Below are 72,089 nucleotides of genomic sequence, written 5' to 3'. Positions count from 1 at the left end.
AGCACACCAGGCCTCCCCGTCCATCACCAACTCCCAGAATCCACCCAAATCCATGTCCATTGAGTTGGTGATGCCATCCATCCGTCTCATCCTCTGTTGTCCCCTTCTCCTCCTGCCCTCAATCTTTCCCAGCATCAGGGTCTTTTTAAGTGATTCAGCTCTTCACATTAGGTGGCCAAAGTTTTGGAGTTTCAGCTTCAGCATCAGTCCTTCCAACGAACACCCAGGACTAATATAAGTCCCTTTAATATTTATTCTAAAGCTGGTTAGGTGGTGCTGAATTCTCTTAACTTTTGCTTGTCTGAAAAGCTTTTTATTTCTCCATTAATTTTGAATGAGATCCTTGCCAGGTACGGTAGTCTTGGTTGTAGATTTTTTGCTTTCAGTACTTTAAATATGTCCTGCGTTTCTCTTCAGGGCATAGTGTCTATTTGGCTTCATCACATATGAACAAGAAAACATTCTTTTAGAACAAATCTTTTCAATGTTTTTAGTAACAGACCATCGATAAGGCATATACCTACTGTTGTCTGAATAGCAAGACTTACCTTTTCTGTCATATATTCTAGTCAATTGAGAAAAAGTAAACAAAGGTGTTTTCTTTGAGGGGATAGCAGTCACCTTGACATTTAATGACAAGGACATGGGCTGGAATCGGGCTCTTAAAGGTGATGCTTGGAGCAGGGAGAGGATGCTTACCTGTGTGTGTCTTACTTATTCCTTGATTTATTCCTTGATCCGGCTTCTCCCGCCTGCCACTCATTATTAAGAACCATTAACTTTTCCTCCTACACAGTATTGTTTTGCTGTAGAGGAGGCAGGGGTATCACAGAGAGGTGCAGATTTTTATGCTCGTATACTTGATTTTGTCAGAATTGGAGTGGGTGGAAGAATTTCTCATTTATTTATAAATATTTATCGTGTCATCCCAAATGAAGCACGATGGAAATAGGATGGACTTTCAAGTTAGAAAATATCTTGGGTTCAGTTCCCTTATTTGGTTATTGTTTATGACTTAGACAGTAAAAGAATCTGCCTGCAATGCAGGAAACCCAGGTTTGATCCCTGAGTCAGGAAAATCCACTGGAGAAAGGAATGGCTACCCACTCCAGTATTCTTGCCTAGAGAATTCCATGCACAGAGGAGCCTGGTTGGCTACAGTTTATTTCCTTTTCCATGTTGGGGAAATTTTCAACTATAATCTCTACAAACATTTTCTCGTACCCTTTCTTTTTCTCTTCTTCTTCTGGGACCCCTATAATTCAATGTTGGTGTGTTTGATATGGCCCCAGAGGTCTCTGAGACTGTCCTCAGTTCTTTTCTTTCTTTTTATTTTATTCTGTTCTTCAGAAGTTATTTCTACCATTTTATCTTCCAGCTCACTGATTTGTTCTTCTGCTTCAGATATTCTGATATTGATTTCTTCTACAGTATATTTAATTTCAGTAATTGTGTTGTTTGTCTCTGTATGTCTATTCTTAAATTCTTCTAGGCTTTGTTAACTGATTCTTGCATTTTCTCCATTTTGTTTTCAAGGTTTTTGATCATCTTTACTATCATTATTCTGAATTATTTTTCATGGAGTCTGCCTATTTCCTCTTCATTTATTTGGACTTCTGTGTTTCTAGTTTGTTCCTTCATTTGTGTAGTATTTCTCTGCCTTTTCATCATTTTTTAAAAAATTTATTGTGTTTGAGGTCTCCTTTTTCCAGGCTTCAAGGAAAGTTGAATTCTTTGCTTGAAGAAGGTTGAATTCTTTCTTCCTTTTGGTTTTTACCCTCCTAAAGTTGGTCCAGTGGTTTACATAAGCTTTCTATAGGGTGAAATTTGTGCTGAGTTTTTTTGTTTGTTTGTTTGGTTTTCCTCTAATGGGCAAGGCTGAGTGAGGTGGTAATCCTGTCTGCTGATGATTGGGTTTGAATTCTTTTGTTTTTTTCTTGGTTAGATGAGGCTTACCTGGTGGTTCAGATGGTAAAGCGTCTGCCTGCAATGCTGGAGACCTGGGTTCAATCCATGGGTCAGGAAGATCCCCTGGAGAAGGAAATGGCAACCCATTCCAGTACTCTTGCCTGGAAAATCCCATGGATGGAAGATCCTGGTAGTCTATAGTCCATGGGGTCACAAAGAGTCTCAGTGACTTCACTTTCACTTTAGATGAGTCATCCTGCACAGGGTGCTACTGGTGGTTGGGTGATGCTGGGTCTTGTATTCAAGTGGTTTCATTTGTGTGAGGTCTCTCTATTTGATACTCCCTAGGGTTAGTTCTCTGGTAGTCTAGGGTCTTGGAATCAGTGCTGCCACTCCAAAGGCTCGGGGCTTGATCTCTTAATCATCTGCACAAATCTTTTCTATTTGAGTTTAAACTGACAGAGAAGTCATCATATCCTTTTTCTGATGATTCTCCACTGGAGCTGCCAGGCTCCCTCCACCCTCACTCTAGGAGCCCAGGACTGCCTGAGTACAATGGAAAGCCACCTTCAAGAAAGTCATGGCCGATTCTTTGCGACCCCATGACTGCAGCCCCCAGGCTCCTCAGTCCATGGGATTTTCCCGGCAAGAATAGTGGAGTGGTTTTCTGTTTCCTCCTCTAGGGTATATTCCTAACCCAGGGACTGAATCCACATCTCCTGCATGTCCTACATGGACAGATGTATTCTTTACCACTGGGAAGCCCCACATGTAAGTACCAGGTATTATATCTGGGGTCCTTGTGAGATCTTAGATGTCATTAAGTTATTTGAGACCTCTGGGGCTTTGGGAGCTGCAGGCTAAGGGTAGCTGCCTTGTGTGTATTGTTCTTCCTACCTTTTGGCTGGGGCACACATATTAGGAATTTCTCCTAAAATGAGGGTCAATCTTCCCACCACCTCAGGAAATTTGGGAGGCAGAAGCTTCTGCCCTCAATCCCACCCTAAATCCCTTGTGGGTAGGTAGAGTCTCACAGCTGGGCCCCTACACTCTTGCTCTCATTATCTCTGAGCCCCTCATCCACAAGCCAAGGTGTGTACCCCACAGGGTAAGTTTTCTGAGGCTTGTTCTCCATGACCACCATTAGTGGCCTGCAGCTCTAGGGTTGATCTGCCTACCTTTGCTTTCAGCCTCAAATACAAACTGCATTCTCCATCCCAATTTTACCAGTGAGAAAACTCATCCGGTTCCCAAATGGCTCCTGCATCCAGGTCTGGAAGCAGATGCTGTCAGTAGTATATCCATATCTTGTTGGCATGTCTACCTACTGAAGGTTGCTACTGTGGGCACTTGCGACTTACTGCCCATGGACTGTCAGTCTGTTCAGAAGGAGTTATTGGGTTGGTGTAAATGTAATTGCAGTTTTTGCATTGTTGAAATTTGCTTTTTGATATTGGAATACATTCTAAATAAATGTGGTTAGGTTACACATCATTTTAAGTGCATTTCTCTCTTTATATTTTTTTGCTAATGAGTTATTACTTGCTGTTTATTTTATATTTATTTTATGCTATGGAAATGATATTAGACAAAAAGCAAATCTGAGTGATTTTCTTATTTGAGTTTCAAAATGGGTTTGTAAAGCAGTGGAGACCATTCACAACATCAACAGTGCACTTGGTCCAGGAATTGTTATCAACCATCCAGTTCAGTTATGGTTCAAGAAGTTTTGCAAAGGACACAAGAGCTTTGAAGATGAGAAGCATAGTGGCTGGCCATCAGAAGTTGACAGCAATAATTAAAAGCCATCATTGAGGCTGATCTTCTACAGGAGAAGTTGCCAAAGAACTCAATGTCAACCATTCTATGGTCTTTATGCATTTGAAGGAAATTGGGAAAGTGAAAAAGCTTGATAAGTGTGTGCCTTGTGAACTGGCCAGAAATTTTTAAAAATCGTCATTTTGAAGGGTTCAGTTCAGTTCAGTTCAGTCGCTCAGTCGTGTCCGACTCTTTGTGACCCCATGAATCACAGCATGCCAGGCCTCCCTGTCCATCACCAACTCCCGGAGTTCACTCAAACTCATGTCCATCGAGTCAGTGATGCCATCCAGCCATCTCATTCTCTGTCGTCCCCTTCTCCTCCTGCCTCCAATCCCTCCCAGCATCAGAGTCTTTTCCAGTGAGTCAACTCTTCGCATGAGGTGGCCAAAGTATTGCAGTTTCGGCTTTAGCATCAGTCCTTCCAATGAACACCCAGGACTGATCTCCTTTAGAATGGACTGGTTGGATCTCCTTGCAGTCCACGGGACTCTCAAGAGTCTTCTCCAGCACCACAGTTCAAAAGCATCAATTCTTCAGCGATCAACTTTCTTCACAGTCCAACTCTCACATCCATATATGACCACTGGAAAAACCATAGCCTTGACTAGACGGAACTTTGTTGGTAAAGTATTGTCTCTGTTTTTTTTTTTTTTTTGAAAGGTTGTTATTCTATGAAACAACAACATACTGTTTCTTGATCATATTGTGACGTGCAATGAAAAGTGGATTGCATACAACAACCAGCAATAGCCACCTTAGTGGTTGGACAGAGAAGAAGCTCTAAAGCACTTCCCAAAGCCAACCTTGCATCCAAAGAAGGTCATGGTCACTGTTTTGTGGTCTACTGCCCATCTGAGCCACTATACCACTATACCTTTCTGAATTTCAGCAAAACCATTATATCTGAGGAGTATGCTCAGCAAACCAATGAGATGCACTGAAAACCAACACCTCTAGCCAGCTTAGGTCAACATATAAAAGCGCCCAACTCTTCTCCACAACAGTGCCTGACCGCACTTCACACAACTAGTGCTTCAAAAGACGAACAAATTGGGTTTTATCTCTCTTTACAAAGTTTTATCTCATCCACTGTATTCACCTGGCCTCTTGCCAACCAGTCAGTGACAACTCTCACCAACCTCTCGCCAATCATTTGACCTCTCGCCAACCAGTCGCCAACTCTCACCACTTCTTCAAGCATCTCTGCAACTTTTTTGCAGGGAAAACACTTCCACAATCAGCAGAATGCAGAAAATGCTTTCTAAGACTGTAGCATCCAAAAGCATGGATTTTTATGCTATAAAAATAGGCACTTACTTCTCATTGGCAAAAATGTGCAGTTTGTTATGGTTCCTATTTTGATGAATAAAGATATGTTTGAGCCTAGTTATAATGATTTAAAATTCACAGTCCAAAACCATATTTGAATTTGTACCAACCTAATAGTATCCAGGAAGCAGCATCAAGCACATTGGAGAGGAATTGGTGTCTAAATTCCTCAACTTCTCACCATCCAGTGGGGAGAAAGTTCCTGCCTCCAAGAGATGCCCCACGGATTGAGCTCCAGTTGCCCTCAGTGTAATAGACTTGGCCACACACTTTGCTTCCTTCCCTCCCTGTCTTCCTTTCCCATGCCCATTTGCATTTCCTAGGATCACCTCACAAGAAAAGTACTTAGAGTCAAATCCTTCTCAGTACTGGCTTCTGTGTGTGCCTGCTAAGTCTCTTCAGTCGTGTCTGACTCTTTGTGACCCTATGGACTATAGGCTGCCAGGCTCCTCTGTCCAAGGGATTCTCCAGGCAAAATACTAGAATGGGTTGCCATGCCCTTCTCCAGGGTATCTTCCCGACCCAGGGATCAAACCAGCGTCTCTTATGTCTCCTGCATTGGCAGGTGGGTTCTTTACCACTAGTGCCACTTGCAAAGCTGACTGGCTTTTGGAAGAATCCAAATCAAGACAAAGGTTGTGATTAATTGGCTCCCTCAAAATTGCGGTATTATGTTTTTCTAAACAATTATGGATACAAAAATGTTTTCCAAATTTAACCATTAACTTAGGGATAGAGAAAAGCTAGTGAAAGGAAATTAACATTAAAGAAAAACAACCTGTAGACATTAGCTGATTTCCAATAGGTAGTAGAAATGAATGATAAAACCAGGCCCTTTCAGAGTTGGAAAGAACCTTGCCTATGATCTAATCTAACTTACTAATTTTACAGAAATGGCAGTGGAGGTCAGAGGTCCCACAGACTCACCCAGTGGAACTAGGCCTCCTTTGGATCCTCCCAGCTCTGTGACCACCTGCTGCCCCAGACCTCAGGCCATCCACTGATGTCAGCATTGCCTGCCTGGAGCCAACTATTATTTACCTGTGCATCATCTTTTGCTCTGCCAGCTGGAGATCAGGGCATGGTGCCAGGATCCAAGGCTATTTGTTAGGTTTTATCAGTGAGGGTCAACTTGTTCTACTGTTATGAAGGACCTGAAACTTCAGGAGTTGGACTAGGATTTGGAAGGTTAGTGGTTCAGTTCAGTTTAGTCGCTCAGTCATGTCTGACTCTTTGTGACTCCATGGATTGCAGCACACTAGGGTTCTCAAGGTTGGTGGTAAGCCCACAATAATCCTATCCAAGGGCCATATCATCTCCAGCTCCAGCACTCCTCCCACATCCCAAAGAGCCTCCTATTCTTCTTTTGGTTCACCGGCTACCTCCCCCACCTACAGCTGTGACTACCCAGACCCTAACCTCTACCCCAGCTCCCTCCCTTCCTCACCCAAATCCAAAAGCTTTCAGGAGAAGCTTGTGTTTCAGTGCCTGTACAAGAAGTCACTTTAAATAAGCTTATCTTTCTATCCCCTGAAGCTTTGATAGGTTATTTAATAGCAGTAATTTGTCACTGACTGTGGGCAGTTTTGTATATATTCATCCAGCCTGGGATTTGAGATTTTTGTCCTTTTATGGCTTGATCAAAACTTGAGGATTTTCCTCCCAGCTCACCTTCCTCCTTTCTCACAAACAGTGCCTAGAAGAAAATATTAATACAAATTCTTAAATGATGCTGTCACTTGTCACTCAGAGGAAGGAAAAATGAGCCAGAAAGCACTCACTGCTTGTTCTGAGTAACAGCTGGGACTTTTGATAGTTAGTATTTTGTTGGCCTTATAGGAACATTAATCATTTAATTTGATTTATTGAGTAGTTTTGTGTTTCACTTATATGCTGAGAAGACAGAGATGACAGAAGAGATTTGAGACTTGTGTAGAACTGCCTCTTAAAACAGCTTCCTAGCCTCAACACTATTCACACTTCGTGAAGGATAATTCTTTGTTTTGGGGGCTGTCCTTTGCCTTCTAGGGCACTCAGCAGCTTCTCTGGCCTCTCGATCCGAGTAACACCCCTTACCCAGTTGTGACAACCAAAAATGTCTCCAGACATTGCTAAATGTCCTCCAGGGGGCAATATAACCACTGGTTGAAAACCACTGCCTTTTAGGGGCACCTAAAAAAGCAGAGACATTACTTTGCCAACCAAAGCCCGTCTAGTCAAGGCTATGGTTTTTCCAGTGGTCATGTATGGATGTGAGAGTTGGACTGTGAAGAAAGCTGAGCGCCTAAGAATTGATGCTTTTGAACTGTGTGTTGGAGAAGACTCTTGAGAGTCCCTTGGACTGCAAGGAGATCCAACCAGTCCATTCTAAAGGAGACCAGTCCTGGGTGTTCAATGGAAGGACTGATGCTAAAGCTGAAGCTCCAACACTTTGGCCACCTCATGCGATGAGTTGACTCACTGGAAAAGAGTCTGATGCTGGGAGGGATTGGGGGCAGGAGGAGAAGGGGACGACAGAGAATGAGATGGCTGGATAGCATCACCGACTCGATGGACATGAGTCTGAGTGAATTCTGGGAGTTGGTGATGGACAGGGAGGCCTGGCGTGCTGTGATTCATGGAGCTGCAAAGAGCTGGACACGACTGAGTGACTGAACTGAACTGAACTGAACTGACTGAATATGGACTGTTCTGATGCTCCACCACCAAATAGCCTTCTGTTTCATTTCAACTTTTCCAGTAGGACTAACCCTTAATTAAGAAATTGCCCTTTGTTGATTATCAGACATGGTTCTTTAGCTGTACCTGAAAACCCCTATATTTTATATAAGGTGATATAGCTTATAAATTTGTCTGCGGTTAGTATCTCTTAGGTGAGTCCCTCTTCCAGAGACTAATACATCTCAAGGCCAATTTTTTTAAGCTTCCAAATCTGTAAAACTGATAATCAAAACCTGCACCAAGGAACTTAGGCTGAAAGCCCTCAAACAGCAGCACAAATAACTTGATCTTACATCCTGAGTAGGAAGAGTGGGCTTGGAGAAGGAGACAAGGAGTGATGAACGGATATCTAAGTTGAAGATCACATACTCTCTATCCTGACTTGACATGACATGTATTTCTATAAACTAATCAGCTTGAATGAGATTGCTAAATAGGGAAATGGTGGCACTATGACATGGAGGCTGTGTTAATTCATGTGTTTTTTCCCTAGGGTAGGGGAGCCAGAGAGGGGAGGGACAAGATTTAAAACCATCAACTGGATGAAAGAGTGCTTTGCTTGGCTGTGGGACTAGAAGAGCCCTTTTAGCTGTGTAACATTGTATTCGAACAGAAATGCTCATCGTCACAGGAAAATAAACCATGAATATATGTAAAAAGTATATCTATATCTATATGCCTACACAAATTAGCTAGCTTACAAATAGGTAATGAAGTACAGGGGAGCCTGGCATGCTGCAGCCAGCAGGGTCACAAAGAGTTGGATATGACTGAGTGACTGAACAATAACAACAAATAATATTATTAAAGGATGTTTTTGTTTAGTTAAAACCAGTGACATCCCTTGTAAAACTTTTTCTGAGCTTATAATCAGGTGAATATTCTCCCCATTTTACCTTAAATTCTATGTTTTTTCAAACTCTTTTTTCCCTCTGAACTTGAACAGGTCCCACAAACCATTGTCCTAAACACTGATATGTTTCAAATATTGATAGATCAACTGCTGAAAGCAGGTCTTGTAACTTACAAGCTGATTGACAGTGTTCTGGCGGGCCCAGTGTGTTGGAGCCTGATGGAGTTAGTAGGACCATGTTCTGGCATGTCCCATGTGGAGCCAGACGAAATTAGTAGGACGGTGTTCTGATGTATCCTGTACGATGGAACCAGATGGAATTAGTAAGACCCTGCTTCATGAGGCACAGCCTAAAAGACACATGGGTGACCTTATTTGGTAATTAGAACAATCGGGTACTCAAGGGTGAGGAGAGCTGCCCATGATAATTTCCAATTCTGGGGGACCTCCTCTGTCCCAGATTCAATGCTTCTGCAAGTTAGAGGTCATATCCCCATTTTATAGGAAATGTAGACTTGAAAGGAGTAAGTTTCTCATGGAATACACACTCCAATTTCCAAGCTCTTAATATTATAATATTATATGCTATCAAGGGATAGTGGAAGCTATGTATGGGTTTATGCAATTGATTTGAGTAGGGATAAAGACAAAAAAAAACCTAATGAGGTTTTTTCTTCTGTCATTTAGGATATAAGTGAAATTTAGTCAGTCCCTGGCTCTCAGAAAATCATGCCTGGATGACCGGAAAAAGATGAACCATGCTCCTATCTGAGCAGTTCGTACAGGAAGCAGAGACTCATCACTGAGGAAATCAGGGCTTCTCTGGGGAAGGTAGGTTCATATCTCTTCCTGTTACATATATATTAATATTATGATGTAAACAGCTCCTGGTATCACATTCATTTCAGTTTTGCTAAGCATCATATTTTCAAATTTTATGGTCCAGATGGTGACAATCTGTGGCCAGGATGCTGCTGAGAGTTGACTGCAGGCAGAAAAGTTTCAGACAGGTCAGAAAAAGAGATTGTCATCCATGTCAATATTTAAATAAATTCTTCCTGGTGCCTGAAACGCTGCCTGGAGAGTGAACCCTTGATTAGCTTGCATTCTGTTAACCAGAATTCTCTACAAACTCACTCTGCACATCTGTTCCTCACATATGATTGATAGTTATGATGAAGATGCTGTGGGATTTCAAGAGAGTTAAAAATCACCCAAAAATGTTTAAATAAGGGTGACAAACATTATAGGGCTTAACTCACTTTTGGGGGGTTCAGTTCTTAAAAATTGGTATTCTAGGAAGTAAAGCACATACAGTGATTTTCATAAACTACTCCGTGGCAAAAAGGACCTCCCCAATTGATAAGCTTGTTTAAATTTCCTTACTCCAATGTTCAGAAACTAGTTCTAAAGTTCTCCTCTTATAACTACAACCATGACAGTTCAAATTATAGAGTTGTAATAGTGAAAGAAAAATGCAGTGATTCCTAGAAGGAAAAGTAGGGTATTTGTTGTTCATCTTCACTAAGAAAGGGATAAAAACAAAATACAATTGAGAAGTTGGAAGTATGCACCCTGAATCATTGTGACAGTATGTGGAATTTAAGGGTCTGATGCTTGAATTTGTGCCTCACAAATCCCTCTGAGTGATTTTCATTGTTTATATTGAATTCCAAATGAATTAGTAAAGAGAAACATGACCATGACTACAAAGATAGCTTAGAAATCAGAATGATGCCTTCTTATCAAATGCAAATACAAAGCATTAAAACATATAAGGTTATAAAGAAAATGATAAAGTGTCAATGTATCATTGACAAGAGTAAAGAGCAACAGTCTGCTCTGCCTCAGCGTTTGGAAGCACAATCCTGGTTCATTCCTTTACTTCTTTTTCTTTATAAACACTGAAAAACAAATGTATGCAATAAGATCAGCAGAAATGGCCACAGGAAGCAGGGTTGGGTAGGAAAACCTGGACTGTAATTGACGAATTGCTGGAGGCTTAGTGTGTACAAGTCTGAGAGTTGAAAACCCCTGATGGACCCAGTCATATGGGGCCCTCCACAGTATTGTGAGATTTATCTCCTGAAGCTTGACCAGACTCTCACAGTTAATATGGGAGAAAAATTGTCTCATATTTCTGGCAGAGGGAGGGAAAAAGAAACTTTTGTGAAAGACTCTAGAACACTGTATTCTTATAAACAAGCCTGCCCTTAGCAGAAACTAGTTAACCAGAGCCTAAGGTTGCTGGGGAATTATCAGAGCCCTACTGACCTGGGGAAAAGGAAATACCCAACTCAAGCCTGCTCTAGCCATCCTATTACATTTAAGGGGAGAAAAAACTTGAAAAGCATTTGTGAAGTTCAGTCTCACTTAGAAACCGAGACCTAATCACAGGACCAAAGAATGCTTTCTTTCCCCCATATCTAACCACCACATCACTAAAGGCCTATTTATAGCAGCTCCTTTTGCCTGGTACATCATGTCTGGCTATCAAGAAAAAGTTACAAGGCAAAAAACACAATTTGAAGAGACAGAGCAATCATCAGAACCAGACATGGCAAGGATATTGGAATTATCAGACCAAAGATTTAAAACATGGTATGAGTAATATGCTTAGGGCTCTAATGGACAAGGTGGATAGCATACATGAACAGGTGGGCAATGTAATCAGAGAGAAGAAATCCTAAGAAAGAACCGGAAGAAATGCTAGAGATCAATTATACTGTAACAGAAATGAAGAATGCCTTTAATGGGCTTGTTAGTAGACTGGACACAGCTAAGGAACAATGCTCTGCACTAGAGAATATAACAATTCAGGCTCCAGCCAAGAGATTGCTCTAGTAAGGCCCCTGGATTTCTTAAGAACAGTTGACAATGTATTCCTCTCTTAACAGGAGAGGTTGGAGGAATAATTAGTAATAAACTGTGCAAAAGCTACCCACTAATCTTGGAAAAAAAAATTCTCATGGTAAGCATTAACTTTAAGCATGTACTTCTGGTAAAGTAGTACTTTCTTTTGTGCTGGTAGTACTGGCACTTTTTTCACCAAAAAAGTGCCACACTTTTATCTTGGATAAGTAATAAAGGTTATATGTGCTCAGATAATGTGCAATAGAAGCATTTTCTTTGACAGAAGACTCCTGGAAAAAAATTATATTTAAAAAGACTAGTTTGTTCTGAGTAAACACATTCCACCACGTGTCTCCCACTGAATGCAGCTGTAAAACCTGGAATGAATGCAATGAGGAACTGCTGCAGGGCTCTGAAAAGCAGTACTGTTTGGAGGAGATTTACACCATTAAATGCTTATACTGGAAAAGAAAAAAAGTTCTTTAATCAATAAACTTTCTTCTTAAGAAACTAGAAAACAAGCAAAGAATAAAACCTAAGCAAGTAAAAGAAAGGAAATAATAAAGAGCAGAAATCAATGAAACTGAAAACAGGTAAGCCAGTGAAACAAAAGGTTGTTTTATGAAAGAGCAATGAGATTGATAAGCCTCAAATAAGACTGATAAGAAAGAAAGAACTTACCATTATCATAAACGAAGAAAGGGAAATCATTACAAGTCTCACAGACATTAGAAGGACAATAAGCAATACTATCAACAACTGTACAAGTATAAACTTAGCCTATATTAAATGGAACAGTTCCTCAGCCATGATAAAATAGATAACTTACAGTACTGTATCTGTTTTAGAAATGAATTTGTGGTTAAAGGCCTTCTGAAAATGAAATCTGCAGGCTGAGATTGGTTTCATGGGTGAATTCTATCAAAAATTTAAATAACATTAATTCTACACACTTTCTTCCAGAAAACAAAAGAGGAGGGAATATTTTCCAACTCATTTTATGAGGCCAGCATTTCCATGATACTGAACCCGGACAAAGACAATACAAGAAAGCTACAGACCAAAGTCTCTCATGAATCCTCCTCAACACAATCCTCCTCAACAAAATACTTCAGTAACATCCATCAGTGAAATCAAATCCAGCAATGTGAGAGAAAGAAAAATATGCCATGGCAAGTGCAATTTGTCCCTAGAATGCAAGAGCAATTCAGTATTCAAAAATCAATCAAAGTAATCCATCAAATTAATGGTCTAAAGAAGAAAAAACACATGATCATATTCATTTGTGCACAAAAAAAAATTATAGAAATGTGTATCCAAAAAAGTAAAGTTAAAAAAATATCTCTGAGATATCATTTAGGCCATTCAGCATTCTTTCAAGTGAGATAATATGTAATCATCTCAGCTAGAATCTATTGCTAAAGATGGAAATTCCAGTCTATCTTGATGACAGTCCTAGGACCAAGCAGCCCTGGCCTCCCTTTCCACCATCCCTTTCCCACCTCTCTTAGATTTCCTTCCCATCCTCTGTCTCTGTGTGTGTTCACCTTTAAACTTGCTCCCAGAAAATATTCTCATGTCAACCACTGGATAGGAGACAGAGAATTACTTTGTCCCAAGCTCTTTGCATTTTAAGTCTTCATTCTAAATATGGAATAAAAGTTTCTTTCTCCTTTTGAGGGATTTGCAGCACCTAGCAGAAAGGAGTTGTTTTGGGGACATCCTTCCAATACCTCTGAAACCACTTATTTAGGCAGCTATTTGCCCATGGATGATATTGGCCCCACTGGTGGCTATTTGGAACTCCTCAGCCTTGGCTTTTTCAAAAGGGCTATGATTTTTCCAGTGGTCATGTATGGATGTGAGAGTTGGACTGTGAAGAAAGCTGATCGCCGAAGAACTGATGCTTTTGAACTGTGGTGTTGGAGAAGACTCTTGAGAGTCCCTTGGACTGCAAGGAGATCCAGTCAGTCCATTCTAAAGGAGATCAATCCTGGGTGTTCATTGGAAGGACTGATGCTAAAGCTGAAACTCCATACTTTGGCCACTTCATGCGACGAGTTGACTCACTGGAAAAGACTCTGATGCTGGGAGGGATTGGGGGCGGGAGGAGAAGGGGACGACAGAGAATGAGATGGCTGGATGGCATCACCGACTTGATGGACATGAGTTTGAGTGAACTCCGGGAGTTGGTGATGGACAGGGAGGCCTGGCGTGCTGTGATTCATGGGGTCACAAAGAGTCAGACACGACTGAGCGACTGAACTGAACTGAAGGCTCTTTTACCTCATATCACAATTGACACCCAGTGGAGGTCAGGGCTCTGTGCCTCCTTATTCATATTCAGCAGGAAAGAATGTTAACCTGTTCCTCAGCAGTAGAATGTAATGTACCATTTTCAGGAGACCCTAGAACAGATGGTTATCACTAAACCAGTAACATTTGCCGTGGGAAGTAATGGGCTGAATGGCTTGGATTAATCAGCAGAGGGGAACTATCCCTACAGTGTCTTTATTAGTAATGATGATTTTAGTACCTCCTATTTGCTGCTGCTGGCTAAGTCGCTTCAGTCATATCCGACTCTGTGCAACCCCATAGATGGCAGCCAACCAGGCTCCCCTGTCCCTGGGATTCTCCAGGCAAGAACACTGGAGTGGGTTGCCATTTCCTTCTCCAATGCATGAAAGTGAAAAGTGAAAGTGAAGTCACTCAATCGTGTCTGACTCTTAGTGACCCCATGGACTGCAGCCTACCAGGCTCTTCCACCCATGGGATTTTCCAGGCAAGAGTCGTACCTCCCAGACCCAGGTCCTAATCCTGGCTCTCTCCCAGCTAGTTTAAAGCTGATGATTTTTTGTTTAAAAGATGTTATCTATAAATTGAAACTGCTGCTGCTGCTGCTGCTAAGTTACTTTGGTTGTGTCCGACTCTATGTGACCCCATAGACGGCAGCCCACCAGAGTCCCCTTCCCTGGGATTCTCCAGGTAAGAACACTGGAGTGGGTTGACATTTCCTTCTCCAATGTGTGAAAGTGAAAAGTGAAAGTGAAGTCACTCAGTCATGTCTGACTCGTAGCGACCTCATGGACTGCAGCCAACCAGGCTCCTCTGTCCATGGGATTTTCTAGGCAAGAGTACTGGAGTGGCTTGCCATTGCCTTCTCCGATATAGTGAAACTATCTATAAACAATTTGGTAGCTGGGAGGTACTCAGTAAATGATAAGGTTATAACTATCCCAGGACCAGCTCAGTCAGATTAGAAAGCATTCTAGTGATAGAAACAAACATGAAGGGGAAGCAATGCTGTGACATGCATGGTGGAATTTGAATGGGGAGAATAAGATATTTCTAATTCATTATTCTCTAAGGTAAAACTTGAGCAAAAATATTTGTAGCCCATTAATCCCTGGATTTCTTTTTAGCAACCCCTAGTGTACAAAACAGATTAGAGAAATTGCTTCTCTGTCCACTCATATGTATAGAAATACATTAGTAGGGGCACCCTGAAAGTATCAGTCAGTCATTTCAGTTGCTCAGTTGTGTCTGACTTTTTGCGACCCTATCCTGAAAGTACAGTGAGTCACAGAAATCTGCATAAACAAGCAGACTCGAATTTTATTTCTTCAGCCTGAATGGGAAAATAAAAACTTTCTAAAGCAGAGGATCCCAGGCTTGGCTTCCTTCTATTAGAATCATCTGTGGACCTTTTAAAAGCCCTGAACACTAGGCCCTATCCCAAACTAAGGATATCAGAAGTCAGAATGGGAGCCAGTGGGTTACAATGTACTGACAAGGTTGAAGGCTCATGCTCTCCAGGTATATGGTGCTTTTTGATGATGGAGTGAATCCTTACAGGAATGGACCACATTATTAAAGAACTACCATTGAAGTCATTGAGATCACGTATTGTCTCAACTGCTCAGTTCAGTTCAGTCGCTCAGTCGTGTCCGACTCTCTGCGACCCCATGAATCACAGCACGCCAGGCTTCCCTGTCCATCACCAACTCCCAGAGCTAAAGACCCTTAAAACCATACCCTACTGGGAACCTCAGTGAAAATATAGCCACAAATGGTTTTTGGGTGCTCTCGAGAGAGCTGAATGAATATATTTTTGGTTCCAGTGAAGAAGTTAATATTTTTTGCCCCAGTAAGAGTTCCATCACTTTTTCTATGACTTGTCTATTTGCCACCAGTGAGTGAACTTTACATTCCCAGAATTGAAGGCAGTTAGGGAACATCCTGAGAGATGGAAAGATTATGCACAATAAAACAGAAAGCCCTATGATTCAAATAAACATTTGTAAAACAAATAAACAGTCACTGTAGCAACCTAAAGAGAAGAGTGTAGAAAGTAGCTGTCATCAACATTTAATTTAAATTGAGAGCCTCACTGTCTCACTCATTGTCTTGCAGGAAGAAATATATATCTGAAACATGCCAAGATAATTCAGACCTGCCTTTGTAACTGTGAGTTTAAATAACAATGGCATTAGCTTGTCATCTCTAATTTTCTCACTTTCACCTCTTTCTGGAAGCCCATTTTAATATTTGTCAAATTCACATCTTTTTAAGTAATTACTGTTGTTACAACTTAATCAATGGGTCTTTAAACAGTTTTGCTGAATTATGGGGTTAGTTTAATTGTACTAGAATTATCTGCTGTAATTCTACACATAAACCGAGGGTGAAATAGAAAACTTAATTTTTTCTACTAAATTCTCACAACATTCTAATAAATAAAGTTATTACAGCAAAAATTGCATTTCTAGAGCATTTCCCATGCCATTACAAAATGTTTTTTACAAGGAGAAGAAGGATATTATCAGTTTACCTTGAGAAAGTACTATATGTTGCAAGAATGAAAAGAAGCAGAAAAGAATCCTCAATGGAGGCTAAGTGGATATTTATATAGCCTCAAAGTTGTTGTTGTTCAGTCACCTAATTGTCCGACTGTTTGCAATCACATAAACTGTAGCACGCAGGTTTCCCTTTTCTTAACTTTTTGCTGGAGTTTGCTCAAACTCATGTCCATTGAGTTGGTGATGCCATCCAACCATCTCACCCTCTGTCATCCCTTCTCCTCCTGCCTTCAGTCTTTCCCCGCATCAGGGTCTTCTCCAATGAGTTGACTGTTTGCATCAGGTGGCCAAAGTATTGGAGCTTCAACTTCAGCATCACTCCTTCCAATGAATATTGAGTTGATTTCCTTTAGGATTGACTGGTTTGATCTCCTTACTGTCCAAGGAACTCTCAAGAGTCTTCTTCAGTACAGTCTGAATGCATCAATTCTTCAGTGCTCAACCTCCTTTATGATCCAACTCTCACATCCGTCCATAACTATTGGACACATAGCTTTGACTATGCAGACATTTGTCAGTAAAATAATGTCTGTGCTTTTTAATATTCTATCTAGGTTTGTCATAGTTTTTCTTCCAAAGAGCAAATGTCTTAATTTCATGGCAGCAGTCATTGTCTGCAGTGATTTTGGAGCCCAAGAAAAGAAAGTCTGTCACTGTTTCCATTTTTTTCCCATCTATTTGGATGGGACTGGATGCCATGATCTTAGTTTTTTGAATGTTGAGTTTTAAGTTAGCTTTTTCACTCTTCTCTTTCACCTTCATCAAGAGGCACTTTAGTTCCTCTTCACTTTCGGTCATTAGAAAGCTGTCATCTGCATATCTGAGGTGGTTGATATTTCTCCTGGCAATCTTGATTCCAGTTTATGCTTCAACCAGCCCAGTATTTCACATGATGTACTCTGCATATCAGTTAAATAAGCAGGGTGATAATATACAGCCTTGATGTACTCCTTTCTCAATTTTGAACTACCCCATTGTTCCATTCTAATTGTTGCTTCTTGACCTGCATACAGGTTTCTCAGGAGGCAGGCAAGGTAGCCTGGAAGAAAATTCCCTTCTCTTTAAGAATTTTCCACAGTTTGTTGTGATCCACATAGTCAAGGGCTTTAGCATAGTCAATGAAGCAGAAGTAGATGATTTTCTGGAATTCTCTTGCATTTTCTTAGAAATTTGATCTCTGGTTCCTCTGTCTTTTCTAAATTCAGCTTATACATCTGGAAGTTCTTGCTTCACGTAGCAAAAGACAAAGGAGAAAGGGAAATATATACCTGACTGAATGCAGAGTTCCAAAGAATAGCAAGGCGAGATAAGAAAATATTCTTAAGTGAACAATGTAAAGAAATAGCAGAAAGCAATAGGACAGGAAAGACTAGCGATCTCTTCAAGAAAATTAGAGATACCAAAGGAATACTTCATGCAAAAATGGGCACAATAAAGCACAGAAATGGTAAGGATCTAACTGAAGCAGAAGAGATTAAGAATAGGTGGCAAGAAAACACAGAACTGTACAAAAAAATCTTAATGACCCAGATAACCAAGATGTATGGTCACTTACTTACAGCCAGACATCCTGGAATGTGAAGTCAAGTGGGCCCTAGGAGGCATTACTACCAATAAAGCTAGTGGAGGTGATGGAATTCCAGCTGAGCTATTTCAAATCCTAAAAGACGATGCTGTTAAAGTGCTGCACTCAATATGTCAGTCAATTTGAAAAACTCAGCTGTTGCCACAGGACTGGAAAAGGTCAGTTTTCATTCCAACCAAAGAAGGGTAATGCCAAAGAATGTTCAAACTACTGTACAATTGTATTCATTTTACATGCTAGCAAGATAATGCTCAAAATCCTTCCAGCTAGGCTTCAACAGTCTCAAAGTACCTTCCCACAAGTTACTTATTAATTTCAAGGGAAGAAAGTAACATCACAGTGGAAAACCTGGGAAACACCTAAACTGAGTAATCAAAGAGGACAATACCAGTAATGGAACAAACACAAATCTCACGTCTCCCGTTATGATGCTCTGAGCAGGACAAGACATCATCCTCTGGTCTTCCTACCCGATATATATAACTTAAGTCTAATCATGAGGAAACACTGGGCAAATTCAAACTATTGGCACTCTACAAAATAACTTACCAGTACTCATCAAAATTGTGAAGTTCATGAAAGTTTAAAGAAGTTTAAAATGTGTATACTGGATTTTTTCTGTAAATACACTAGAGGATAGTATAATGATAATTTTCTGATTTTATCATTTAAACAGTGGTTATATAATGTCTCTTTTTCAAAGAATAATGCAGCTTGAAGTATTTAGGAGTAAATGCCATTAACTTGGTTTCAAGTGTTCATTAAAATATATACTTATATATTTTACATATATGTATGTATACAGAGAGAAGATGATAAAGAAATATTGGTAAAATACCAACATTTGGAGAATCTGGGTGAATGGTATTGAGTCGTTCTTTGTAACTGCTGTCTTTTATGGCTGTAATTGTGTTGAAATACAAGTTAGAAAATAAAGGAGGCAGAACTGTCTATGCTTTAAGGGCAGTAAGATGAGAAGGTATAATGGCAGTTTCTGTAATGCTTAGCCATCTGGCACATCTGGAGAGTGTAGGAAGGTCCTGCTAAATTGGGAAAGACTTTACGAGGAAAGCTTGACCAGTGCACAGTGGAAGCACAAGAGTGTAGATCTTCTTTTGATTTACAGATCAAAGCACTGAGAGTTTGTGCAACTCCCTGAGCATTGTAGAGATTTGAACTCAAGTTGCTATAGCCATTTTTCATCTTATACCTCCAATGTGTTTAGTCAAAAGAAAACACTGAGATTTTCTTCTAACACATCCTGTTTGGATTATATCAATTAAATAGTATGATTTTTGACACTGTGAACTATATAAGGTATTTGGATCTCTAGAAATAGTGTCACTTACTGTTGCTATTATTTGTGAACATCCATGTAAATAAGTACACGATTCAATAAATAAGAATATTTTACCAGTCAGTCATGGTCTATAGAGGGAGGCTTCCCTGGTGGCTCAAATGGTAAAGAATCTGCCTGCAATGCAGGAGATCCCAGTTTGGTCCTGGGTTGGGAAGATCCCCTGGAGAAGGAAATGGCAACCCACTCCAATATTCTTGCCTGGAGAATTCCATGGACAGAGGAGCCTGGCAGGCTGCAGTCCATGGGGTTGCATAAAGTTCAGTTCAGTTCAGTTCAGTCACTCAGTCATGTCCGACTCTCCACGACCCCATGAATCACAGCACGCCAGGCCTCCCTGTCCATCACCAATTCCCGGAGTTCACTCAAACTCATGTCCACAGAGTCGGTGATGCCATCCAGCCATCTCATTCTCTGTCGTCCCCTTCTCCTCCCGCCCTCAACCTTTCCTAGCATCAGAGTCTTTTCCAGTGAGTCAACTCGTCGCATGAGGTGGCCAAAGTATTGCAGTTTCAGCTTTAGCATCAGTCCTTCCAATGAACACCCAGGATTGATCTCCTATAGAATGGACTGGTTGGATCTCCTTGCAGTCCAAGGGACTCTCAAGAGTCTTCTCCAACACCACAGTTCAAAAGCATCAATTCTTCGGCGATCAGCTTTCTTCACAACATGACTAAACATGCACACATGGATGGTCTATGGAAATATTCTCATAATAAAATGAATGAAATTACTGCTCTCTTCTATGTATCCAGAATGTACTTTTATCCATTTCTAGAGGTGAGCAGTCTTTTCTGTACCCAACTTAATTTGTAGATGCTTAGAAAAGTTGCTTTCATAGAACTGACCCTAAAATCTGTTAGGAGAGATTATCTTAAGTGTGCATTTCTTTCAACTGCCTTAGTCAGAACCTGTAGGGACCAATTTCTGGATAAAATAGATCTTTATCCAGTGGAAAAGTGATTCAGCTGCTGATCAATTGCTCATTGGTTCCAGCTCGCATGTTACCTTGACTCTGTATAGACCCATATCTCTTACATATCTTTCTCATCAAGTCAATATCATCCCAAGCTTAGTGTGTAAGTAAGATTTATGACAGAATATTTAGTTTAACAAATAAGTATTATCTACTATATGCTTGGCTTTGTGCTAGTTTATACGAAATGTGTTTATGTAAAAAATCATGTAAAATAAAAAAGAAAAAATATACTTACTTAGAATGGTAAGTCTCACATGCCACCTTCTATGGGTAGAAAGTATAGCTTCAAGTATCCACCAGATATTCGCCAGACCTGGAATAGAAGTTTCCATCCAGCAAATTGAAGGCAGGAGGGGGTTACGTTAGCAGAGAAGGGCTGTAGAGCACGTAGGCTAATGCTGTCATCAATCCCATTAGAGGGGGAGGGGGTGCAGTGAAGAGAGAGAAGGGAGAGTGATATGCCCAGGGACAGTAAAGTTAGAGAAAATTTTTTTTCTTATTTGACTAAGGGTAAGTCTCTAAGATTTAAATAAAATAAGGGAAGGTAACCCCAACCACCAATAGAAGAAATTAGGTGAGTTAAAGAGAATACTTGGGCCCCAAGTGAAACTTGAAATTTTAAGTATTTGTGCTTGGGAAGAAGATTGTTCACCATCCTCCACTTCTCACCCCATATCCGCCCCCTCCATCTCCCCCCACCATTAGCTAATTTTTGAAGGTATTTAAGTAGGAACTAGTGAGAAATGAGTGCCCAAAACAGCAGATGTTACAGCTACACCATAAGATTAAACATGGAGAGTCTCCTCCTTTCAGTTCTATTGAAACCATAACACAATAAATGAGGTACATATTCAGAGAAAGAGGAGAATGACTATCTTCCTGTTTCTATAATGTTAGGCTTGTAGGCAGTGTACTTTCTGGGTAATGCCTCATGTCTTAAAAACAAAACACAAAAAAAAAAACTGCTTGGGGCTATTGTGTCATCAGAAAATTATACTTACACTGTGTAATACGTGATTACTGAAAGCTCTCATGGCCATGAGCAGAGCCCTGGCTTGTTTATAGCACCTTTATTTTCTTATATTTGTCACAATTTACTCTCATATGGAAGTGCCTTTTTGATAAAGGTAACCATACTATTTCATCCGCAAGAAGGCTTTATCAGTAGAGCTATAATTGGTGAGTGGACCTCTAAAATTACTCATACACAGAACTATTGCATTAGTGTAGCCAGAATGCAAACCCACTCACCCGGAAAACGGAAATTACTTGGGGCGGAAAAGTCCTGCTGTGGTAAGGATGAACCTTTTTCTCATTTCAGCTTTCTTTCCCATTTAGCTTTAGTCCCATATCTCTGAAAAGCTCTGTTAATTTATTTTTAAATCACCAAAATATAATGACTTTAGGTACTTGTCCCAGAGTACCAATCCCATAAAATTTCCATATGTATGTACATTTTGTGGTCAACAGCCAAATGCAAACTTTAGTTACAGGCAATCTATGATACTACAAGGTGAAATTTCTCTCCTTGTTGATTAAGGAGTCAAGCCTTTTTCTCTTTTTAACTACAGGGGGTGGAAGAAATAAGAGTAGCTCAGTTCAAGCCACAAGAGTTCCTTTATTCATCTTTTTTTAATTATTATTATTTTTACAAGTTTGATTGACACATAGTTGATTTATAATATTGTGTTAGAATTCAGCAAAGTGAATCAGTTATACATACACACATGTCCACTCCTTTTTCTAGATTCTTTTCCCATTTAGGCTATTATAGACTACTGAGTAGAGTTCCCTGTGCTATACAGCAGGTTCTTTTTAGTTATCTATTTTGTGTATAGTAGTGTGTATATGTCAATCTCAATCTTTCAATTTATCCTTCTTCCCACTTACCAACTGGTATCCATGTTTGTTTTCTATATCTATTCTACATCTATGTATCTGTTTTATAAATAAGTTCACTTGTACTCATTTTTAAGATTCCACATATAAGCAATATCAAATGATATTTGTATTTCTCTTTCCGAGTTACTTCACTCTGTATAACAGTCCCATCCACATATCTGCAAATGGTATAATTTCCTTCCTTTTATGGCTGAGTAATATTCCATTGTATATATGTACCACATCTTCTTTATCCATAACTCTTTGATAGACATTTAGATTGCTTCCATGTCCTGGGTATTGTAAATAGTGCTATGGTGCACTTTGGGATGAATACATCTTTTTGAATTATGGTTTTATCTGAGTAGGTACCCAGGAGTGGGATTGCTGGGTCATGTGGTAGTTCTAGTTTCAGTTTTTAAGAAATCCCCATACTGTTCTCAATAAATTTACATTCTCACCAACAGTGTAAGAAGATTCTCTGTTCTCCACACCCTCTCTAGAATTTACTGTTCATAGATTTTTTTGATGATGATGATTGTGACTAGTGTGAGGTGATACCCCATTTTAGTTTTAACTTGCATTTCTCTAATAATTAGTGATTTTGAGTATCTTTTCATGTGCCTTTTGGCCATGAGAATGTCTTCTTTGGAAAATGTGTGTTTAGGTCTTCCACCCATTTTTTTGATTGGGTTGTTTTTTTTTTGATATTGAGCTGCATGAGTTATTTGTGTATTTTGGAAATTAATCCTCTGTCTGTTGCCTCATTTGCAAATATTTTCTTCCATTCTGAGGGTTGTCTTGTTTTGTTTATGGTTTTCTTTGCTGTGCAAAATTTTTAAGTTCAATTAGACCCCATTTGTTCATTTTTGTTTATGTTTTCTTTAGGAGGCAGATCAAAAAAGTTCTTGCTGTGATTTATGTCAAAAAGTATTCTGCCTATGTTTTCCTCTAAGAGGTTTATGGTATCTGGCCTTACATTTAGGTCTTTGATCCATGTGAAGCTTATTTTTGTGTATGATGTTCAGTTCAGTTCAGTTTAGTCACTCAGTCGTGTCCGACTCTCTGCGACCCCATGAATCACAGCACGCCAGGCCTCCCTGTCCATCACCAACTCCCGGAGTTCACTCAAACTCATGTCCACAGAGTCGGTGATGCCATCCAGCCATCTCATTCTCTGTTGTCCCCTTCTCCTCCCACCCCCAACCTTTCCCAGGATCAGAGTCTTTTCCAGTGAGTCAACTTGTCACATGAGGTGGCCAAAGTATTGCAGTTTCAGCTTTAGCATCAGTCCTTCCAATGAACACCCAGGACTGATCTCCTGTAGAATGGACTGGTTGGATCTCCTTGCAGTACAAGGGACTCTGGGTTTCTAATATGAGACCTGGGACTTGATATGGCAGACAATGGCTTTAATGCCATAGTTTCCTGGGAGAAACACAGGCCCTTGTTAAGAAACTAACTCTCTCCCTTACATGTCTATCTTTTGTCTTATATATTGGGTATAAATAAAAAGCTGCTTAAATCAAATTCCATTTTTTAGTTTGATTATTATTACTTATTTTCCTTATATTTTAATTTTTTGGTAAATTTAAAAGGAATATATATGTGCTACACACTAGAATAAATCAAAGATAGTTTGAATTCATCCCCACTCCTTTAAGCTAAGTATGATAAATTTCCTCTTTCATGATCAAGCAAAAATACAAGCATAGGGTGATTTTTTTCTCCAAATTAAACTGTGGTGTGTATATATGTACATATATATGTGTATATATATGACATATGTTGCAGTGTCACGATTACATATCACAAGACTGCAACATATTTCATTTATCAGTATTACATGTATATTCTCTAGCTATAGCTATGCCTTATTAAAAAGTAGCTGCCTAATATTCTATGCTCTATATTGTGTATAGTAATTTAGTCCCCCATTTCTCTTTACTTGTATTCAGTTTTCATTCTTTTGCTAATATAGTGTTGCAGTTAAAATTCTGAATTTATACATAAATTCTTACATTTTCTTATATTTCTTTCCATTTCTTAGATTCCCAAAAAATGGGCTTGCTGAATCAGAAAGAATGAATACTTTCTTGTTCAGTTGCTAAGTCGCATCTGACTCTGCAACCCAATGGACTGCAATATACCAGGCTTCCCTATTCTTCACTATGTCCCAGAATTTGCTCAAATTCATGTTAATTGAGTCAATGATGCCATCCAACCATCTCATCCTCTATCCCCCCTTCTCCTCCTGCTCTCAATCTTTCCCAGCATCGGGGTCTTTTCCAGTGAGTCTGCTCTTCGCATCAGGTGGCCAAAGTATTGGAGCTTCAGCATCAGTCCTTCCAATGAATGTTCAGGGTTGATTTCCTTTAGGATTGACTGGTTTGATCTCCTTGCTGTCCAAGATACTCTCAAGGGTGTTTTACAGCACAGTTTGAATGAATCAGTTCTCCAGCACTCAGCCTTCTTTATGGTCCAACTCTCACATCTGTACTTGGATATTGAAGAAATCATTGCTTTGACTAGATGAACCTTTGTTGGCAAAATAATGTCTCTACTTTTTAATGTCCTGTCAAGGTTTATCATACCTTTTCTTCCAAGAAGGAAGCGTTTTATTTCATGACTACAGTAGCTGTCCACAGTGATTTTGGAGCCCAGGAAAATAAAATTTGTCACTGTTTCCACTTTTGCCCCATCTATTTGCCTGAAATGATGGGACCAGATGCCATGATATTAGTTTTTTGAATGTTGAATTTTAAGCCAGCTTTTTACTCTCTTCTTTCACCCTCATCAAGAGGCTGTTTAGTTCTTCTTCACTTTCTGCCATTAAGGTAGTGTCATCTGCATATCTGAGATTGTTGATATTTCTCCTGGCAATCTTGATTCCAACTTGAGCTTCACCCAGCCCAGCATTTCTCATGATATACTCTGTATAAATTGAATAAGCAGGGTGAATATATACAGCCTTGATGTACTCATTTCCCAACTTTGAACCAGTCTGTTGTTCCATGTCTGGTTCTAACTATTGCTTCTTGTCCTGCATACAGACTTTTCAGGAGACAGGTGAGGAGGTCTGGTAGTCTTATCTCTAAAATTTTTCAGTTTGTTGTAATCCACACGGTCAAAGGCTTTAGCAGTCAATGAAGCAGATTTTTTTTTTAATTCACTTGCTTTTTCTATGATCCAATAGATGTTGGCAATTTGATCTCTGATTGCTCTGCCTTTTCTAAATCTAGCTTGTATATCTGAAAGTTCTCAGTTCACATGCTGTTGAAGCCTAGTTTGAAGGATTTTTAGCATAATCTTACTAGCATGTAAAAGAGTGCAGTAGTTTGAACATTCTTTGGCATGGATATTTTAAATATTAGTCAGTACTTTTCAGGGCTCCCCTGGTGGCTCAGATGGTAAGGAATCTGCCTACGATTCAGGGAACCCAGGTTAAACCCCTGGGTCAGGAAGATCCCATGGATAAGGGAATGGCTACCCACTCTAGTGTTCTTGCCTGGAAAATTCCATGGACAGAGAATCATGGCGGGCTGCAGTCCATGTGGTCTCAAAGAGTCAGTGGGCATGAGGGAGCAACTAACATTTTCACTTTTTCACTTCAAATACCTTACAGTTCCATCCCAAAACATAATAAAAATTTAGCTTCAACCAGCAAGCTATGAAAGTATTTGACTTTCCACATTCTAGAAGTCATTGGATCGTGTTACTCTTTTAATTTTTATCCATGTCTAGGACAGAGAATGTATCTGATGAGATTAGGACATCTTTAAAACACAACAAGGCTTTCAGAGACTTATGATGTCCTGCCAAACAGTCACTTAAGCTGGTTAGAAGGATGTCTCACTAACAAAATTGGGACAAATTAAGCATCAAAAAGAGTAATAGCTGTAATGAATTGAAACATTTCATATAACATACATATGTATATATATTTTCTTTAATTCCTTCATCTAAAGGCTATCAGGAATACCTGTAATTGAACAAATTGAATTAATTTTTCTCACTCATTGCAGCAAGGAAGAGTATACACCATGGGGAAGCAAGGTGTGAGGGGGCAGTGAAGGAGGCACCTCAGGAAGGAAAAAGTCCATGGTAGTATGGACTTCTGGCTTTGGGTAGGTAATTTGGGGGCAAGTCTAAGGATGTTTGTTCTAGATTGGGTGTTGTCAGAAAGCGGAGGCAATGCTATAATTGACATAAATTTTATCTACAAGGAGGGCAGAAGAGTGAAGATAAAAGGTGAAATGGCTCAAGAAGCAGAAGTCACTCATTCTAGCTGCCAGAGAGGAGTGTTTGGTATTTTATGGATTACATGGAGATTTTGAAGTGGATGTTCTGTGAGATTGTTTATTTCCAAGAGCAGAACAGCATGCCTCTGCTGTAAGCATTAGGTCCATTTGTAATGACATGAGGCCTGGCTATGGTTTTGGGTTATTCTTGGACATCAGGGGCTGCTTGATTTTCAGTTAAATAGGTAGGCAGAGAGCTCAGTAGATACAGAAAAAGAGAAAGCCATCTTTTTTAAAGTAAGAAAGAAAAGAGGAACCTCATGAGTCATCACTGGAGGTAGTTATCAGACCCAATTCTTCCTCTGAAAACTGCTGATAAAGCAGGAGGAATTAGTGAGTGTTCCTGCCTTTTTAGTATAAACTCTCCACAGATTTCCCCCACTATCCAAAAGCAGAGCATTCCCAGGAAACCTTTCCTAAGCTGAAATGGCATAAGGTGGATAAGCAATTACCTAAGGATACATCTTGCTAATGAGTGCACAAAATAAATCAAGATCAAGCTCAGATGCTCACAGACACAGTTTAAAGCTAAAGTGGCCTAATGGTGAGATACTGACTGTGTTTCCAAGAGAAGGAGCTTGGTGGTGCTGGTTTCACTGCTCAGGGTGTGCGCTGCCTCTGGAACCACTGGCTGTGAAACACATTAAAGGTGTTTTCATTTTTCACTTTTTCCCTAAAGGTGAAAATCCTCTTCAGATCTCTTTCTATTAGTCAAACAGGTACCATTATAGATCTATCATAAAAGTGAAGTGGCTTAAAGTGAATTTTCAAAAAGCAGGAGATACCTGTATAGTGAAGTGAAGTCGTTCAGTCGTGTCCGACTCTTTGCGACCCCGTGGATGGCGGAGCCTACCAGGCTCCATGGGATTTTCCAGGCAAGAATACTGGAGTGGGCTGCCATTTCCTTCTCCAGGGACCTGTATAGGGATCACCTTAATGAAGAGGGACAGGTCTTAGAGAAGAATTCCAGGTAGTAAATGTTGTACAAATGATAAAAGTTTTGCCATTTTTCAACACATGATGAAAAAAATCATTCAGGTTAAGATTATCGGTAAATGCCAAAGCAACTGGGGAGAAGGTAAATGAAGAACTGTATGTTTAAATGTTGCCAGAATATCACCTCACAAATAACATACTGATCACAGCTGGGAAACACAGCTTTACAGTGTAGAATGAGGTTATTGCCACCTTGACCCAATGAATAATCCTAGAACCAGTAATAGTGGACACCAGACATTATCTGCGCTCCCCCCCCCAGTATGGTGTGACCCCTGTGAAATTTTCTTGCCCAATGCTTAGCCTAAATCTAATCAAAACTTTAGATCTAATTTCAGTTTATAGAGAGCACAGGGACAATAAGGAAAGCTACAAGGAAATAAACCAGGAGGTGGGACATTCTGTGATTCAACTGGCCAGTCTCTCCAGCAGATCACTACCACGGAAAAAAGGTGTGGAGATACCACTGAGGATTAAAAGAGATTCAAGAGACATAATGACCAGATGAAATAAGTGATTTTTATTGGGTCACACTTTGGATGAATCAGTTGTAAAAGATGCTTTAGGGTCAGCTGAAGAAATTAGGCTGGGTATTAGATAATAGGAAAGAACTACTGTTTTTTTCTGCTAGTTGAAACAGTATGTGGTTATTTAAGGAAATAAGATAATAGAAACTGCAATAAATTCATTTATCAATTTGAGAAGTATAGTATGCCTCTTCATGTTTTCAGAACTTGTATTATATCTGTCAATAAAATTTTATAATTTTTTATACATATGTTAAAACTTCTTTTTCAACTTGTATAGATAACCGTCACTATAGGGAATAGAGCACTCTCTCATCCTCACTTTTTCATAATCTAATTTAGCATTTCTAAGGCAGCCAATTGCTGTGGGCTTAATATATCAACTCACAATTCTTTCTTATCTATGCTCTTGGAAGCATTAAGGGAAGTCCAAGAATGAATGGGAGTAGGGTATAGAGAAATGAGGAAGTAAAACACCTTGAAGAGAGATGTGATTAATAGCATTTTTATATATTAATAGAGAAATGAAAGTTGAATCCTGACAGGTAAGAAGGAAAGCTATGCAGTAGAAGAAAAGAAAAACATAGCTGATCTTCCAAATTAATTTCAGAAGGAAAGAAAACAAAGAAATAACCCCTGGATCAGAAATAAAGTAAAATTGCATATTTTCTAGAAAGAGGTAAAGGATAAATAGCTCATAGAAAAGACTATTAGCACAGATACATTTCTAGTCTAAGGACATTTTAGAGTTGCAAAATTTTTAAAGAAAAAAATAAGGAGATTAAATAATTTTCAACCATAAGAAGTTATAAAAAGAAAAAGCAAATAAAACAGAAGAAACTAGAATATGGTAAATGATAAAGATAAAAGCAGAAATCAACAAAATAGAAAGCAAAAAATGGTAGAAAGGAAAAGTAAAACCAAAAGTTGGTTCTATGGGAAAAATAATAAAATAATCTTCTGACAAGTCTGATTGAGGATAGAAAGAGCAAATATATACTATGTGAGAAATGAGAACATGGGACTGAATCCTGGATGCTGAAGAGATTATATAAATTAAAAGATAATAGTATATGTAAGTGTAAGGTAATAAATTTTAAAAATCCAGGGGAAACAATTTTATAGTTAAGAACATCTACTAGAAGTGATTGAAGAAGCAATACAAAATGTGAACAGACCAACAGAGATGGGAACAATACAATATTTATTTTTAAAATATTGGAACTAGAAGGTTTTTATAGCTGAGCTCTATCTAATCTTTAAGGGAAAACCATTTCAATATTTAATTAAAGCATTCCAGACCGCAGGGACTCTAGCAAAATCTTAATATTAAAATCTTAAAAAGATAGAACAGAACTATTTCACTTATGTATAAAACTATGGGATTTCAAAATACAATATTATCATATCAAAGAATAGTAGTGATGATAAAATAGAATTTATTCTAGAATGTAAAGATGATATTGTATTAGGAAATCAGTTGATATAATTCATTATATTAGCAAATTAAAAAATAAAAACTCTTTGATTAATAGATGCTAAAAAGATATTTGAGTCATTTCAAGAACCATCCTTTGTTTAAAAAAATTTTTTTTAAAAAGAATAAAAGAAATATACAGTTCTTAAAATTGAAGAAGACTGTACCCCCCCAAAAAAAGGAAGCTAATGTTTTATTAAATGAGGGAATTTCAAATCAAGAATAGGAGAGATCTTTGCTACCACTACTATTATTGAATATTTTTTTTAGAAATTTTAATAAAAGCAATAAGACAAGAAACAGAAATTATCAGTAAACAGGAAAATCTGGAAATTATGTTTTCATCATTAATATGATTATTACTAAGAAAACTATCAGAAAGCCAAAATCTGTTTAAATTAATGACATAATTCAGAAATTGGATATAGTAATAAATTGCTATTTTAAAATCCATAGTAACTGTGTGCCCCAGAAATAATAAATTAGAAATCAAAAGGTGAGGATTTGGCACAAATGCTATGGTACTTCTTTCCTTCTACTCTCCCTCCCTCTCTCCCTTTCCAGTTCTGTCTATCAAAGCATATGAACTTGCAAATAGGATTAACTGTTACCTATCTCGTTTGTTTGTTTTTTCCAATGGAGAGCTATGTTTAAGAGTACAGATAGAAAAGCAAACTATCTGTTTTTAAACCCAGGCTTTGCCTTTTACCAGTTCTGGGAACCTGGAGGGTAATATTTGGAGATATTTATCTAGATTTTCTTTTGTGCATTTATATGTATATGTGTATGTGTATGTTGTATTCACTTCACCCTTGCTGTCCTTTAGAGATAGATATTCAGAAACGCAGAGATTTCATTTGTTCAACTGTGTTTATGGAGCACCTATCTGTGTACAGGTGCCAACTTACGTACTAAAGATATGGCAATAAACAAAACAGACAAGGTCCCTGCTCTCATTAAACTGATATTCCAGTGGAGGCAAGTGAGTGAAAGTCCCTCAATTGTGTCTGACTCTCTGCAACCCCATGGACTATACAGTCCATGGATTTCTCCAGGCCAGAATACTGGAGTGGGTAGCCATTCCCTTCTCCAGGGGATCTTCCCAACCCAGGGATCAAACCCAGGTCTCCTACATTGCAAGCTGATTCTTTACCAGTTGAGTCACCAGGGAAGCCTACCAGGGAAGTGGAGGAAAAATAGATGGTAAATAGCTAGATCACAGATAAGTAGACGGTGAATAGATACATAGACAGACACACAGAGTAACTAGAAAACCATCATATTGTGATGTTGTACAAAGAATTGAAATATCGTCATAATGTTCCAGTTATCTATTCCATGTGTATAACAATCTTTTATTAAGCTTAGTGGCTTAATAAATCACCATTTTATTATCTAACAATCTCGTGGGTGAGAAATTCAGGGAGGGCTCAGTTGAGTGTCTTCTCCATGTGGGGTTGTCTGGATGGTATTCAGTTGAGAGTTGGCCTTTTACATATATGTGGTGCCTGCAGGGGCTGGCTGGAAGGCTGGGACTGTTGACTGGAGAGCCTGAACATAGCCTGCCCATTATGGCAGTGTCCACGGAAGCCAGGCTTCTTGCGTGGCAGCTCTGGGCTCCAGGCAGGGATGTTCCAAGAGGCCCAGGCAGATGTTGCAAGGAAACTAGCTTCAGAAGTCATACAGTGTCACTTTCACTGCCTTCTATTGGTCAAGCAAGTCATTTTAGGCCAGTGCAGATTCCCAGGAAAGGATATTAGACCCTTCCTTTCAAAGTGAAAAATGACTTGGGTGATCAAGAAGGCTGACTGAGGAGATAAAATTTAAGCTGAGAGCTGAATATTAAGAAGGATTGGACCCTGAAGGTACAAAGAGAAAGCTTATAGTCCTGTCAGAGGGAATAAAGAGCAAGGGCATGCTGTGCCTGAGAAACCAGAAGTGACTGGGAGGGCGGTGAGCAAGGCAGTGGTATGAGATAAGTCAGCAAAGCTACAGGGGATCAGATTATGTAAGATTTTGTAAACCTGGCTGAGAAGTTTGGATTTTGTTCTAAATTCTTCTTATTCCAAGAATCTATAGTACTAAAGGGTTTTTAAGCAAAGGCCAATCAAATCCATAGATTCTCTCCAGAAGTGTGGGTCAGGGAAGAGGCAAGAGCAGAAGCAAGGAGGCCAGCAGGAATTTGCAACAGTACAAGAAGGGAATGAGCCATTGTGGCTGCGGGAAAGGACAGATTCAAGATTGGTTTGGGAGGCATTATTGATGAATTACATGATTGGGATGTAGTAAAGTCAAAGATTCAAGAAAATCCCTACCCTGAAAGAAGTTTTAAGGAATCTAAGAGCAGAAATCTTTCTAGAGGTATCTTCTTAATTTCTCTCCTTCTTTACTCCATACAATCCATCACCAAGTCCTATTCATTCTACCTTCAAGACATATTCCCAGTCCTACTGCTTCTCATCACTTCCACCACTAGGCGCAGCTTCCAGCAACCTGGATTATTGTAACTACCTCCTAAGAGGTCTCCTGCCTCTACTCCTGTTCCACCTTGTCAACTTCCTTGAAGCGGTCAACATGATCTTTTATAAATGTAAATCATATCTCAGTTCTCAAAACTTTTCAACTTCCTATCATTTAGAATACAATGTAAAGTACTCACCATGGCCTGCAGGGTCCTTCACCATTCAGACCCTTAGTCTGTTAGCCTCACCCCCACTCTCCTCCTTGTCACTCTGCTAACGCTGGCTGTACTATTTGGATCACAGGGAGAATACAGCTGCCTCAGGGCCTTTGCACTTCCTGCCCTCTCTGCCTGGAATGCTTTTCTCAGAGTTATTCACCTAGTCCCCAACTTCATTCAAATATCTCATCTCCAAAGACACCTACTCTGACCTAAGTTCCTCATCCCCTCACTATCTAGCCCCCTAACCCTCTTTTATAAATCTTTATTGAACAAATCACCCACCTGACATTGTATTTCATTTGTTTATCTGTTAAATGTGCATCTGTTATTTATTTAGTATACATCTTGTCTATTGGCATGTAAACTCCATGAGGAAAGCAGGCTGACTCTCCAGCTCATTGGTATATACCCTGTGCCCAGAACTATGCCTGGTATAGTGACATTTGTAGAAATGAACAGAAGAATAAATGTTAGCTATTATTATCATTGTTAATATTATTATGAGTCACTTGCCGTATGCTCTTTTTTCCCTTCTAAATACATTCTTTTCATACCCATTGTTATCACCTGAATCTAGACCTCTCTCACTCCATACATGACAACCACCAAAGCCTTCTTCCTCGGCTTCAGAAATCTAGTCACTTTCCTTCTCCAGGCATCTGCCATGTGACTGCCTGGTCACTCTTTCTGAAACACTGCCTAATTATTTCAAATCTCCTTTCTAACAGCCTGAGTCTAATCACAGTATAGCCTTCTAGTCATTTCCCTCATAGCTGGTCTCTCTCAATCTTCTTTTCCAGCTGCATTTCCCATTACTTCCTCATATGAACCCTCACACCCAGACAGATTGTTACCTTGCTTGTCTGTTAGATGACCTTCACCATTTGGCCCATCTATCCCAAACCTCCCCTGCTATTCAAAGTCAAGCTCAAATCTCACATCCTTGGCAACTGTCCCAGAAGCAAGCACACACTCTTCTATATATAATCTTACATTTATTTCCCTATTTGGACCTTGTATTGGCTCAGTCTTTTATTTTACTGACTCTCTTCCCTAGTGAGGGTAAAGTGTCTGCCTGAAATGCAGGAGACCCGGGTTCGATTGCTGGGTCAGGAAGATCCCCTGGAGAAGGAAATGGCAACCCACTCCAGTACCCTTGCCTGGAAAATCCCATGGATGGAGAAGTTTGGTAGGCTACAGTCCATAGGTCACAAAGAGTCGGATACGACTGAGCAACTTCACTTCACACTTTGTGTATGAGTGTATAGGTATTCTCAGTCCTGTCTTCACAGGTATAGAGACAGTATGTCCAATCTGTATACTTTAGCTTAAAGTTTTAGTTATATCCACTTTAGCTTAAGACTCTCAGTTATATTCCTGCCCTGTCTCTTATTATGTGTATTTGGACATATTCTATAATCTCTCCAAATTTCTCTTTCCATTTAAGTAAAATGGGGATAATAGTCTCCCATAGTGCTGTCATTAGAATTGGATGAGTTCAAATGCAGTGCTTAATACACAGTGGGCCCCAATTAATTGTTATTTCTTTTTGTGTTTCCCACAGTGCCACTTCATAGTACGGTTGATGGCTTTGCAAATAGGCAGGGAAATATCTATAGTAGGCATTATACGACCCACTAGTCATGTCCTGCATATTTCATAAAGACTCACTGGAAAAGAGTCTGATGCTAGGAGGGATTAGGGGTGGGAGGAGACGGGGATGACAGAGAATGAGATGGCTGGATGGCATCACCGACTCGATGGACATGAGTTTGAGTGAACTCCGGGAGTTGGTGATGGACAGGGAGGCTTGGCGTGCTGTGGTTCATGGGGTCGCAAAGAGTCGGACACAACTGAGCGACTGAACTGAACTGAACTGAACTGCTTTAAAATAAATGTACATTCCCAGTGCCTTCCTATTCCTGTCTTGCTTTTGGATATTATTATTTTCACTTGATCAATGACACCTGAGTCCATCTGGGTGACTAAAGCTCTCCCTAAATGTTCCCACTTCTGTGGGAGCACCAATCACGGTGTCTTTCCCACAGAGGGCATCTCAATAATGCATGAGGATGGGAATAAGGATAGGAATGACCACTTTTGCAACCAGATTTCTGGAAGGTAAATGACTCACGCAATGTGGTTCCAGAAATAAGCTTAGATATAAGGGAAATGTAGCTGCCAACATCAATATAACCCCATTTATACCCACAGGCTAATAAGATCTGGAGCAAACCAACTTAGACTGAAATCATTTTTGCACATTGGTGTATGTTTAGTTCTTTTGTACTGTAGTTAGCATGGTAATCTGTCTAAATTTTAAAGCATGTTTCCCATCTGGTTCTATATGTATTTTATAAATTATACTCAGAGTAGAGGTCTTTGAACTTATTTTTGTGATATAAACTGCTTTGGTAGTCTGGTGAAACCCCTCCTTAGAAAAAGGTTTTTAAATGTATAACAAAAAACATAGGATTCCAAAGAAAAATTTTCATATTGAAAAGCAGTAATAAAAGCTTTTAATGTTTTAATGTGATATAAAATATATGTGTATATATATATTTATACCTACTGCATTAAGGAATGAAATCTAGCAGTGGGTCTAATAAAGTGGTGTGTCTAGTAAATACCACACTTTTGAAGTTTCAAGCACAGTACTCTTTTGCAGTTTCCATATCAACTTTTATGTGATGTGAAACTTGTAATTTCTACTATTATCAAAGTCAGAGGTACTGCTAACATGGCTATGGTCACTGCCCACCTTGATAAATGAAGGAAATGCCAAATTGAAGTTAAAGATTAGTGATAACAGAGATGTATTTTTCATTCAAGTTCATGTACCTCCTGAATTCTATCTACAAACCCCTTATTAAGAACTCTTGCTAGACTCTCCTAAGCCCTCTCCCAACTGAAATAGTAACAAAGGTAGCATGTTCAGATGTATAATTTCACAGGAGTCAGATCATATCACACCTCCTAACTCCTCATCTCATGCCATGAAAAATTCTAAATAAAGATTAATGGGCCAGAGAGGAAGAGATAGAGCCACTCCATATTGAGGAGATGAGAAGAATGTTCTAGGAGACTCCAAGAGTCCTGAAGAGCTAAGTTGGCTCCAAGCTTTCCCTGAAGCCATGGCCATAGCGTACCCCCTCCTCCACCCACAAAGTTGGCCTGTTACACACTGAGCGTTCAGTCTTTGGAGACACATTCTCTGGTCAATGCCTCAATCATCTGTCTTGTGCACTCCTCCTTCTCACATGGACCACCCACTAGAAGAGAGGGCTTGAACATCTCCCAGAGTAGTTAAAGTTCTACCTTTTTGACCAAAGTTGACTGAATAAATTGATGTGATATAGATAAATGCCCAGGCCAAAATAGAGTCTAAATGGGACACTAATAATGATAGCTACAGAAAATATCTGAAAATTAAATACAAACCCCACCCAGATAGGTGCCAAGTTATTTAGAAGAGTTATAGTAGTTGCAGTCAGCTGCATACTTGGATACCTCCAGCTTCAGTAACATTGCAGGATTCTGGACAGTTAAGCAAATCATGGGAATAATTTACAGACTGAAACTATGCTTGCAGGTGTGGACCTGGAAGAGCCTTGTTATTATCAAGAGCAGAGGCTCTGGCTCCAAGACAGCTTCCTGGGCAGTGTTGGGCCAAGAGGTAATGAAAAGCTGGCAGACGATAGCATTTCAGTGGCTTGACCTCTCAGTCACTCTTGTGATCCCAGAGAAGCCACACCTATCTGAAGAGAGAATTGTAATTCTAGTAACAAAGATTGGACTTGTTCAGTCCTTTAAGGGAAAAGTGACATAGGGGCAGTGAGAAATATAGTTTACTACACAGGTCCTAAATTCCTCTCCACTCTCCCTAAGTGTTAGGAGGTCCTAAGAGATTACTGGGGGAGAGAAGAAGGTGAGGTTGGTGACAGCATGGTGAGGCCTTCTCACTGGTCCCAGCCTCTTTGAGTGCTCATGCAAACATGTGTGAAATTTTGTCTAACAGTAGACATTTGAGACCCTATATAAGAGGGGAAAACAGAAGACTGAAGCTCGACTCCTCCATTTTGGATATGTGAGACTAGGACTCAGAGGTACAGTGATTTGACTTAGATGTGACATTTTAGGACAAATAATACAAGACTAAACTGAAGGTTTTCTGATCTCTGATCATTGTGCTCTTTCCATTATTCAGAAAAAATTCTGAGCAAACCACAACCACTGGTTACATCTTGGCCTTCATTGCTCAATCTCAGCAGCAGTAATGAAGGATGAAGACCAACCTGGAGCAGATTGGACCGGGTTCCAGAAAGCACAAACCTAATAGGTACATATTATAAATTGGCTCACTCAAAACCCATTTGCATACCTCGTGTTCCTATACTATAAAGCTGGAAAGTTAAAACTTTCCTTCCCAGACTCCCTTGCAACTAAAAGAAACCATGTGAGATCTGGGGAGTAAGACATAAGCTCAAGTCAGCTGGTTGTGTCTCTTCTGCTTCTTCTTTCTCTCTGACTAGAATGTGAGCTTGATACTAGAGGGGTATCCATCATTCTCAGGATGCTGGGGCAAGCCCCTTGATGATATTTCGAGGTGATGTACTAGCCCTGATTTGCTTAAACCCAGACTTCTTCTCACCAGGGTAAAGAAATCCCTTCCTTTAAGGAGTAAGTCCATACTCGTTAGATTTTATGGTGCTTGTGTTGAACATAACCCTAATTTGTATCTCAGTCTGTGAATCAAAAGTGGACTCAAGGATGGCAAATATACACTAAAACAGATTTCAGCAGGGTAAATCCATGTGCCAACTGAGTTTAATGTTGAATGTTATGTAATATTAGTTAGCAAAGAGATCCAGTTAAAGAAGGTAAGAAAACTGTCTATATATGAAATGCTGTTTGTATGAAGTGGTTTTGAAGGCATACAGTGTGACCTGTGGATATGTTTTGTAGGATAACTCTCCAGCATTAAATAATCAAGGAACCATGATTCAAGGCCATCATTACTTATTTGGGGCCATCTATCCTTGTTCCTCTTATAAAAATGAAATAAAATAGCCACCAGAAGGTGTGGGCAATACTGAGGTGAAAAAATGCCTATAAACCAGACTGCTCTAAGGATGTTGTCACAGTGGGGCCTGAGGTTAGCCTATGGTCTGTTGGAATAAGAGGGGATAAAACACAGCCTTAGAATGAGATTAGAGAACTTTCGTTTCTTGGCCTAATTTTGTCCCACTGGAGACAACTATTTTATGAGGTGATATTCAGTTCACTTCAGTTGCTCAGTCGTGTCTGACTCTGCAAGCCCATGAATCACAGCACACCAGGCCTCCCTGTCCATCACCAACTCCCGGAGTTCACTAAAACTCATATCCATCAAGTCGGTGATGCCATCCAGCCATCTCATTCTCTGTCATCCCCTTCTCCTCCTGCCCCCAATACCTCCCAGCATCAGAGTCTTTTCCAGTGAGTCAACTCTTCTCATGAGGTGGCCAAAGTATTGGAGTTTCAGCTTTAGCATCAGTCCTTCCAATGAACACCCAGGACTAATCTCCTTTAGAATGGACTGTTTGGATCTCCTTGCAGTCCAAGGGATGCTCAAGAGTCTTCTCCAACATCACAGTTCAAAAGCATCAATTCTTCGGCGATCAGCTTTCTTCACAGTCCAACTCTCACATCCATACATGACCATAGCCTTGACTAGATGGACCTTGGTTGGCAAAGTAATGTCTCTGCTTTTTAATATGCTATCTAGGTTGGTCATAACTTTCCTTCCAAGGAGTAAGCGTCTTTTAATTTCATGGCTGCAATCAGCATCCGCAGTGATTTTGGAGCCCAAAAAATAAAGTCTGACACTGTTTCCACTGTTTCTCCATTTCCCATGAAGTGATGGGACCAGATGCCATGATCTTTGTTTTCTGAATGTTGAGCTTCAAGCCAACCTTTTCACTCTCCTCTTTCACTTTCATCAAGAGGCTTTTTAATTCCTCTTCACTTTCTGCCATAAGGGTGGTGTCATCTGCATATCTGAGGTTATTGATATTTCTCCCGGCAATCTTGATTCCAGCTTGTGCTTCTTCCAGCCCAGCGTTCCTCATGATGTACTCTGCATATAAGTTAAATAAGCAGGGTGAAAATATACAGCCTTGACGTACTCTTGGAACCAGTCTGTTGTTCCATGTCCAGTTCTAACTGTTGCTTCCTGACCTGCATACAGGTTTCTCAAGAGGCAGGTCAGGTGGTCTGGTATTCCCATCTCTTTCAGAATTTTCCACAGTTTATTGTGATCCACACAGTCAAAGGCTTTGGCATAGTCAATGAAGCAGAAATAGATGTTTTTCTGGAACTCTCTTGCTTTTTTGATGATCCAGCGGATGTTGGCAATTTGATCTCTGGTGCCTCTAGCATTAAAGTTTAAAGAATAATGTTCTCATGGGTAGACTGTTGTGGGTTTCTGAGTCAGAGAGAATTCTCTAATGCTTTGATGAGAGCAACTGAAGGTACATACAGTGTGTACTTCATTTATTCCTGAAGGGCCTCTTACTTAGTTGTATATTAAACCACCTCCACCAGGGACAAATAAGTTAAAAAAAAAAAAAAAGGACAGAGTGAATTTGAATTGAAAAAGAGACTTTGATCAACTAAAATAAATGTTTCCAAATGTAAAATCAACAACTATTTTAATTTATCAAATAAGAAAGGGGGCAATTTAAAAAGATAAAATCAAGAATATCATGCAGTAACATTCCTTGGAAAGCTTGTAAACCGATCCATTCTTTGGTACTAAAATATATTTATAAAACCTAACCATTACTTTCCAATACTGCAAAACCCTCAGATTTCCATAAGGGGAAAAGCAGGTATTTGAAAATTTGAACTCTAAAGTTTTTGAAAGTAAAAAGAACTTTCCTTAAACTAACACTGAACCAATTAGAACCAAGGGTACTCTGAAAAATACTTCTGATGAGCTCATCAGAGTTTGAAAGATCTATGAAAACAGCCTTTGGGTAACTCCTATCAGCTTAATTAAAAACAACAGGAATTCTCTAGCCTTATTTTGGGTTCATTCATTAAATATGCTCTGCCATTGGCTCAGTTAATTTTCACTTACCTGGGATTCCAGTCCTACTAAGGACCAAGCATGTATTTTCACTTTGGAAAGAGTCCCTTGAGGCAAGATGGAGGGACCAGAAATTTAAGGTGACACGTTCATCAGCCTAGCTTCAGGTAAGCTTCTGATCCACCACTCACAGAGGTAGCCCCTCTACCTCATCCATAAAAGTACATACCCTCTTTCAGAAAACATGCTGTCTCATTCATTACTAGTTGACACATCTTTGGGGAAGGAAATATGGCAAGAGCTATTAACATTTCAAATGCATACTTTCCTTGACCAAGAAATTTCATTTCTAGAACTCCAACAGCTGCATCTGCCTATATGGGCAAAAACAAATATCCAGTTACTCATTGATTTATTTTTTTGTAGTAAAAGGAGATAGAGGGGGGAAAGTAAATGTTCAGTAAGAAAGTGAAGTGAAGTCGCTCGATCATGTCCGACTCTTTGTGACCCCGTGGACTGTAGCCCACCAGGCTCCTCCGTCCATGGGATTCTCCAGGCAAGAATACTGGAGTGGGTTGCCATTTCCTTTTCCAGGGGATCTTCCCAACCCAGGAATCAAACCCAGATCTCCTGCATTGCAGGCAGATGCTTTACCCTCTGAGCCACCAGGGAAGCCCCTCAGTAAGAAAAGACAAAGTAAATAAATTTTCTTCTTTAGAAGGATGTCAGTATGTCTGGATGCAGACTTGGGGCTCGTCTCTAGTTCAGACTCATCACACCTAGATGGTGCAGCAGACGATGGAAAGAATCTGGGTCTTGGTGACATAACTGAACTGAAGAATTAATTTTTAGTAGAGATGCCCTATCTTTTGGCTTCTGATTGTGTGAGATTATAAATTTTCATCATGATTTTAGACAACTGAACCTGATTTCTCTTACTTTCAGCAAAATCATCCCAAGAGGGTATCCTATACAGAGGAAGGTTTGGGGAAAGGCCCTGAGATGATGCTCCTACAAGTAAGGTGGAGGGAGTTCCATGGCTCTGTATGTACTGTCATACTTTGAGATACCAATTGCTATCCCAACATCTTATATCTCTAATAATGGTCCCCTATTTCCCACATGACCATTTTCTTTCAGCTTAAATGAACCCACAGAAGTAACTAGATAAGGGGAAACACCTCACAGAGGCCTGCATTTCCCATCTCTGAGACTCAAGAGACCCAATCTGTGGCAGCTAAATTCCTGACTTAGCATTGTTTCTGCCATGGTCCCACTCAGAGTTTTTACTTTTGGCTCTCAGGATCTGTTCCAGTTACTTCACTCAGAAAATAATTTATTAAAGGGTAGACTCTTTGGGAATAAGTGCTAAAAAAAAAATAGACTCTTGATGGAGCTTCAATAAACAACCGCTCAAACAGACCACCAAGAACACTGCTATCTTTGCCTCAGTCAGGAAATTGCAGAATCTGGAATCTTCCATCAGGGCCATCTGCTTCAGGCCACTCTGTTCCTGTTCTGTTTGGGTCAGGAAGAGGATATTCACACTTGTTTTCCTCCCCACATAACTTAGTTCTTTTATAACTCAAGGTTATTTAAAACTTTTATTATGTTTAATAATATGCCTGGAAAATTGAACATCTTTATTCAGTTTTGAGGCTTCTCTGGTGGCTCAGACGGTAAAGAATCCGCCTGCAATGCAAGAGATCCAGGTTCAATCCCTGGGTAGGGAAGATCCCCTAGAGAAGGAAATGGCAATCCCCTCCAGTATTCTTGCCTGGAGAATCCCCATGGATAGAGGGCCTGGCATGCTACAGTCCATAGGGTCACAAAGAGTCAGACATGACTGAGTGACTAAGCCCAGCATTCAGGTTTGAGTCAAGATCTCAAACAACTGGATCTGAACTAAGCCACATCTGAACCCTAGTAGCAAGTGAGTCTGGGAAGCTAATGATTACCTGCCAGCCTCTGGAGTCCTGGGAGACTGGAGGTATCCTGCAGTGGGTCTCCAGGAACATCCAATCCACAATATTCACGGTCCCCAAAGTGGAAACAATATAGCCTCACACCAAAAATGGAACTGTCTTCAAACTTAGCTCTATCAGTAATGAAGATAAGACTCCTCAATGAGCCTACCAGGTTGTCAATGCTATCACTTGAGGGGCAAGTTGCTCTACACAGCATTTTGCTGCTGCTGCTAAGTTGCTTCAGTCGTGCATTTTAACCAGCTACAAAAAAGAAATCAATACTTTCCTAGAAATTCTGCTTTCAATGTGGTAAAATGTGCTCTTATCCCTACAATCACTTTTAAGGTTCTCTTTTCAGCAAAGTAAGTGTTCTGCTATTGCACAGGCTGTTGTGACTAGAAGCACGGGTCTTGAGTTAATAATAATAACAACAACTTATTAGAAACTGTAGTGAGAAAAACATAAAGCCAGTGTCAACTCAGCATTGTGGGTGCTATTTTGGAATCTTCAGTTTCTTCCCACATATGCAAAGTGGAGGAGAGAATTGCAGCAATTATCAGAATACTTTCAAATTTTAAAAATTATGTTTTCCTGTAATTATCTAGATATTTCAGATAAATTTGGGGGTAATTTTGGTCCAAACAATCTTTATAATTGCCCAAGTTCTCTTGTACATGTACTTCTAGACACTGCTAAAAATATATAGCAATCAAAGCAGTGCTGTTGGTAAACCCTGTTTCAATTTCACAGAGAAGCTGGGAAAGAAATACAGGAATCAAGAAACTTCTCTTCTCTAAAATGTAATAAAATGCAGAAAAATCTATAATAGCAAAAAAAAAAAATGTCAGAAACATTCAAACTAAGGAAGAAGCACAGCCTCATAATGTCACCATTTTAAAATAATATCTACTGAGAAAAGATTCTAGAAATGAACTGTAGCTTTGACTTGACTCCTCCAGAAGCTGAACAATGGATAAAAATGTGAAGAAATAAAGTCCTGAAAAAATGAAGTCTACTTCTCATTTGGCGGGTAGTGGGCCAATGGTGTGAGGGATGGGGTTTGGAAATGAAGCTCAATAGAAAAGTATAAGGAGTCTCTTTAAATGATTGCCTGTCTCAGTTTGAGAGAAAAATGACTCATTCATTAGAAATGGGAAGAACTACTAATAACTGGCACTTTGTTTTACTATCTAAGAGAAACACAGGATATAACTAGTAAAGGGACACATGTGATGAATTCCTAGTTTGTGTATTTTTTTAATGCCTTTTCCACCCATATCCTAGAAGGAAACAGGGGAGACAAACAGAGAAGAGGGAAGGAAATTACCACTAAGGCAGCTTGTCTTCGAGAAATGAAAAGGCATTGGATTTCCCCAGTATCTGGTGAACAACCTAAAAACCAAAGATTTTTATCACTGGATCAGACGCACCCTTAACTAATCAGAGTAAAACTCAGTACAGAACTTTTAACTAAGTCACAGCAAAAGTCTTCAGTGACAAAGCCCTCCAACTATGATACCCACTTCTCTGGTTCCATCCTCCCACCCCAGACTCCCTTTGGTCCCATCCTTGCCCCCTCTTCAGACAACTGAAGAGCAGATGTAGTACAACCCATGAATACAACAGTATTAGTTAGGCCTAAGAGAGATGAAAAGAAATTGATTACAAGTAGAAAGATAAATACAAGACTCAAATAGAGCTTTTCCTTATCTTGGGAAATGTACTCCTTTTCCGATTTGGAACCAGTCTGTTGTTCCATGTCCAGTTCTAACTGTTGCTTCTTGACCTGCATACAGGTTTCTCAGGAAGCAGGTAAGGTGCTCTGGTATTCCCATCTCTTTAAAAATTTTCCACATAATTTTCCACAATATCTAAAAATAAAAAAGAATGAAATACCAAAAGTAATAGAGGAAAAAGTAAAGAAAATCAAGAATTAAAAACTGAGTTCTAGTTTGAGTGAACTCCGGGAGTTGGTGATGGACAGGGAGGCCTGGCGTGCTGTGATTCATGGGGTCGCAAAGAGTTGGACACGACTGAGCAACTGAACTGAACTGAACTGAATTAGGAATACTTTTGACTGCAAGGAGCAGAAAATCCAGCCAACAGTGGCTTAAACTCTGCAGACATCAATTGTTAAGAGGTAGGCAGTCCCAAAATTTGTTTGGCAGCTCACTGATTTCATCTGTCAGCTTCCATGTTTTTGCAGTATTGCTCCTCATGACCACAAGATGGTTGCCATAGCTCTAAGATTCACAGCTGCATGCAACAATATTCAAAGCAGAACAAGAGGGGAATCAAAGCAAAGGATATTCCTCTTCCTTCTGAGAAAGGAAATACTTTCCTAAAAGCTCTCAGCTTATTTATCCTGGTATTTCATTGGCCAGAAGTTCATATGGCCAGATCATATGTTCACTCCTAAACTAATCACTTGAAAAGGCAAGAGAATTGTCATAAATCCATCCCTTGTTGGAAATATTAATGTCAGAACCAAATTGGGATCTGTTAACAAAGAAGAAGCAGGAGTGGTAACTAGGAGGGCAGTCAAAATAACAGTCATTATTGAATTCAGAGTATTCTAACTTGTTATGAGAATCACTGGAAGAAATAAAACAGATCATACACTTTCTAAAATGCTAGAAATAGCATATAAAGAAACTACCATAGGTTCCAACAACACAAGAGACGATTCTATACATGGACATCACCAAATGGTCAATACCAAAATCAGATTGATTGCATTCTTTGCAGCCAAAGATGGAAAAGCTCTATACAGTCAGCAAAAACAGGACCAGGAGATGACTGTGACTCAGATCATGAACTCATTATTGCAAAATTCAGACTTAAATTGAACAAAGTAGGGAAAACCACTAAACAATTCTGGTGTGACCTAAATCAAATCCCTTATGATATACAGTGAAAGTGACAAATTCAAGGGATTAGATCTGATAGAGTGCCTGAAGAACTATGGACAAAGATTCTTAACATTGTGCAGGAGGCAGTGATCAAAATCATCCCCAAGGAAAAGAATTGAAAAAGGCAAAATGGTTGCTTGAGGAGGCCTTACAAATAGCTAAGAAAAGAAGTAAAAGGCAAAGGAAAAAAGAAAAGATATATCCATCTGAATGCAGAGTTCCAAAGAATATCAAGGAGAGATAAGAAAGCCTTCCTAAATGATCAAGGCAAAGAAATAGAAGAAAACAATAGAAAGGGAAAGACTTTAAAATCTCTTCAAGAAAATTAGCGATACCGAGGGATCATTTCATACAAAGATGGGCACAATGAAGGACAAAAATAGTATGGACCTAACAGAAGCAGGATATATAAGAAGAGGGGGCAAGAATACACAGAAGAACTATACAAAAAAAGATCTTAATGACCCAGATAACCACAATGGTGTCATCACTCACATTCTGGAATGCAAAGTCAAGTGGGCCTTAGGAAGCATCACTATGAACAAAGCTAGTGGAAGTGATGGAATTCCAGCTGACCTATTTCAAACTTTAAAAGATGATGCTGTTAAAGTGCTGCACTCAATATGCCAACCATTTGGAAAACTCAGCAGTGGCCACAAGACTGAAAAATGTCAGTTTTCATTCCAATCCCAAAGAAGGGCAATGCCAAAGAATGTTCAAACTACCATATAATTGCACTCATTTCCCATACTAGCAAGTGAAAGTCACTCAGTTGTGTCCAACTCTTTGTGACCCCATAACTATACAGCCCATGGAATTCTCCAGGCCAGAATACTGGAGTGGGTAGCATTTCCCTTCTCTGGGGGATCTTCCCAGCCCAGGGATCAAACCCAGGTCTTCCACATTGCAGGTAATTCTTTAACAGCTGAGCCACAAGCAAAGCGCTACTATATGCTAGCAAGGTCATGCTCAAATCCTTCAAGCTAGGCTTCAACAGTATGTGAACTGAGAACTTTCAGATGTACAAGCTGGATTTAGAAAAGGCAGAGGAACCAGAGATCAAATTGCCAACATCTGATGAATCATAGAAAAATCAAAGAGAATTCCAGAAAAACATCGACTTCTGCTTCATTGACTACCCTAAAGCCTTTGATTTTGTGGAAAATTCTTAAAGAGAATTGGGAAAGGATTATGTCATGGCTATATATTGTCACAGTGCTTGTTTAGCTGATATGCAGAGTACATCATATGAAATGTTGGGCTGGATAAAGCACCAGCTGGAATCAAGATTGCTAGGAGAATTATCAATAACCTCAGACATGCAGATGACATCACCCTTATTGTAGGAAGCAAAGAGGAACCAAAGAGCCTCTTGATGAAGGTGAAAGAGGAGAGTGAAAAAGTTTGCTTAAAACTAGAATTCAAAAAGCTAAAATCATGGCATCCAGTCCCATCACTTCATGGCAAATAAATGGGGAAACAATGAAAACAGGATGAGACTTTATTTTCTTGGGCTTGAAAATCACTGCAGATGGTGACTGCAACCACGAAATTAAAAGATGCTTGCTATGACTAACCTAGACAGTATATTAAAAAGTAAAGATGTTACTTTGCCAACAATGGTCTGTATAGTCAAAGCTTTGGTTTTTCCAGTAGTCATGTATGGATGAGACAGTTGGACCATAAAGAAGGCTGAACATTAAAGAATTGCTTTTGATCTGTGATGTTGGAGAAGACTCTTGAGAGTGCCTTGGACTGCAAGGAGATTAAACCAGTCAATCCTAATGGAAATCAATCCTGAATATTCATTGGAAGGACTGATGCTGAAGTTGAAGCTGAAGCTCCAATACTTTGGCCACCTGATGCAAAGAGCTGACTGATTAGAAAAGACCCTGATGCTGGAAAAGATTGAAGACAGGAAGAGAGGGGATGACAGAGGACAAGATGGTTGGATGGCACCACTGACTCATTGGACGTGAGTTTGAGCAAGGTCTAGGAGATAGATGGTCAAGGACAGGGAAGCCAGGCATGCTGCAGTCCATGGGGTCGCAAAGTGTCAGACATGATTGAGCGACTGAACAACAACAACCATAGGTCATAAAGCAAAAGATAGCAAACAAAAGGAAATAACCTATATCATTAAAGATTTTAACCCGTATCATTAAAGCAGTATGGTACTTGTATTGATTCTTGTATAGACAGAAAGACCAATTGAATAAAACAGAAAGTTTAGAAACTGACACATATTTATGGAAATTTATTACTGTATGCATAAAGGTAGCATCCCAAAGATATGGGAAAAATTACAAACTTTTCAACAAGTTGTGTGAGGAAACTGATAGACAATCTAAAGAAGAATAAATTTGAAATCCTAATTTATTCAGCATACCCAGGATAAATCCCAGGTTTTAATATAAGAAAAGAAAGAAACCTGGTAAAGATCCCACAAAAAAAGAAAACTACAGGCCATTATCACTGATGAACATAGATGCAAATATCCTTAACAAAATTCTAGCAATCAGAATCCAACAACATTAAAAAGATCATACATCATGACCTGGGTTTTATCCCAGGAATGCAAGGATTCTTCAATATCCACAAATCAATCAATGTAATACACCACATTCAGTTCAGTTCAGTTCAGTCGTTCAGTCATGTCCGACTCTCCATGACCCCATGAATCACAGCACGCCAGGCCTCCCTGTCCATCACCAACTCCCGGAGTTCACTCAAACTCATGTCCACAGAGTCGGCGATGCCATCCAGCCATCTCATTCTCGGTCGTCCCCTTCTCCTCCCGCCCCCAACCTTTCCCAAAATCAGAGTCTTTTCCAGTGAGTCAACTCTTCACATGAGGTGGCCAAAGTATTGGAGTTTCAGCTTTAGCATCAGTCCTTCCAATGAACACCCAGGATCGATCTCCCTTAGAATGGACTGGTTGGATCTCCTTGTGGTTTAAGGGACTCTCAAGAGTCTTCTCCAACACCACAGTTCAAAAGCATCAATTCTTCGGTGATCAGCTTTAAACTGAAAAATAAAAACCATATGATTATCTCAATTGATGCAGAGAAAGCCTTCAACAAAATTCAACATCCATTTATGATAAAAACCCTCCAGAAGGTGGGAATAGAAGGAACATACCTCAACATAATAAAAGCTATATATGACAAACCCACAGCAAACATTATCCTCAATGGTGAAAAACTGAAAGCATTTCCCCTAAAGTCAGGAACAAGACAAGGGTACCCACTCTCACCACTACTATTCAACATAGTTCTGGAAGTTTTGGCCACCGCAATCAGAGCAGAAAAAGACATAAAAGGAATCCATATTGGAAAAGAAGAAGTAAAACTTCCACTGTTCGCCAATGACATGATCCTCTACACAGAAAACCCTAAAGACTCTACCGGAAAACTACTAGAGCTAATCAATGAATACAGTAAAGTTGCAAGATATAAAATCAACACACAGAAATCCCTTGCATTCCTATACACAAATAATGAGAAAATAGAGAAATTAAGGAAATTATTCTATTCACACATGCAATGAAAAGAATAAAATACTTAGAAATATATCTACTAAAAAAACAAAAGACCTATAAAACACTGGTGAAAGTAATCAAAGAGGACACTAACAGATGGAGAAATATACCGTGTTCGTGGATTGGAATAATAAATATTGTAAAAATGAGTATACTACCCAAAGTAATTTATACATTCAATGCAATCCCTATCAAGCTACCAACGATATTTTTCACAGAGCTACAACAAATAATCTCACAATTTGTATGGAAATACAAAAAACCTCGAATAGCCAAAGCAATCTTGAAGAAGAATGGAACTGGGGGAATCAGCCTGCCAGACTTCAGGCTCTACTACAAAGCCACAGTCATCAAGACAGTATGGTACTGGCATAAAGACAGAAATATAGATCAATGGAACCAAATAGAAAGCCCAGAGATAAATCCACACACCTATGGACAGCTTATCTTTGACAAAGGAGGCAAGAATATAAAATGGAGAAAAGACAGTCTCTTTAACAAGTGGTGCTGGGAAAACTGGTCAGCCACTTGTAAAAGAATGAAACTAGAACACTTCCTAACACCATACACCAAAATAAACTCAAAATGGATTAAAGATCTAAATGTAAGACCAGAAACTATAAAACTGCTAGAGGAGAACATAGGCAAAACACTCTCCGACATAAATCGCAGCAGGATCCTCCATGACCCACCTCCCAGAATATTGGAAATAAAAGCAAAAATAAACAAATCAGACCTAATTAAAATTAAAAGCTTCTGCACAGCAAAGGAAACTATAAGCAAGGTGAAAAGACAGCCTTCAGAATTGGAGAAAATAATAGCAAACGAAACAACTGACAAAGAATTAATCTCCAAAATATACAAGCAACTCCTGCAGCTCAATTCCAGAAAAATAAATGACCCAATCAAAAAATGGGCAAAAGAACTAAACAGACATTTCTCCAAAGAAGACATAAAGATGGCTAACAAACACATGAAAAAATGCTCAACATCCCTCATAATCAGAGAGATGCAAATCAAAACCACAATGAGATACCATTGCACACCAGTCAGAATGGCTGCTATCCAAAAGTCTACAAGCAATAAATGCTGGAGAGGGTGTGGAGAAAAGGGAACCCTCTTACACTGTTGGTGGGAATGCAAACTAGTACAGCCACTATGGAGAACAGTGTGGAGATTCCTCAAAAAACTGGAAATAGAACTGCCATATGATCCAGCAATCACACTCCTGGGCATACACACCGAGGAAACCAGAATTGAAAGAGACACATGTACTCCAATGTTCATTGCAGCAATTTATAATAGCGAGGACATGGAAGCAACCTAGATGTCCATCTGCAGACGAATGGATAAGAAAGCTTTGGTACATATACACAATGGAGTATTACTCAGCCATTAAAAAAAATACATTTGAATCAGTTCTAATGAAGTGGATGAAACTGGAGCCTATTATAGAGTGAAGTAAGTCAAAAAGAAAAACACCAACACAGTATACTAACACATACATATGGAATTTAGAAAGATGGTAATGATAACCCTGTATCAGTTCAGTTCAGTTCAGTCGCTCAGTCGTGTCCGACTCTCTGCGACCCCATTTATAGGAGACAGCAAAAGAGACACAGGTGTATAGAACAGTCTTTGGGACTCTGTGGGAGAGGGTGAGGGTGGGATGTTTTGGGAGAATGGCATTGAAACATGTATATTATCCTATGTGAAACAAATCGCCAGTCCAGGTTCAACGCATGATACAGGATTCTCGGGGCTGGTGCATGGGGATGACCCGAAGGGAGGATAAGGAGAAGAGGGAGGTGGGAGGGGGGTTCAAGAAGGGGAACACATGTACATGTGGTTTCATGTCAATGTAAGGCAAAACCAATATAATATTGTAAAGTAATTAGCCTCCAATAAAAAAAAGAAAAGAAAGAGAGAGGAGAGAGAGAGAAGGGAAGGAAGGAAGGGTAGAAGGAAGGGAGGGAGGAATAAAAGAAGGAAGAGATTATGAAAGTACAAGACAAAAAACAGCAAATTCTTTTTTTTTTCAATAGAACAGGAATTGGCAGTATTTTAACTGGTTGGTCACATAGTAAATGGGCTTCCCAGGTGGCACTAGTGGTAACGAACCTGCCTGCCAATGCAGGAGACATAAGAGACGTGGGTTCAATCCCTGGATTGGGAAGATCCCCTGGAGTAGGACACAGCAACCCACTCCATAATTCTTGCATGGCGGGCTATGGTGCATAGGGTTGCAAAGAGTCAAAACGACTACAGCAACTTAGAGCACATGCATGCACATAGTAAATAGTAGCTGCAACTACAAAATTCTGCCACTATAGCAGATGAGCATAACTGTTTTTCAATAAAGCTCTATTTACAAAACAAATGAAGGGGTGGATATAACCTTTGAGCCATATTTCATAAGCCCCTGATACAGCGTGTGAAAAGTGTTTTAAACTAAGACCCAAAACTCAGAAGCCACTAAAAAAATATTGATACATTTAACCACAAATTAAAAACTTCTACAAGGTAAAAACAACACATTAAGGATATGGGAAATAGATGGGGAAACAGTGGAAACCGTTTTCAGACTTTATTTTTGGGGGCTCCAAAATCACTGCGGATGCTGATTACAGCCATGAAATTAAAAGATGCTTACTCCGTGGAAGGAAAGTTATGACCAACCTAGATAGCATATTAAAAAGCAGAGACGTTACCTTACCAACCAAGGCCCGTCTAGTCAGGGCTATGGTTTTTCCCGTGGTCATGTATGGATGTGAGAGTTGGACTGTGAAGAAAGCTGAGCGCTGAAGAATTGATGCTTTTGAACTGTGGTGCTAGAGAAGACTCTTGAGAGCCCCTTGGACTGCAAGGAGATCCAACCAGTCCGTTCTAAAGGAGATCAGTCCTGGGTGTTCATTGGAAGGACTGATGCTAAAGCTGAAGCTCCAATACTTTGGCCACCTCATGTGATGAGTTGACTCACTGGAAAAGACTCTGATGCTGGGAGGTATTGGGGGTGGGAGGAGACGGGGACAACAGAGGATGAGATGGCTGGATGGCATCACCGACTCGATGGACATGAGTTTGAGTGAACTCCGGGAGTTGGTGATGGACAGGGAGGCCTGGTGTGCTGTGATTCATGGGGTCGCAAGGAGTCGGACACGACTGAGAGACTGAACTGAACTGAAGGATAGTCAAAGGATAAAATTATAAACCACGAGTAAATATTTTGCAACTCATCTCAAAATGGGATAAAAATTCCTAATATATAAAACTCCTAGAACTCTCTCCATTATTTTTTACGCTTCCTTCATTATTCTCTTTAGCAGGCCAACCTACTTCTTTTCCCAGTCTTACAGTCTTAAAAAAGCTTTCATTTGACCCCATTTCTCTCACCAGTTACTACCTCATGTTCTACTCCTTTTTGCTGTGAAATTCTTGGAAAGAATTGTCTCCAAGATCTTTTCTCTCTTTCTCCTTTAAGCTCTGCTGGTCCATCAAAACTGCTCTAGTCAAGACCCCCCTACATTGCTCAAAACAGTGGTCAATTTCAGCCTGTATCTCAATTGACTTTTCAGTTGTACTTGCTGTAGATATTCACTTTTTCTTCCTTTAAAAAAAAAACAAAACATTGCACTTGGCTGTGAGAACACCAAGCGTCAAACTCTTGGTTGGCCTCTAATCCTTGGTTCCTCCATCACAGGCTATTGTGCTCATCCCTTCTCATCTCCTGAACTCGTCAATTTTCACTCACTGCAGGATTCCACTGGGGGCTCTTGTCTTTCTTAACTGGGTTCCTGGTCAGTCTTACAAATTGTCACAGCTTTAAACGTCACCTAAAGGTAAATACTTCCTGAATTTAAGTCTCAAATCTAGATCACTCTGCTTTACTCCAGATTCATATATACCCCTGACTTCTCCCCTTGCAGTCTAATAAACATTAAGATCTTACTATATTTTCAGCTGAGCCCCCAATGCCAACCTCAAATATACTCTACCCAAGATGACTTCCGTTATGATGGAAGGCAACCCCATCCTTTCAGTTGCTCAGGCCAAAATATCTGGGACCATCCTCTCCTCTTTCTTTTACACTCTTCACTGAACCTTTAAAATATATCTGGAATCAACCATTTCTCACCTCTCCTCTTCTACCACCTTGGTCCTAGTCACATAATGTCTCATTGGATTACTCTACTAGCCTCCAAACTGGCTTCACTACTGCTGCCCAGGCCCTCAATACAGCAGCTAGAGTGATTCTGTTAAAAATAAGTTCAGATTATATCACTTCTCTGCTTTAAAACCTGCAATGAACTCTCCAATTCACTGATGGAAGTGCCAAAATATGTCCAAAGCACTCTAAGATCTTTTCTTTTCCATTTCTCTCTAACCTCATTTTTTAAAAATTATTCTTTTTCCCTCTTACTTTGCTCTAGCCCCAATAACTTCCTTCGTGATCTTTGAAAATGCCAGGCACATACCTGCCCTAAGGTTCTTACATCAGGCTTTCCTCTGCCTCTGTGGCTCTGCCTCCGTCATTTGCATGGCTCACTCCCACACTTTCTTCAAGTTTTTGCTCAGTGTCATTTTCTCAATGAGATCTGCCCTGACCACTTGTGTTATAACAAGAAATATATTTAGTCTTTGTTCCTGGTTTCTAGAACAGAGTTCCTGAAACCCTTGTTATTTTGAGTGATAAGGGTGTTACGTACATCTTTTCTTCTAATATTTGGTCTTTAACTCCAGTTCCTGACACAGGAGCTTCTTATACCTCTGGACTCTCCAGAGTGAGTAGGGTGTCTTTTGTATGCTAATGAGATGATTGGTGTCTGGAAGGTCCTAGAGGGCTTCAGGTTGGGGGCTGGTCACAGAAAACCAAGTTGTAATTAGAGGCTTTGAACTTTCAGTTCCTACCCCCCAATCTGCAAGGAGGAAAGAGGAGCTAGAAATAGAGTTATCACACCTTTCTGATGAAATCTACGTTTAAAAAAACCCCAAACTGTGGGGCTCAGACAGTTTCCAGGTTGGTGATGACCTGGAGGTGCAGGGAAGATAATGCATCTAGAGAGCACATGGATACTTCTCGGTGCCCCTTTCCCATCATTTGCCCTTCATTTGGCTGTTCATTGTGTCCTTTACAGAATCCTTTGTAATATACCAAAAAACTTAAGTAAATGTTTTCGTGAGTTTTGTAAGCCGTTCTACCAGATGTTTTGTGAGTAACTGGTGGCTTGTGGGAAACAAGTCCAATATAAATTGGTTCAGGTTAGAACCCCAACCTGAACCAACTTATAGCTGGTTGGCCAGAAGTATAGTTGACAATCTTAGACTTAAGGTTGTCATCAGAAATTGGGGGCAGTCTTGTGAGACTGAATCCTTAACTTGTGAGAGCTGCACTAAGTCCAGGCAGGTAGTGTCAGAACTGAGTTCAATAGTAGGACATAAAATCAGTGACCACTGAGAACTGAAGGATTGCTTGGTATAGAAAAACTCACACATTTGCTATCAGAAGTGTTGTGAATAGAATAAAAGAGTTTTCTTTTTTTTCTTTTACCACACAACTTTCCCTTCTCTGACAATTAGTTTTCTCCATAGAACTCATTATTCTAAGTTATGGGAGTATTTTTTTGTTGTTCTTTAGTTGCTGAGTTGTGTCTGATTCTTTTGCAACCCCATGGACTGTAACCCGCCAGATTCCTCTGTCCATGGGATTTCCCAGGCAAGAATACTGGAGCAGGTTGCCATTTCCTTCTCTAGGGGATCTTCCTAACCCAAGAATGGAACCCATGTCTTCTGCATTGGAAGGCAGATTCTTTACCACTGAACTTCCAGGGAAGCCCCATTGGGAGTATAATGATGAACAAAACATATGCTCTCATAGAGCTTACACTTATGAAATGTCAGAGTAACCAAGCAAATAATAATACATATAATAATTCAGCTAATTAGACAATGACAGCAATGAAAATATCTTTAAAGGGAAAGATTAAAGTGCTATGAAAACATACAATGAGGCAAGATGGAGAGAACCCTATTCTAGATTCAGAGGTTATAAAGAAATGACATGCAGAGTAAAATATGAAGGATAAGTAGAAGTTGGCCAGTAGAGTCAAAGGAAAGGAGAGTGTTCCAGGCAGAGAAAGCATGTGCAAGAGTCCTGGGACAGGAAGTAGTTTGGCATATTAAGGACCCTCAAATTGTGATATATATAAAATCGTGTTCATGCCCAGTTGTGTCCAACCCTTTGTGACCCTTTGGACTATAGACTGCCAGGCTCCTCTGTTCATGGAATTTTTTAGGCAAGAATACTGCAGTGGGTTGCCATTTCTTCCTCCAGGGGATCTTCCCCACCCAGGGATCAAACTCTCACCTCCTACGTCTCCTGAATTGCAGGCAGATTCTTTACCAATGAGCCATTGGGGAAGGTCCTTAGGTAAAATATTAAAGTTCTAAAGCAGATGTCTGCATACTTTCTATAGGCTTCCCTATAAAGTGGCTCAGTGATAAAGAATCCACCTTCAGTGCAGGAGATGCAGCTTCAATCCCTGGGTTGGGAGGATCCCTTGGAGAAGGAAATGGCAACCCAAAATTCTTGTCTGGGAAATGCTGTGGACAGAGGATCCTGGCAGGCTATGGTCCATGGGGTCACAAGAGTCAGATGACTTAGTAACTTAACAACAAAATACTTTCTATAGAGAGTCAGAGTAAATATTTTCAATTTTTCTGGAAGTTTTGGCTACAGCAATCAGAGCAGAAAAAGACATAAAAGGAATACAAATTGGAAAAGAAGAAGTAAAGCTTTCACTGTTCGCTGATGACATGATCCTCTACACAGAAAACCCTAAAGACTCTACCAGAAAACTACTAGAGCTAATCAATGATTACAGTAACGTTGCAGGATATAAAATCAACACACAGAAATCCCTTGCATTCCTATACACTAATAATGAGAAAATAGAAAGAGAAATTAAGGAAACTATTCCATTCACTGTTGCAACGAAAAGAATTAAATACTTAGGAATATATCTACCTAAGGAAACAAAAGACTTGTACATAGAAAACTATAAAACACTACTGAAAGCAATCAAAGAGGACACTAATAGATGGAGAAATATACCATGCTCATGGATTGGAAGAATAAATATTGTAAAAATGAGTATACTACCCAAAGTAATTTATACATTCAATGCAATCCCTATCAAGCTACCAAAGATATTTTTCACAGAACTAGAACAAATAATCTCACAATTTGTATGGAAATACAAAAAACCTCGAATAGCCAAAGCAATCTTGAGGAAGAAAAATGGAACTGGGGGAATCAACCTGCCGGACTTCAGGCTCTACTACAAAGCCACAGTCATCAAGACAGTATGGTACTGGCATAAAGACAGAAATATAGATCAATGGAACAAAATAGAAAGCCCAGAGATAAATCCACACACCTATGGACACCTCATCTTTGACAAAGGAGGCAAGAATATAAAATGGAGAAAAGACAGTCTCTTTAACAAGTGGTGCTGGGAAAACTGGTCAGCCACTTGTAAAAGAATGAAACTAGAACACTTCCTAACACCATACACAAAAATAAACTCAAAATGGATTAGAGAGCTAAATGTAAGACCAGAAACTATAAAACTCCTAGAGGAGAACGTAGGCAAAACACTCTCCGACATAAATCACAGCAGGATCCTCCATGACCCACCTCCCAGAATATTGGAAATAAAAGCAAAAATAAACAAATGGGACCTAATTAAAATCAAAAGCTTCTGCACAGCAAAGGAAACTATAAGCAAGGTGAAAAGACAGCCTTCAGAATGGGAGAAAATAATAGCAAATGAAGCAACTGATAAAGGATTAATCTCCAAAATATACAAGCAGCTCCTGCAGCTCAATTCCAGAAAAATAAATGACCCAATCAAAAAATGGGCAAAAGAACTAAACAGACATTTCTCCAAAGAAGACATAAAGATGGCTAACAAACACATGAAAAAATGCTCAACATCCCTCATAATCAGAGAGATGCAAATCAAAACCACAATGAGATACCATTTCACACCTGTCAGAATGGCTGCTATCCAAAAGTCTACATGCAATAAATGCTGGAGAGGATGTGGAGAGAAAGGAACCCTCTTACACTGTTGGTGGGAATGCAAACTAGTATAGCCACTATGGAGAACAGTGTGGAGATTCCTCAAAAAACTGGAAATAGAACTGCCATATGATCCAGCAATCGCACTCCTGGGCATACACACCGAGGAAACCAGAATTGAAAGAGACACGTGTACTCCAATGTTCATTGCAGCACTGTTTATAATAGCCAGGACATGGAAGCAACCTAGATGTCCATCTGCAGACGAATGGATAAGAAAGCTTTGGTACATATACACAATGGAGTATTATTCAGCCATTAAAAAGAATACATTTGAATCAGTTCTAATGAGGTGGATGAAACTGGAGCCTATTATACAGAGTGAAGTAAGCCAGAAAAAAAAAACACCAATACAGCATACTAACGCATATATATGGAATTTAGAAAGATGCAAATGATAACCCTGTATACGAGACAGCAAAAGAGACACAGATGTATAGATCAGTCTTTGGGACTCTGTGGGAGAGGGTGAGGGTGGGATGATTTGGGAGAATGTCATTGAAACACGTATGTTGTCATATGTGCAACGAATCACTAGTTCAGGGTCAATGCATGTTATAGGATGCTCGGGGCTGGCATGCGGGGATGACCCAGAGGGAGGATAAAGGGAGGAGGGAGGTGGGAGGGGGGTTCAGGAGGGGGAACTTATGTAAACCCGGGGTGAATTCATTTCAATGTATGGCAAAACCAACCAATATAATATTGTAAAATAATTTGCCTCCAATAAAAAATAAATTAATTACAAAAAAAAAAATATTTTCGATTTTGTGGGCCAGGATTATAACCCCTACAGTATGTCTGTCATAATTTCTCAACTTTGCCATTGTAGCAGGAAAGTGGCCTTAGACAATATGTAAATGAATGGGCATGGCTATGTTCTAGAAAAACTTTATTGATGGAAGTGGCTCAGACTATAGTTTGCCAATCCCTATTCTTAATAATAGGCTCCTATGAAACTCAGTTTCATAAAAATATTTCTGATCAAGATATATTCTTTAGGGGTCAATTTAGTGCTGGGAATCATACTAGGGATACATAATTAAATAAAAAGTATGTAGTTCCTTCTCTTATGGCATTAATAGATATTAACAATATCAATATAATAACTAGATAATACATTCAAACAGTAGCTAGGGGCAATTTATAAGTTCAGGATTCTCTGAATTTATAATAGGGGATCTAATCCAGCCTCGAGGACTAGGAAAATCTAAAGTGACATTTCAATGTAAAACTAGAAGGATGTGTAAGTGTTGGCCAGGTAAAGAGTTGAGAGAGAGAATGTTTCAGAGGGAGAATATAGCACTATGAAAACCCAAGTTGAAAGGTTATTTAAGGAGCAGAAAGAAAGCCCACAGGCAGGAATATAGGGACTGAAGGAGAAAGTTAGGTTAGATAAACCTAGGAGGTACATAAGGCTCAAAATATGTGAGCCCTGCATGTCAATGTAAGGATTCTGAAAATATTTTGGACTTCCTATGAAATTTAAGAATTAGGAATTTCAGAATTAGAAAATTAGGAATTTATATTCATGGAAGCTCTATTTTGGATAATCTATACTCGTGGCTTGATCAAGATTTTCTGATTTGGACATTTAGCCCTGGATTCCAGGTATGAGCCCTTAGCTGGAGGTGGAGATTTCAGACTCATAAACCATGGAAGTAGATGAGTTCACTTGTTTAGTGTGTGCAGAATGGAAGGGTTAAGGGTGGGGCTCTAGTTACAGAAGGGAAAGTTAGCAGAGAAGACTGGCCAGATCAGAGGGGAAGGACGTGACCCAGAGGACAACAGTGAAGGCAACAGTAAGAGAAGTTAGATTACTAGTAAAGGTCTTTGCAGCTTGCAATTTGGAGGTCTTACTGATAACAGGTTCAGTTGCTAGATTCAGACAAACTTATGTTGCCATGGTTTTATGACCAAACCAAAGTGAAGAAAAAGAGACAATGAGTATAAACATCTTTTTTCCCCCAAAGCCTCACTACGAAACTTCTTCTTCTAGGTAAGAAATAAAAAGAGGAACTGGGTTTGCCCTCCTGTTTGAATATCTGAAACACCAGACAAAAATACATGAAACAACATTCAAATACATTGGACATCAGGCAGTAAAGGACAATGATCTCTTAGAGATGGGAAACAATTGAGGGGAGTTCTATGACTGTCTCAGCCCACTGCATGAAGAAATTATCCAGGTTGCAGTGTAGAGCGGGAACTGAAATAGCTGAAGTTTATGAGTAGAGTACCAGATAAGGGAGAGAACACTCAAAATCTTCAGAGTGTCCAGCTCAAATATATAATGAATTACTGATCATATCGTGCACATGAAGAAATCACCTGAGAACAGGAAAAGATGTGCTTAAAAGGATGAGAGGAAACAGTGTCCAGTGTCCACAATATAATCCTGTTCCAACAGCCAGATGGAAAAGTTTCATAATTCAGGGGACATCAGCTATCAATTAAAGTAAGAAGGTGCTTTCCTTGAAAGTGGGGAAAATTAAACGTAGACTAAAGCCAGCTCTGGGCCCACGTAATAAAAACCTTAGATGCAATGGATCAAACTACTTCCAGTTTTTTAAACTGTGTCCCAGAACAAGGCTCAAAAATAGTTTTAGGACTTTAAAAACATCCAACAAAACAGCAAGATAAAATTTACAATGCCTGACATCCTTTCCAAAATTATCAGGCAGACAGAAAAAGAAAATACAAGTCATAGCAAGGTAAAAATAAGTCAATCCAGGGTAGCACAGAAGTGACACCAATGAGAAATAGTAAACAAATTATTATTTATGTATATTCAAGAAGCCAAAGAAAAGATTGGACATAATGAGACATGAGAGAAATAAAAAAGTATCCAAATTGAAATTCTAGAGATAAAACTATATGGTCTTTGTAGTGATTACACATTGCAGAGGAAAATATTGGTCAACACACACAAAGAACAAAGCATACAAAAACAAACAGACCAACAGTGAACTGTGGGACAACATATACTTATGATGTGACCTAGCCATTCTATCCCAAGCATTTCCCTAAGAGAAATAAAAGCACATGTTGGTACAACGGTTTGTAACAAATGTTTATAGAAACTTTATTTGTAATAGTCCAAACTGGAAACAACCCAAAATCCATTAGCAGTTGAATAGATTTTTTTAAGTTTAAATTATATACATATAACAAAATATTCCTACTGAGCAATAAAAGATGAATTATTGATACATGCAACAACATAGGTGGATCTGAAAACAATGATGTAGAATGAAAGAAGGCAGACAAAAGATACATACCATAGAATTGCATTGATACAGCTCCAGTGAATGCAAAGGAAGCAGATCAGTGGAGAAGGGGAACAGGGACAAGCAGAGGTAGGAATTACAAAGGGACATGAGGAAACTTGATTGTAGTGATGACTTCACTGGAATATGAGTAAGAATATGCCCAATGGAATATGCTAAATATTTGTAGCTTACTGTTAGCCACTCAGTCATGTTTGACTCTTAGCAACCACATGGACTGTAGCCCGCTAGGCTCCTCTAGCCATGAAATTGTCCAGGCAAGAATGTTGGAGTGGGTAGACAATCCCTTCTCCAGGGGATCTTCCTAATCCAGGAATCAAACCTGGGTCTCGCCCATTGCAGGCAGATTCTTTATCATCTGAGCCACCAAGGAAGCCCCATTTGTAGCTTAGTATATCTCAATTGTATTTCAACAAAGCTGTTAAGAATAAGCATAAATAAATGATTTTGAAACAAAGGAAAGAAATGAATCAGCAGCTCGAAGTGCCTCTCTTTTTATCAAGAATGGAATCAGAGTTAGAAAGTGTTTTGCTCTAACTTTAGCAAAGGCTCTTTCACATAAGCATTTCTGAGCAGCCCGAGAGCCTGGCATCTGTGTTCCTGGCATATGTTTGTGTAATGTGGAAAGAGGAAGTCACCTAAGTGAAAAGGATGTTGGTCTTCAAAACCTCACACACACACACACACACACACACACCTGGGATTGCTTGCTGCACAATAATTGATATGTAATTCAATGCTGTTAAACAAAACAACATGTCAGTTTAACAGAATCACTTGTCATTTTAGCATGGAAATAACTTGTAACTTAGTGCTTTAATTCCTTAACATGCCATTTATTTAGGAAGATTCAGACTTCTAAAAGTATTCATTCAGGGAACTTTAAGACCTAATCCACTACATGAAATCCTGATCCTGTAAAAACAGTTTATGACTCTTTCATACAGAATATTCATTCTGTAGGTTTAATGCGATGGGCAAATTAATGATTTTTTTAACCTGTTTCAATTAGAACCCACGTTCTCAATCAACGTTAATCAAACCTATTTGGCACTATTCAACGGCCAGCAGATAGAAGAAAATTGCTGTTCATTTGACTACCCGGTCGATTTGGACTAAAAATTTTCGTTCGTGCTTTAAGGAGTCTCTCCGAGGTTAAAACTCCTCTCTTTTTCAGCAAACCTAGAAAGTGTCCCACCTCTGAGGAGTTCTCAGTCGCTACACACTGTAGGGTTCCGACTGGACTCCCAGCGTTCGTGCGAGTTCTTGGAGAGGGCCAATCTCCACCAAAATCAAGCTGGGAAAAGGGACTAAGCCACAGAAGATTTTGCTTAGCCCTGGAGGAGTGGGGCGTTGGGGTCCTCTAGCTCGGGACTTCGCGCAGGCTTCTGGGAGCCGCTTTAGGCGCAGGAAAATCCCGGCACCAAGTTGTCTCCCCCGAAAGCACTCAGAAGCGTGTCCGCGCCCTAGCCACACGGATCCCAGAAAGCCTTCACCACGAAGCGGATAAGGGTACCCCAACCCTGGTGCCCAGCTGGTGGTAGTCCAGGTGACGGGCGACAGAGATGATCTGGCTGCTCCTATCTCTGGCAGGACTAGACCCGGGCGTGGAGGACGGCAAGGTTTGGCCGCCGCAGGAGGGCAGGAACTTGTGCTTTGGCGTGGTCCTGCGCTCTCGGGGCGCGCTGTTGCGCTAGCATCCTGCTAGCTTCCCTTTCCTGGGGCCTGGCTGGCGCTGGCAAATTGGGGGTGTGGGTGGCTCCCGGAGCCGAGGCTTGCGCGGCAGTAGCTCCCCTCCCTCATCCCCCGCCAACGGGGGCGGGAAGCTGCGAGGTGGGAGTAGCGGAGCGTGATTGCCCGAGGCCCCTCCTGCCGTGGCTAGGGAAAGCCATAAAAACCCTGTTGCAACCTGCTCCGGACACCCCCTTCTGCCGGCTTTCACCCCTAGAAGAGGCGCTCCAGACTACTGAGCCCTAGCCGCACAGCCACGCCCGCCGGCCAGCCAGCCCGCCACCGTGAGTGCCAAGACCCACTTACTTGACGCGAGCCGAGGGAGAGGGGGCGCCTGTGAACTTGCCGGGGGCGCTGGGAGGGTCGCGCCCCGATACCTAACCCCTACGCTCGGGGCTTTCAGGCGCCTCGACGCGGGCTAGCCCTTCTTGGCGGCTAAATTCTACCTGCCCCTTCCTGTCCCCTCTGATGGTACAGCTGCTCTCTCCCCGACCCTCCTGGCTGCGCCGGCCCTCTGAGTTATCTTTTAGTGGATAAGGAGGGAGAACACGAGCCCCATCCCAGGGTAGCTGGCAGTTTCCTCGAGGGTCGCCGCCTGGAGGGAGGTTTCCTAGGCAGCGCTGCGCGAATGAGGAATTCCCGGAGCTTGGAAGAACCGCTCCCTGCCGCCTCTTGGGATCTTTCGGGTCCGATCTGAGACCCACCGGCGGGGCAGCCGTTCTCTCCCCTCTCCCCGCCAGTTGCCACCCCGAAGTACTGTTTGCCATCACTGACGAGCTCCTGCAGCGGGGCAGATCAAAACTGAAAAAGGAGAAACTTCTTCCTTCTAACAGGGGTTTAGGGAAGAGAGTAGAAAAGAGGTAAATTCTCAATGCAGAGGGAGGAACTTCTAATCTGTTTAAGTGTTTTAAATTGGCGCCGGAGCCTCCCCAACTCAGCGCCTCTCACCGCCGGATCGTTGGCTCTGCTACTGGACCAAAGTTGCTCAGAGTTTTCGGGCGGAGCAGAGGGGCCGGGCCAGAGCAGATCTTGACCTGAATCCACAGGATGGCCTCACCACTCTCTGCTCCCTCTGCGTGACTGGGTCGAGCGTAGATTGAAGGTTGGGGTGGGGGGGTGGTAGGAGTGGGATGGGCGCTGGGGGCAGAGGACGAAGGTGTGGAGCGTGGGTCCTCTGAATCCCCTAAGCCCCCCTTCGCTGCATCTTCGGTGTCCGCAGATGCTGGGTAGCAAACGACTGGGGTTGTCCGGACTGACCCTCGCCCTGTCCCTGCTCGTGTGCCTGGGCGCCCTGGCCGAGGCGTACCCCTCCAAGCCTGACAACCCCGGCGAGGACGCTCCAGCGGAGGACTTGGCCAGATACTACTCAGCGCTGCGACACTACATCAATCTCATCACCAGGCAGAGGTAGGTGGGCTGCGCGGGGCTCACGACTCCGGGAGCGCCCCACTTGCACACCCGGAGATCATGGGCATCTTAAAGGACAAGGACCTTTTCTTTTTATTTTTTGTACCCCAGGGCCAAACAGCATCAGGCACATACTCAGCTCTCAGTAAATGTTTGCACAGGGAGCAACTGCCTCGGCCACTACTGTCAAAATCCTGATCCCCAGACTCAGGTCCCCCAGTCTGGGTGGCTGGCTGGCCATTTCCTCTCACCCATCCCCTTGTCTTTTTTGTTCTTAGAGCAATTGGGGGACTGTTTGGAAACCTGGATAGGAAAGTACCCAGTGAAAGGGGTCAGGAGGGCGCTGGGGAGGTGGCTATAGCTGAGGGCTGCAGGGTATATAGAAAAATAACAGCACAAGTTAAGGAGGAAACAGCTGGGTCACCAAAGACATTGCCAGATGTTTCAACCTGCCCAGACTGAAGTGGAAAGACAAATAGAACTATTTTCCCCCTACAGTGTTTTTTTTTTTTTTTTTCAGTCTGAATCCCTTACCTGAAAATCCTGCTCCTAATTAGAGATTTAGTATGAAAACATTAGTCTAAAATGCTGAGACTTTTCCCATTTCATAGCAGGTGAGTTGGGAAAAGAAAATGCCCACTTAGTGCTCTTTTAAGGAGAATCTTACAATGATCTGTTCACTTTAGGATGAATCCAGGAATTACATGTAATTTGAGAAATTGTCATCTTTATTCTGAACCCCTAGAAAGCTAAAATGAAAGGCCACATTTCACTCTCAACATCAAATCTTAAGCAAAAAATCAAATCCAAACTATTTTAGAAGTAACATAGGATTTAAAATTTGTTTCTAAAATTAATTCATCTTAGTTTTGAATCATTCAATTTTTTAAATTAACTGAGATGAAATGTCCTTAATAAGCTGAAAACAATGAGCTTTTTACAAAGTCTTATGTTATTTAGCATATTTAAGTTATATTTTTAAAGTATTGTTTTTTGTTTGTTGTTTTACTATATTTCAAGGAATAGTTCGAAAGAATTCAAAGTGGGGGAGAATTTGTATTAAAGAAAACTCTAACTTTGATGAAACTTTCTGTTTCATCAAAAAGCTTTTAAAGTACCAATTTATATGAAATTAGAAATATATGAAAGTGCTAGAATTAAATAGTGTTGGTTTATGATCCCTGAAGTCTGATAATTTTCAGTAGTGAAAGCAAGAATGTCTTGTATCTTAATAGACCTTCAGAAAGTTAATTGCTTCATATTCTTGCTTATGCATCATAAAGACCAGAGAAAAATCTGTACAAATTGTTTTTTTTTCCTAGGAAAGACTTTGTTAGTTATTTATAGCATATAGTCTGTAAATTAGTTTTAGGAAGATGATTTTTTAAACCGTTACCATTGTGTAAAGCTTTAGCATTTCAAAATATTTTTCTAGGCATTACTTTGTTCAGTCTTTACTGCAAAGCTTTGAAGTGACTATAATTATTGCCAGTTTACAAATCATGAAATTAAGGACATATCATGAAAACTTTTTTTAGGAGTGATTAAATTGGAGCCCTTCTCTTGATCTCTGGATGTTGTCACTAATGTCAGCACTTAGAGTGATCTTCAACACCTTTGATGAGGAGAAAATAAGGGAAAGGGCTAAGATTCAGGTTAGCAAGTGTTCCTGAAGCAGTTTCCTATCTCGTGTTCATATAAGTTCCTTCTTAGAAACACTCAGAGGCTCATAATCTGCACCCATCACCTCCTTTCTATACTCTCATCATCTTCCCACCACACACATCCACTCCTATGCACATTTGTATTTTTGAAATTACGTTTATACACATGCATTTTAATTTGGTATAGATGGTACTGTGATATTCTCTTTCCTCCCCTTTTCTACTTGGTTCATGTTCTAAAGCTATATACCCCTGGTTCATTGCTTCCAAAGGTGGCATTATTTATTCTGGAGCCTAGATCTACCACACTTTATTTTTACAGTCATCTATATCAGTGATTCTCAACTGGGGTTGACTTTATGCTCCCCAAGACGTTGGGCAATGTCTGGAGACATTTTCAGTTGTCATAATGGTGGGATGGGATGGGGTGGGGTGGGGTGGGGTGGCATGGGGGCTACTACTGGCATCTAGTGAGTAGGGGCCAGGGACACTGCTGAACATCCTGAGGTTCCTAGGACAGTCCTTAACAATAAATAATTATCCAGCTCAAAATGTGCACAGTGCGAAGACTGAGAAACCAGTCCTGGACTAGAGTTTCTTCCTCCTGGTCTCATTGTTATCATCTGGGGAACTTTTAGAATATACTGAGGCTGAGCTGCACCCCTGAGGAGTTAAATCAGCATCTCCCAGAGGGTGGAACCCGGGCTTTTCCAAAACCCCCAAGGTGATTCTAATATATAGCCAGGTTTGATTTTCCTAGAGATGCTGTCTTTGAAAGGTAAAGCATTGTCAAGAAGAAGGATAATCCAGAATTAATCTGAGATGGGAGAACAGTCATTGATGCTGCTCTGGGTACCTACTACTTTCTGACTACAAATTCTGTGATTGCAGACTTAGGTTCTCTAATGATAAATTGGAGAAAATATTCACCAGTTCTTTAATTCACTGAAGCATGATGAAAATAAATGAGTTAAGGTTGCCCAGGAGTTTTAGGATTAGTAAAATCAACTGATGGACAGAATAAATACATATAAATTGTTGCCTATAGTCTGATATCACAACACCAGAAAATCTTTGAGGAAATCTCACAAATGATGGGGGAGAGAGAGTTGGTTTTGCTTTTGTGTTCCTTGAGTCCCTGCAAAGGAGCAGTAATAGGAACTCTTTCCTCCAAATTTAGATTTAATTGTGCTTGATAGGCAGCTAGCATATACTCTCTATCAGCTTTGTTTTGCTGTTTTATCTGATATCTAATAAATTCACAGTAGACTATGTTTTTATTCGTGAAAAAAGCAGCTACTGATGTCCAATGCTTTTTTTGAGAAAGGGAAAAATAGTGTCTTCAAAAAATTACAACTTGGTGTAGATTTCTCAGCTCCTTTAGCAGAGAGAGACAGACAAACAGACCAGGTCCTCACTCACCTGGAGCCAGCAGCATATACTACCCTGGCAGGAAAACATAACCTTGAATTCATATATTGTTCTACCCATACCCTGCTATGGGAGAAAAGAGACCAAGAACATTTCTATGGACCAGTAGGTTTCCTTTGTATTTTCAGGGCAGATTAAAATCACGTCAGGAGAGAAGACTTTTAGCTTTTGGCACCCTGCATTAACATGGAAAATATAGGACTCAGAATCTGTTGGTAACTGTGAGAATGGATGCATTTCAGCAGCAGTAATGTGCATTTCTGTTGCTTTCAGAGCATTGTGACTTACAGTGGGTATTCATCAAGATTCTAATTTAAGCAGGAGTTATGATTTTGTTTATGTTTTATATTTAATACCATAAATCTTTCTTTTCTAAAGGTATTTATGGTTTCTCCAAACTTGCCTTAAAGGACTTTTACTCCCCCAACCTGTTTTTTTTTTTTTTCCAGATACGGGAAACGATCTAGCCCTGAGACCCTGATTTCAGACTTCTTGATGAGAGAAAGCACGGGAAACGTTCCCAGAACTAGGTATGAAAAGACTTATGTGGGAACACTGTTGCAGAGCTCAAGGTGGTCAGGGAAAGGAAATCAGAGAGGACTGATAGAAGAAGGTGTTGGGATGGGGTCCTCCAGACCAGGTAAGATTTGGACAGAAAGAGTGATGGGGAACAGAGCATGGAGGACCTTTCTCTTCACATACTCATTTACAAATCTCTGAACTTGTGGGATAATATTTTCTGATTCAACTTAATTTGATGCTCCTTTGAAATTTTCAAATATAAATGATTTTTGCCTCAAAAATTACTCTATAGAAAATTTCTAACTGGCTTAGATTGGGGAAGCATAGGGTATGCCCTAATATCTACATTGAAATAACCAACTGTCTGTCTTTGGCGAGGTAATCTTTAGTTCTTATAGTCTATGTGGAGGATCTACACATCCTTGGAAATGTTCCCTCCTGGCTTCACTCCAGTCATGCTGGTTTTACAAGAAGCTGTAGATAAATCAAGGGGTGCTCCTGTTTACTTTTTGACTTATTTTAGTTCATCTGATGTCACACTGTAATTTATCACATTCAGTATAATGAGCATTGAACAATGTGTTATTCTTAGGGCTTGCTTGGAAACTTGGGGCTTTCTTGGAGTGTGGAGCTGCCTTAGGACAGGTGCCCTCTAATATCTAGATGTCAAACATTGGGCTGGGGTCATTCTAAGTAAAGACTGCAAGTGAAAAGACGCCTGCTCCTCTTCCTTTTCAATAGCTGGCTCTCCTGTCCCAGGCCCACTGTCCCTTCCCCCAGTAAGATGGCCTGTCTACCTCAAACCCAGAGCTCTACAACATCAAGAACGAAGCTCCCCAGAAGAGGTCACTAGAACACTTGCTCAGTGCATGTGACTGGCTTGTCATTCTTCATTGGGTTCTCCCTCTGTTCTCTTGTGAAATGGCCAGCCAGAGTGAAGGTGCAAGTCTAGAGTTGTCAGGTTTGTTTTCTCTGAAGGACACACAATTTGGATTGGAATAAAACTCCAGTGCTCTTGTCTCTGGTGGCACTAGCACAGACTTGAGCAGCAAATTCAAGGGAAGCAGGTGGAAAACTCATAAGGGTGGTTTTAAAATACTGAGCAATACATGCTTTAATGTTTCATTGATAGGCATATGATGTTTGTCACAGTAATAAGTTTAGGATATGCTATATCTACTCAGGATTAGATATATAATCATCCAGACCGACCTACAGCCTTAACGCTGTTCTTTGTTTTGTGGCCCAAAGTCATATGGCTGGTGCATGAAATAGAGTTAATTGTACTCTGATTGACAGCTTCAATCATGTGCACTTAGGAGACAAAACTTGACAGCCTTGAAATTGCCTGTGAATGCGATTTTATTTAAAAGGGTTCTTTATAGTCTATTAAACAGCATCTTACTACATAAAAAGCCTTCTAGGAAAACACAGGAAGCATATTCAGAGTTGAATAACAATAACTTTCTTTTTACAGTTTCGTGTGATTCCGGTAGTTTTGATCTTCAGAAATATTGCAGAGCTCTTTGGCTTCTTTGATAAATGCAGAGCCTTTTAAATATTCCCTCTGAGATTTGCCTGAGACTCCCGTTAACATGAGTGAAGCTACTCAGCTGGGTCTCTGTACATTATGCCACTGTCTCCCACTCTGATATTCTACATGGTCTCCTATTTAGAATGCCAGCAGCCTTTTCAACAGTTTCTGATCATCTTTCAGTTCTGAGCTGGATGTCTTACTCTTGCAAGACTCCCAGGAAGTTAGAAGCTTCTCTTACGTGCTTTGGTTTTTGTGTTTGACAGGCTGGAAGACCCTTCTATGTGGTGATGGGAAATGAAACTTGCTCTCCAGTCTCTGCCTCTTTTTCAACCCCCATTTCATCCTGTGAAACTAGAGTCTGCCAGTCCTCCCAATGCATGCAGCCCCTGTGCTCACCTCTGCAGAGTTTCCCTTTGTTGTCATTGTAAATATGTATGTTTAAATAAAGCACTATGCATTCAAAAGTATATGCTCCTCAATGCAAAATCTGCTGTTGCAATAGTGAGAAATATTTGAAGTTATTCATTAAATCACAATCTCCCTCAAGTAGCAGATTCAAGGTTTGTTTCACCAATATTAAAGCAGTGGCTATGGAAGATATAAAGATATGATTTATGATGACTAAGACTCAGCTGTGGGGTGTGTGTGTGTGTGTGTGTGAACAGCAGACATATTTGAAACACTGGGCAGGGCAATGCTAATTTGGAACAATTTTGCTGAACTTTTCCCCCATTCACAGGGAATTCTTGTTAACCTTGTTAGCCTATGCTGTCAGCAGAAAGGGTTGCTGTCTAATAGAACCTTCTGCAAAATGTCCTGAATCTCCTCTGTTGAGTATAGTAGTCACTAGGCACATGTGACTTTTGAGCACTTGAACGTATCAAGTGCAAACAAGGAACTGAGTTTTACATTTTAGTGTATCTTAAATAGCCCTGTGTTTCCAGCGGCTACCGTAGCAGACAACTCAGATCTGCACATTTTCTTAGGCCTCTACTCTTAGAATTTGAGTAATAAACAGAAACACACTGAGTAGGATAATTATCTTTTCACACAACATGGGGTATGTTAATTTAGCTACAGGTTATTAAACGTCCCCTCTCTTTCAGGTACTTATCTGCATAGGCTTAATGTTATTAGATTCTTATGTGTAATTTCTAAATCAAAGAAATGGGTCTCATTCTATAGTTGTACTTTGAACTGCACTCTAAAAATATGCATAAATATTTCTATGTGATGTCCTAAAACTGCTTACCAAATCCCTGTAGCACATCATGACTTAGGGAATTGTGTGGTATACAAGATATTCTGTGTTAATAAAGCATTCTAATGTTTTTCCAGTGCCCTTATGAAAGGAACCAAAAAGACCCCTCATCCCTTCCATCACGTGAGGACACAGCAGGACAAGGGTTGGCTATGAATCAGGAAGCAGGCTCTTACCAGACATCAAACCTGCTGTTGCCTTGATTTTGGGCTTCCCAACCTCCAGAACTGTGAGCAACAAATCCCTGTTGTTTTTAATACACAAAGTCTATAGTAATTTGTGATAACAGCCCAAGTGGATTGAGACATTCCTAATAAACAAAAATTCACTTCAAGAAATATAATAGGAAACTTTAAATTTTAAACTTTAATTGCAAAGCTACATTCCAAGAGATTCCATAGTAGTATTTCTGAAGCATTTACAGCCTGATAACCATGCTTGGAATGGGTTTAAATGCAACATGTCACCCATCTATCATTGCAAATTATAATCATCTTCACTAGAGTTACAGTAAGAACAAATTTAACCTTCATTAAAGAGATGCCTATGCAGATGACACCACCCTTATGGCAGAAAGTGAAGAGGAACTCAAAAGCCTCTTGATGAAAGTGAAAGAGGAGAGTGAAAAGGTTGGCTTGAAGCTCAACATTCAGAAAACAAAGATCATGGCATCTGGTCCCATCACTTCATGGGAAATAGATGTGGAAACAGTGTCAGACTTTATTTTTTTGGGCTCCAAAATCACTGCAGGTGCTGATTGCAGCCAGGAAATTAAAAGATGCTTACTCCTTGGAAGGAAAGTTATGACCAACCTAGATAGCATATTAAAAAGCAGAGACATTACTTTGCCAACAAAGGTCCATCTAGTCAAGGCTATGGTTTTTCCAGTGGTCATGTATGGTTGTGAGAGTTGGACTGTGAAGAAAGCTGATCGCCGAAGAATTGATGCTTTTGAACTTTGGTATTGGAGAAGACTCTTGAGAGTCCCTTGGACTGCAAGGAGATCCAACCAGTCCATTCTAAAGGAAATTAGTCCTGGGTGTTCATTGGAAGGACTGATGCTAAAGCTGAAACTCCAGTACTTTGGCCACCTCATGCAAAGAGTTGACTCACTGGAAAAGACTCTGATGCTGGGAGGGATTGGGGGAGGGAGGAGAAGGGGATGACAGAGAATGAGATGGCTGGATGGCATCACCAACTTGGTGGACATGAGTTTGAGTGAACTCCGGGAGTTGGTGATGGACAGGGAGGCCTGGCGTGCTGTGATTCATGGGGTTGCAAAGAGTCGGACACAACTGAGCGACTGAACTGAACTGAACTGAATGAGCAACATAGTCATTATGAAGTAAATGTATAAGAATTTATGAAGCTGTCCTCTGATCCTAGTTTTATTTGACATACTATGAGGTATAAATTGTGTATGTTTTTTGTAGATGTCACTGTGTTTTTATTTTGATCCTTTCAATGCTCATGCTACATTCAAGTAGAGGATTATCTCCCCCATTTTCACCGGTGAGGAAGCTGAGGCCCAACGTAAGCAAATGACTTTTCCCACCTCATTCAGGTTAGGGATGTTTGATGGCAGTTGCTCTGTTTACAAACTCAGGCCTGCCTGGTGATGTTTCGTGGAAGAAGTCGGTCAAGACCAGGTCACATATAATCTAATTAAGAACATAGTCATGACACACTTAAAACAAATTAGAGAATAACAAATAAACCATGCAAAAGGCATTTAGAAGAGGAAATGAGTGTGGGCAGAATTAGCTAGAAGAGACTTCACAGAAAATGTGAATGTTGAGCTGGGATTGAGTACATTCTGGGTAGGGTGACCAGTTAAGCTCCACACAGAGGTGGGTTGGCTCACAGAGTGGCCAGGGTTGGATCAGTGAAGAAAAGTCCAAAAATGACCAAACTCATTCATCCATTCATTCATCACACACGTACCATGTTTTGAGCACCTAGAACCTATTGGACATTACACTGCACACTGGGGATACAAAGATCAATAACAGTTTCTCAGGGAATTTGTCACCTAATGAGGGAGACATGTAGTTACGGTGTAGCGTTGGAACTGCAGAGGTGGGCCTGTTAGAGTCTGGGGTGTTAGAGGCTTCCTTTCCACTCATCACGTCTCCCTTTGCAGTTTCCTGACAGAAGAGCTATAGATTTAACAATCAATGGGCAAATGGAGAACAAAGTAGCTGATGGGCAAGTATCCAGTGAAGTCAAAGGCAGGGCTGCCCTAAGCTAACTCAGGATGCCTGGCTGAGGTCTAAGCCTCCAGAGTAGCCCAGTCCCCACACAAAATCTCAGCTCCCTGGTGGGAAGTGCAGGAACAGTGAGGTTTGTGGCAGCTTCCCAAGCGCACTTACCTAAACAGACACACAGACAGGAAGAGTTAGCCTGCTGTGTCCAGCAGCAGATGGAGGAAGAAAAGGGACACTCAAGAAACCATGTTACCTCCTGGTACAATGCCCCTGCCCATGGGGCAATGTGGTCCTAAGAATCAATCAGAATAGCAACTTCATTCCGTGCAGATGCAGACAGTAAAAGAGAGTAGAGGAGGAATGCCCGGAAGCCTCTACTAGCCAAGACAAAACCTGGGCTTTTCAAATTCAATACACTCAAAGTTGTAATTCCCTGTTTCAGGGGCCATGATATCTCCTTGCTCTCTAACAGGGAAGTGGGCATGAGGTGTTTCAGGAACAGTGCAAGAACACCCATCCCAGGCTGGGAAGAGTGGAGGAGGAAGGGCAAATTTCCTGGAGTAACTGATGCTTGAGCAGAGGTTTGAAGGGGGATCACCAATTGCCAGATGAAGAATGCAAGGTAGGATAGAGAGGACCTGCAGGTATGAGAGAACAATACATATTTTGAGTAGTTTTAAATTATTTGTGGTTCGTGTACTTTGAAACTGACCATGTGCTGGGCTCAGACCTCTGAGTTACTATTCTAAAAGCAGAATCCCGTGTAGGATGGAATCAAGCCCCATAGCCACCCCAAACCCTTTTCTCCCAGGTATTCCTCCCCTCCAGCCCACCTGTCCTTCCTATAGACTTGGCTCTGGGAGAAAACCAGCCCCTCTAATAATATTCTTCATTTAGCCATATCAGGACAACTTCTCAGCCTGGGAGTTTCTAATCATGATCTTATGGACAAACCTACAAGTTCAGAGAATAAACATTTTAGAGTTGGTTCTACTCCCTAACTCAGGAGAGATACAACTCACTTTTGCTGTATTTTAACGGCCTAAATACCTTCCAGCCTCTTCCCCTGACTAAATAAGGAACAGGACAGAGGAGCAGATAAGAAGAGATGGAAAAATCACCATTTGTTTGGGACTTCCACATCATGATACAAAGTTTCTTCCCACTAAGCGAAGAGGGCTATCCGGAGCTAGGTCCACAAAAAGCCTCCATGTGCCCTACTGATGGCAGGAAAGCAAATAAGAGGGCAGATAATCATTCCTCTCTTTCTGGTATAC

The 72,089-nt window shown here is 40.3% G+C and overlaps 1 protein-coding gene across 1 annotated transcript; it reads left to right on the top strand.

Annotated features, from left to right (window-relative positions):
* Nucleotides 1-60,956: 60,956 nt before the first annotated feature.
* NPY (neuropeptide Y) lies at nucleotides 60,957-67,787 on the top strand. Its single transcript, XM_055420255.1, has 4 exons — nucleotides 60,957-61,067; nucleotides 62,003-62,190; nucleotides 65,735-65,815; nucleotides 67,608-67,787. Exons 2-4 carry the CDS (start codon nucleotides 62,003-62,005, stop codon nucleotides 67,630-67,632), a joined length of 294 nt encoding a protein of 97 aa, XP_055276230.1. The 5' UTR covers nucleotides 60,957-61,067; the 3' UTR covers nucleotides 67,633-67,787.
* The last annotated feature ends 4,302 nt before the right edge of the window (nucleotides 67,788-72,089 follow it).

This window comes from Moschus berezovskii, chromosome 3, assembly GCF_049115385.1.
Source record: "Moschus berezovskii isolate FMDL1 chromosome 3, NW_MosBer_1.0, whole genome shotgun sequence".
In the NCBI taxonomy this organism is placed as follows: domain Eukaryota; kingdom Metazoa; phylum Chordata; class Mammalia; order Artiodactyla; family Moschidae; genus Moschus; species Moschus berezovskii.
This window is presented reverse-complemented; position numbering and strand designations above follow the sequence as displayed.

Excerpts from the sequence above, each read along its gene's own strand:
- NPY (XM_055420255.1), top strand. The coding sequence starts at position 62,003 with ATGCTGGGTAGCAAACGACTGGGGTTGTCCGGACTGACCCTCGCCCTG. Across the intron at positions 62,191-65,734 it reads AATCTCATCACCAGGCAGAG|ATACGGGAAACGATCTAGCC; the intron begins GTAGGTGGGCTG and ends TTTTTTTTCCAG. Across the intron at positions 65,816-67,607 it reads GGAAACGTTCCCAGAACTAG|GCTGGAAGACCCTTCTATGT; the intron begins GTATGAAAAGAC and ends TGTGTTTGACAG.